At 53.0% G+C, this 70,678-nt stretch overlaps 1 protein-coding gene across 1 annotated transcript; it reads right to left on the reverse strand.

Annotated features, from left to right (window-relative positions):
• Positions 1-4,149: 4,149 nt before the first annotated feature.
• On the reverse strand, positions 4,150-37,089 carry NFAM1 (NFAT activating protein with ITAM motif 1). Its single transcript, XM_068561986.1, has 6 exons — positions 36,984-37,089; positions 20,803-21,132; positions 19,517-19,629; positions 14,809-14,907; positions 5,932-6,018; positions 4,150-4,209 (listed from the first exon to the last, which is right to left on the reverse strand). The coding sequence occupies exons 1-6, from the start codon at positions 37,087-37,089 to the stop codon at positions 4,150-4,152; spliced, it is 795 nt and encodes a 264-aa protein (XP_068418087.1).
• Positions 37,090-70,678: the final 33,589 nt, after the last annotated feature.

Genomic DNA, 70,678 nt, shown 5'->3' on the forward strand with positions numbered 1-70,678 from the left:
TCTACGTGTTTTACTGCAGTACATGCCTGTGTCCCCTGCGGAGAGACACACATACAAAACACACGCCAACACCAAGTGCAGAGAATAGTAACGGTTAGCCTGACCCACGCGCCATCAAGGCTCAGAGACCACAATTCTGACTGCAGGTCAAGGAAGGCACCTAGGAAGGAAGGTGTCTCAGTGCCTCCTGCCACTGTCCGCAGCTCTTAGAGTCTGGATTCAGGTCTGGGGAAGCCCCTCAGGTGGGCAAATGACATCCCCTGGCGTGCGGGAGGGATGCACTCTGTTAGCCTGGCTGAGCCGAGGCCACAGCCCGCCTCTCCTGGCTGAGCGTTCTGCCAAGAAAACTATTGAACTACATAAAAATCCATCCTGGAAATCCCAGAGGCATCCTTAGAACAGAGCATAGCCTTTCAATTAGAATGGGGAAAAAAAGGCAGATTTGCCTGTAACTTGATTTCAGGTGAGTGAGGCCCGGTGGCCAAAATGCAATGGCTGCGCCTGGCCGTGGCCCCCATGCCAAGGTCCTTCCATGTGCTGTGAAGGGGACCCCAGCCCCACCGAGGTTTCCAGTGTAACCAGCACGTGTTCCCATGGAAACTCTGCTTTGCAGAATCCTTTGGAAATTGTTTCCGAGGAGGGGGAACCGCTTCCCACACCCACTTTGCATTGCTGGGTTTGGTTTCCAGGGATGATTTTCTCCAAGTGCTGAGAGGAGCAGGAGCAGAGGGGAGGGCTGGAGGCTGAAACCTGCCCGAAGGGGCAGAATGGGCCATTTCTGAGCCACTACCCTGGAGAGCCGAGTGGAGGCTGAGGGTGTCAGCAGTGGTTGAGATGGTTCAGATGCCCAGAGGCCTTGAAGAGGGTGGCAGGGGTGTGACCTAGAGATGGTAGGAAATCCCAGGACAGAGCTAGGGCGGGTCAGGCAGAAAGAAGCATCGGCCGAGACCTTGACATACATGTCCGCCCCCCTGTGGTGAGGCTTGGGCGGGGTCCGGACAGGAGGAAGCAGGGCCCGAGGCCTGGCCGTCAGGGGCTGCCAGGGGCTTCTGCTACAAGCTCTAGGCCCAGGGGTCTACCCTCAGGATGGCTGCCATCCACCCTCCTGGTCTAAGGCTCCCCTTCACCTGGGTCTCACCTGTTGCTCCTCAGCCCCCTCCCCTCCCTTCCCTGCTGGCTAAGCCCCTCTCCCTCTCCGGCCCTCTCAAGGCCCCTCCTGGGCCCAGACCACTACACACACACACACACACACACACACACACACACACACACACGCCTCTCTGCTTGCCTCGCCCCCACCCCCAGGTGCTCCCTGCAGGGGGCCAAAGAGGGGGGTCCCCACCTCCAGGGAGGCCTGCCTCTCATTTAGCAGATTCCCTCTGCACTGCCCATTGGCAGCCTGTTTTTCCTGAAGGATGAGTGGAGAAGGAAACGCACACCCGCTGAGCCTCTGCAGAGCAGGGACTTCCCCATCTGTCCTCTCTGAGCAACACTCAGCGTCTTGATTGTCACTGAAGCCAAGGCTCAGGTGGACATGGCTGCTGGGAGGTGGAGCTGGGATTCGAGAGAGGCCAGCGGCCACCCAGCCCCGGATGACCCCCAAGGGCGGCTCCTCTCTCTTCTCTCCTCCGCCCACTCGGGGTCCACGCAGACCTGCCCTCCAGGAGCTCAGTTCGAGGCCCCCTCTGCCCCCTCCTCCCCCCTCGTGGCCACCTGCACCCCCCTGCAGTCATCGGCCACCCCTCACCCCTGCACCAGCCCCTCTCCGCAGGCTCCCGGTCCCGGGCGCTGGGGAATGAGGGGTGCTTAGTCTTCTTGGCTCCATGCTGGGTGTCCCAGAACATTCTCCCCTGAGGGTCCCCCCTTCCACCTTGACCCTCCTCCCTGCCTCTCTCCTTGCTCATTGAAGACCTCAGCGCCTGCCCAGCCTTGCCCTGAACTGAGCTTGGTCACCACACTTGACGACGTCTGTGTCCACGAGAGGGGCGATGAGTCGGACCCTGAAGGCCTCACAGGCCGCAGGGAAGAGTTGGGATTTTGTTCCAAGTGAGGTGGGAACGGTGGGAGGTTTTGCACACGGGGAGGGCCATGGTCCTATGTAGGTCTCATCAGGATCTTTTGGCTGCTTCGTGGAGAGGGGACTGCAGGGGGCTGGGCCAGGGCGGAGGGCGCAGTCTCTCCAGGCTCCCCGCACTATCCCAGGGGCCAACCGGAAAAGGCTGATTCCCAGCCTGAGGGTCTGGGGCCAGGGGCTGAGGACACTCCGGGGCCCAGCGAGGCGGCCTCCTCCTGGTCTTGCTGCCTTTGGTCTTCCCTGGAGAGGCTCCGCTGCACGCTGAGCGGCCTGCCTCCCTCACCCGGACCCCAGCCCCGGCCTCTGCCTCAGGCTGACCGAGTCAGGAGCCTGGAAGGCAGCTCTGCTGCAGGCAGCTTCGCCTCCCTAAACAGGCTGGGAGTTCCTTAAACTGCCTTCTGGCGAGCGGGGGCCCCTCCCCGCAGCCCCGTGATTCCACTCAGAGCCCTCCTTGCTGTGCGCTCCAAGGCCAGGCTCAGAACCAAGCTGAGAGGCTGTGAACCGTCCCGTGGGCCTGAGGGGGCCCCACACAGCCCTAGCGGAGGGGCTGGGGCTTCTTCCTGACGTCAGCCCAGGCCCACCCTGCCGCCCCCAGCCCTTACCCTGCGGGGGCGCGGGGTAGGGAGGGGGCCGACCTGCAGGGCTGAAGGTGCTACCCACAAGCCACCCGGGGGTCCGGTCGGGGCCTGCGCCTCGGGCCACCATCCTCCCGGGCACATTGGGGTTTGTGTGCGAGGGCACCTGAGGGACCTCTGGGGGCAGCACTGGGTGTGCAGAGGGAGGACTGGCCTGCCCATTGCACGAATGACCAAATAGTGGAAAGCAAGGGAGGGATGGGGGAGAGCCGGAGAGGGAGGGCTCAGAGCCTGAGAGCCTGGGTGAGCCCCACCCTCAGCCCTGGTCTGCCTGTGAGGTAGGTTACCGTGCGGGGCTGCCGTGAGGTGAAATGAGGGGTAGCATGAACACTCGAGCAGCAGAAATGGCTCAGGGTCAGACACTGAGGGGCCGTGGGGCCTGAGCTTCTGCAGCACAAAGGGCCCCTCCGCCCACCCCAGGGGAAGGCCCAAGAACAGAGCCATGAAGCTAGACCACAATGGAGAGGGCTGGCCTCCAGGCAGCTGGGACCGGCCCTGGACAAGGAGGGAAGGGGCTGGGCTGGCCTCGATCCCCAGGGGCTGGGGCTGGGGCACAAGGCAGATGAAGACAGAGGAGGTGGGAGGGGTCGAGATAGGCCAGGTTGCGGGGGGGGGGGGCTCTGGGGAACTGGGCTGTAGGGTAGAAGGAGGAGCAGCTGAGACCCTGAGGCTGGGGAAGGTTTGAGGTGGTGGTGAGCAGGGGGTGGTGAGGAAGCAGTTGGCACACGGAGTGTAGGGGGCCAGGCTGATGGGAAACAACCTTGGGGTCCTTGCTGGGGGAGGCAGAAAGCTTCCTGCGTGTGCCCGGACCCTCCCAGTCCCAGGCACCCAGAATGATGACCACCAATTAGCCACCTCCCCGGCCTCCAGCTCTGTCCCCGAGCCCGGCCCAGCCCAGCCTCTGCATGGTTCATTCTTGCCCACACCCCATACCCGCCACGCCAGCCCCCTGATCTACTTAGTGTGGTCGCCTTGTACCTTTGGCCTAGTTGGGCACGGGGCGGAGAGGCGGGGGCCATTTGCCTAGTTGCTCCTTTATTCATCTACGCTGGGACCCCTGTGCACACAGTACTGACAGGGGTCCCTGGCTGGAACCTCCTGGTGGTTCAGGCTGGTGCAAGAGAGCCCATGTGTCTAGAGAGGGTAAGAAGGGCTCTGGGTGGTGTTCAGGAGAGCCCTTGGGGAGGGAGGGAGGGCCCGCCTGGCAGAGGGAACAGCTTGGGCAAAGGTCCGGAGATGTGTCACACTCGGTGGGTGTGGCCGGGCTGCAGAACGGGGGGCGGGGCCAGCCAAGGCAAGAGGGCACCCTCTTAAATGTGGGTGTGAGGTGATGGGGCACCCCTGGGGCCTCGCTCCTGGTACAGATCAAGTCCTTTGGAGGGACAGGCTGCCCCAGGGCCTCTGATCCAGGGCAAGACCCATGGGCAGGCAGAGCTTGTCCTAGAGATTTTCATAGACCAGGTTAAATTCACTGTCACCCTCAAATCTATGTTGTTTCTCCTGGAAAAAAAAAAAAAAAGAAATAAAAAACAGTAGGGAGGGAAAAGAACAAACTTGCACAACTTTAGTTTTAGGCAGAGGCAGACAAACAGATGGCTTCCCAAGTAGCTTTGACAGGGAGACCTGTCCTTGTCCCCAAGCCCACCTCACCAGCCTCTTCTCCCATCATTCCAGCCCATGCCTGCTCTCTGCCCTCCAACCCCACAGACGTCTTCTTTCCTGCCTTGGGCCTCCCCAGGTGCTCTTCCCTCTGCCTGGGGTGCTCCCTCCATCTTACCTGTTCCCTGGCTACCTCCTCCTCACTCTGCACCCCCTAGAGCCCCCTTCCCAGCTCTGGGCTAGTCCCTCCCCAGAGCCCACCCTTCACAGGGGGCTACAAATGTCTCTGTGTGTTTGTAAGATCAGTGACCCTGTTCCTGCAGACCCGAGGATCCTGGAGGGCCGGAACATTTCTAATCATCCTGCCAGGACTTCAGGGCCTGGCACATGGTGGGCACTGCCTGGGACCGCCCAGACATCCTTGGGGAAGCCCTGCCTCCAATCAGAGCCTAGTTCAGGGTTGAGTATAGAAAGGGCTTTGAGAATAGGAGATTCAACAAACAGAGTCAGCCTGGGCCAGTGGGGCCAAGCACTTGCTCCCCTCACTTCCTGATGGCTTTTCCAAGGTGCCTACCCACAGCCCTTGAGCTCCTGAATCCAACCTTGCACTTGATGGTGTCCAAAGCTCTGGTGTAGATGCCACTTAACTTGGAACTCATTTGTATTCAGGGGCAGTTGATTTTTCAGTAAAGTGTCACTCATCCACTTTACAGATGAGCAGACTAAGGTTTAAGAGAGAATCATGATCGGACTTCCCTGGTGGCTCAGTGGTTAAGAACCCGCCGGCCAGTGCAAGGGACACAGGTGTGAGCCCTGCTCCGGGAAGATCCCACATGCCGCGGACTAACTAAGCCCGTGAGCCACAACTACTGAGCCCGTGAGCCACAACTACTGAGCCCGTGAGCCACACTACTGAAGCCCGCGCTCCTGGAGCCCGTGCTCCGCAACAGGAGAAGCCACCGCAGTGAGAAGCCTGCGCACTGCAATGAAGAGTAGCCCCCGCTCGCCCCAACTAGAGAAAGCCTGCGTGCAGCAATGAAGACCCATCACATGCATGCATAAATAAATAAATAAATGTATTTTAAAAAAAAGAGAGAGAATCATGATCAAGTGATATGCCTTAGTTCCCATCGTGATAATAACGAAGCCCTGTCCAGACCCTCCCAGGCTGGCATCAGTGTAGACTCCAGCTCCCAGCTTTAGCCACCTTCAGCCTGGGGACAGCTAGAAGCCAAACACCCTTGCTTTACTGGCCAGTGTAGACACTATACCGTGCTCAGTGGTAGTTACGATTGCTCATCCTGCACGGCGCTTACGGAGTCCCAGTACAGCATTTGATCCTCATGGCAAATCTAGGAGGTGAGTGCTGTTAGGCTCCTCAGTGTACAGATGAGGAGAAGCAGGCACAGAGGTTAGCCCCTTGGCCAGGGCTGCACAGCTGGTAAGGGGTGGAGCAGGGGTTCAAATCTACCAGACCTCCTAACCACTAGGCCAGCTGCCTCGGAGAGAGGGCTCTGATTCAGCAGCAGGTGGCTCACTCCTCTGGTCCTATTGGCCCCATTTCCCAGATGAGGAGCAGGACAAATGGAGTAAGAGGAGGCTTGCTGCCCAGCCCCTGCGTACCTGGGAGAGCAGGTCCTGGGGGGAAGGCGGGCTGCTGGCCTCACTCTGGATGCAGTCGTAGACCTCGGTCTCTCGGCGCTGCAGGTCCTGCAGGAGACGTGGGAGGGTCAGAGAAGGGTGAACAGAGGGGAAGGGCCCCGGCCGCAGCGGCCTGCTATACCTCCCCGCTGCCTGCGGGAGCCCAGGGGCCGGGCAGACCTGTGAGGGGACACCCACCGCCCCCCGCCTCGCCACTCGCAGTCACACGGCTGCACCTGTGCACCTGCCGTTCCCTCTCGGAGGCATCTTACCCCTTCCCCGCTGGTACAGTGCCACTCCTCTCTGTGCCCCTTGCCACCCCCTCACATCACCTCAAGGCTCTAGTAGAGCCTGTGCTCAGCCCGGTGGGCTCTCCAGGCCCCCACCTACCTGGCAAGAGGAAGGGCCCAGGCCCCCTCCCACCGTCCCTGCCTGTCCTTAGTTCCTTTGGTGCAGCCAGCAACCCCCGGATGTGACTCCCATGGCCAAGGCTCCAATAGGATGCTCTCCTGGCAGCACCCCCTCACTCCCCTGGGCCAAAGCCCTGTCCCTGTGAGGGTCCCACCCACGCATCCACCCCTCTAGGTCTCCCTTCACCCCTCACCCCAGCCTGTGCTCACAGATGACCTAGGTACCCGCTGGAGTCACACTCCTTTCCCACAGCTGTGCTTGGTTTGTTGCTGGGTCACTGTAGCTGTGGTTGGCACACTTGGAGAACAGCAGCAAATGAGCTATGATGAGGGGGCGTCTCGCTCAGCTAGATGTGTATCTTAGGGCCACACTCACTCTTGGCCCAGCTCTGAACAGCCTGACCAGAGGCCTCAGGATGGTAGAAAGAGACGGAGCTTTGAAATTAGACAAGCCTAGGTTCAACTCTCAGCTCTGACACCTGCCAGCTATGGGCAACCCCGGAACCTCCCTGTGCCTCAGTTTCCTCATCTGTAAAATGGGAATAATTGTATCTCTCTTTCAGGCTCAATGGATGATTAAATGAGATATTGTACATAAAGGGCCCAACAGAGGGTCTGGCAAATCACAGGTGCTTAATAACTGTTGAATGATCATCAAGGGAGGCTTGATGCCTCCCTCCCCTCTCTGCGGTCACAGCCTGGACCCTACCTCAGACCCTGATGGGCACCGGAGTCCCAGGCAAGGGGCAGATGCTGCTTCTTGGGGGATGTCAGAACAGAGCTACCAACAGCCTAAGCAAGAGGCAGGAACCTTTCCTTCCCACGTGTACATGTCATATGGATGCCGGCTGGTTGCCAAGGAGGTGGTTTCCCTGGCAACAGGCAAGCAGGGGTTGCCGAGGCAGGCTGGAGAGACAGGTGGTGCTCTGAGGCAAGAGAAGGGAGGGGAGGTGGGGTGAGGGGAAGGAGGCTCCGAGAAGCAGCGGGGCGTGAAAACCTGTGTAATAAGCCATTTGGCACTTGGGAGACCCTCACTTCAAGGGCATCACACACAGGGATGGCAAGTCTGCCCTAGGGACCTCTGCGTCAGAAAGAGGGAGGGTCGGGACTTCCGTGGTGGCTCAGTGGTTAAGAATCCGCCTGCCAGTGCAAGGGACACGGGTTCGAGCCCTGGTCCAGGAAGATCCCACATGCCGCGGAGCAACTAAGCCTGTGCGCCACAACTACTGAGCCCGCGTGCCACAACTACTGAAGCCCGCGTGCCTAGAGCCTGTGCTCCGCAACAAGAGAAGCCACCGCAATGAGAAGCCTGCGCACCACAACCAAGAGTAGCCCCCGCTCGACGCAACTAGAGAAAGCCCGCACACAGCAATGAAGACCCAACGCAGCCAAAAATAAAGAAAAATTTAAAAAAAAAGAAAAAGAAAGAGGGAGGGTCTTGGAAGGGGGGCTTCCAACCTGCCTCCGGGTAGGGACGGGGGCAAGGCTGTCCCAGGGAGGAGCCCAAATTCCGGTGAAAGGCATTTTCCAAGGCCTGCCCTGGCTTGTCGGGCTTTCATGCCTGCCCAGAGCACTAACCACTGCCGGCAGGCCTGGCACACGGGATGGGAATCTGCTCCTCAGCAGCCCTGGGCCTCCACCGCCTGTGTACCCAGACCTGGATCCACAGATCTGACAGCCCCCCAAGCTGGATGTTTCTGGTCACAGAGTGAAGGGAGAAAAAGGGCCTCCTGGCTGACATGTCAGCAGGAGAGCAGATCTCGGGTCCCACAGATGGTTCCCTTCTCCCTCGTGTCCAGTCCACGTGGGCTGCCCACCACGCATTAGCCCAGAGAGGCCCAGAGGTGTCTCAGGTCACACAGCCCCTCCTGCCTTCCACGCCATGTGCTCCCACTGGCCTGGGCACACAGCTAAGTGATTTCCCAGCCAGAGAAGAGCATCCTGACCTGGGACCCCACAGGCCTGTGCCCCACATTGCGGGTGGTCAAGCTGTGGGTGGGAGCAGCTGCAGGGCTGAGGGCAGGGGAGGCTGCAGAAGTTGCTGCCAATTAGCAGCTGCTGAGTGAAGCCTCTGACAAGTCCTGACCTGCTGGGCTGCATTTGCATGCAGGGAGTGACCTGCATCACTACGCTGTGAAATGCAGGGCAGCCTTGTCAACAGGATACCTTCTTGGCCTTCCTTGATGGTGATGGGGACGGCCTCCCTCAGGGTATGCCTGTGGGGAGAAGGCCAGGCCTCTGAACGGGCTGGGCTGGGCTGGGCTGTACTGGGATACCGGTCTGGGATCCAGGCCCTCTGAGCCCTTTGCCTCCTGCTGCCCAGTATGGGCAGTGATGCTGAGCCGAGTGGTCACCAGCCCTGGCAGAGGTGTGAAGTCCGTGCCAAGGCCTTTGTCCAGGTGGGCTGAGGCCAGAGCTGAAATCAGCTGCCCTGAGCCAGGACCTAATCTGAGGGTCCTGGACATTGGTCCCCCTGTAATACCCACCCCTGTCACCAAGGAAACACAAGAGCTGTGCTCTCATGGACACCTGCATGTTGAGATTTGCATGATGCCCTCTGCGGGGCAGACGGGTGAGATCTGGGGGCCTTGTTGAGCAAGGAGTGGTACTCAGGAGAGACAGAGCACATCTGCTCTAGGTCAAGGTCCTGGCGTGTCTGAAGTAAACAGCCCACGGCAGTGACAGGAGTCTGGTGAGGCAGGGCTGGGTTTGGCCTCCAATGAAGGCCTCTTGTGCCAGGCTGAGGAGCTAGCAATGGTGAGCCACTGGAGGTTTCTGAGTGGGAAGCGACAGCATCAGTGGTATGTCGGAAAGGCCCCTCCTGCTGCCGTGAGGAGCGGGAGGGCTGGGGGCTGAGAGCAAGAATGAGGCACTGGGCCAGGCAGAGGATAGAACACAGCTGAGAGGGGGTAGTGTCCAGATGCTTCCGGGGAGCGTGAGACCACAATGCTGATGCCCCACATTCGCCATGGAGCACCTACTCTGTGCCCAGCACCGAGCCCCAGGGAACCCCAGCCAGCTGGGAGCTAAGAACAGGCCTCCACTCAGCTGATCGCTGAGCACCTACTATGTGCCAGGTACTGGGCTGGTGCGGCAGAGGGCACCAGGCAGACCACAATCAGAAAGAAATCAGTGGCCGTAAGGGCCACGCAGAGACCTAGAGAAGGAAGATGGGGATGTTGGCTCATGGAGAGGGTGGGGAGGTCAGAAAGGCCTCCCTGCAAAGGTGCCCTCTGAGAAGAGAGCTGGGGAGTGAGGGAGCAGCCCCTGGACGGCTCCAGAAAGGACAGTCTGGAGGGGAGGGCACAGCCAACACCAAGGCCCCGCTGCGGGGTGGGCATGGGGGGCAAGCCTGGTGCATCTGGAGAACAGCAAGGAGGCCAGTGTGCCTGGAGCGAGTGAGTGAGGGGAGAGACACTGGGAGGGCCTGTGGGCAGCGCTCTCAGAGACCACTGTCAGGGCTCCGGTGTTGACTCTGAGTGAGACAGAATCTATCTCACTAGACGGCCGAGGCGGTCATGAGAACGTGATCCGCAGACCTCCAGCTCCAGGGATCAGCATCGACCCGGGGCCCCAGCTGCTGGGCTCTGAAACTCATCATTACATGTGCACAGAGGCCACCCCTCCGTGGGCTACCGCCAGCCAATGGCTGAGCTCGGCAGGGATGCCGTCACAGCCTCCCGCCCTGGGAGACCTGGGGCTCCTCTGACTGGGCTCCCCGTGGCCTGCTGAAGCTTCCCTAGATGGTGCGGTGGTCGGTGCATCCTCTCTGCCTTCCTTCGCCCTTTCCTTTACCCAGGATGAGATCTGTAAGAGTCTGACGGCTCTCCCAGTCTTCTGCATTTTCTCTCACAGGTGGTTTCCCTAATAAAACGATCACACATTTACCCCTGTCTTGGTGTACGCTTCTCGGGGGACCTAGACTCACCAGGGGCTCTGAGCAGAGCGGGATGTGATCTATGTTTGGATGGGATCGCTCCGCTGCTGCTGGGTGGAGCACAGACTGTAGGTCAAGGATAATAATGGGCCAGCTGATTAGAAACCAATTGCAGGACTCCAGGCATGAAATGGTGGTGGCTCCCACCAGCGTCAGCCCTGGAGGGGTGAAAAGGGTCAGATTCTGGATATGTTCGAAATAAGATGTGCTGATGGATCCGATATGAGCAGTGATGGAAGGAGAGGAGGAAAGGGCAATTTCAAAATGTTTAGCCTGAGCATCAGGAAGGATGGAGCAACCATTCACTGCATGAGGAGGACCGTGGGAAGAGGCACTTCGATGGGTAAAGAACTGGAGACTGGTCTGAGAGAGAAGCCGATGAGGGGTCCAAATGCAGTTGCTTCTGGCGTTCAGAGGAGGTGCCTGGGCTGGACGTATAAATTCGGGAGTTGTCAGAGTGTAGAGGGTCTCAAAACCTTGAGGCTGCTTCACTCCCAAGGAGGGGAGTGAAAATCAAAGAGAAAGGGCCCCAGGCCTGGACTCTAATGTTTAGAGGTCAGGATTTCTCTGGTTCCTAAGAAGGAACCAGGGATGGAGGCTGAGGAGGCATGGTAGTGAGTCAGAGGGGCATTAGGAGAGGGTGGAATGTTCCGGAAGCAAGTAAAGAAAATGTGTCCAGGAGGAGGGAGAGCTCGATGGTGTCAGATGCTGCTCATCAAGAAAGATGAGGACTGGGAACTGACCACTGGGTTTAACAATGTGGAGGTCAACGGTGACCTTGAGAAGGAAGGCTTTGGTGGACAGAAAGAAGAGGTGTGCAGAAAGCCTGAGTGAGTGGGTCGGAAGGGAGAGAGAGAAACTGAAGACAGGGAATTTTGACAGATCTGTTATAAGGAGTCGTCGAGAAAGGACAGGGTCACTGGAGGTGGCTGTGAGCTCAAGATAAGGAATTTAAAATGGAAGAAATCATAGCATGTTTGCAGACTGTAAATGGAATACTGTATCATTAGCCCTATATTAAAGGTTATGAAACCTAGACTCAGAAAGTTTAAGTAGCAGAACCCGTGAGCAAAAGAACTAGGCTTTCGGACTTCCCTGGTGATGCAGTGGTTAAGAATCTGCCTGCCAATGCAGGGGACACGGGTTCGAGCCCTGGTACGGGAAGATCCCACATGCTGCGGAGTGACTAAGCCCATGCGCCACAACTACTGAGCCTGCGCTCTAGAGCCCGCAAGCCACAACTACTGAGCCCACGAGCCACAACTACTGAAGCCCGCGTGCCTAAAGCCCGTGCTCCGCAACAAGAGAAGCCACTGCAATGAGAAGCCCGCGTACCGCAACGAAGAGTAGCCCCCGCTCGCCGCAACTAGAGAAAGCCCGTGCGCAGCAACAAAGACCCAACGGAGCCAAAAATTAAATAAATAAATAAATAAATAATTTATTAAAAAAAAAAAAAAAGAACTAGGCTTTGAACCCCAGTCTGTCTGGCTTACTCCAAATCCATGCTCCTTAATAGGTCAACTTCTCACACACAAAAAAACTGGAGTAGTACAGCTATTTTTTCCTGTCACAATATATCATGAGCATTTTTTCACATGAATAAAAAGCAAAAATTGACATAATCAGAAGGAGAAATATACAATCTACAAGCAAATGGGCAGATTTTAACTCAATTCACTCAACATCTGATAGACAAAAAAATCAATAAGGATATGGCATACTTTAGCAACACAATCAATAAACTTGACCTCACTGACACATATAGAACACTCACTCAGCCATGCACAATGCACATGAAATATAAGCCAACAATAAAGCAAGTCTCAAAAGACTTCGAAGGATTAAAATCCTACCGAATGTATTCTCTGATCACAGTGGAATTTGTGAAAAACAAAAAACAGAATGATAACTAAAAAATAAACGTTTGAAAATTAAGCAAAAGACTTTTAAATAACTCATGGGGCAAGTGAGAAATTTAAACTGAAAGACAACAAAACTATGACATATCAAAACTTGTGGGATACAACTAAAGCCATACGTAAAGAGAAGTTCATAGCCTTAAGTGCATAAATTAGGAAAAAAGAAAGATTGAAAATCAGTGATCTAAGTATCCATCCAAAGAAAGTAGAGGAGAAGTATACAAAAATCCTTCCCTGGATGTTGTCCACCGTCACCACTCTTGTTAACCATCGCTGTCTGAGGCAGTGCGATAAAACAAGAAAAAAAGAAATAAAAGGTATGAAGATTAAAAAAGAAGAAATGAAACTTCCATTATTCATAGATGACATGACTGGGTTCATAGAAAATCCAAAGGAATTTACAGAGAAACTATTAGAATTAATTAGTGAATTCAGCAAGATTACTCTCTATATAAAGTCAATATACAAAAATCAATCATATTTCTACATACCAGCAATAGACAATTAGAAAATAAAATTAGGGACTCCCCTGGTGGTCCAGTGGGTAAGACTCCGCACTCCTAATGTAGGGGGTTCAGATTCGATCCCTAGTCAGGGAACTAGATCTCACATGCATGCCGCAACTAATAAGCCCTCATGCCGCGACTAAGGAGTCCACATGCCGCAACTAAGAAGCCTGCATGCTGCAACTAAGACCCAGCACAGCCAAAAATAAATGAATAAATTTTTAAAAAAAGAAAACTAAATTAAAATGGGGACAACACCTGTACCCTGAAGCCCTATTATGAGTATTAATGAGATAACAAGTGTAAAGTCCTACCACGGTACCTGGCACGTAGTAGGTACTCAACAAATGACTTCGTGACATCATCATTGCTCTTGTTAACGTCATTCTTATCTGCCCAGGTCCAACCCCAGCAGCTAGGGACTGGTCTCAAGGGCTAGCAGAGTCTGCGGCCTCCCTTCACATCTCCTTTCCAGCCCTAAAACCTTTTGAAGCCACCCTGCAACCTGGCAGGGCCTTTGGACCTCTTCCTCACACTCCAGAGAAGTCAGCCTGAGCCTCCGAGAAGTCTAAACACAGGCAAGAAAGATGTTCCATGCAAAAGTGAGTCTCTTCCATTAAAAGTAATCTTGGAGAAGGATATTTATTCATGTGAAAAGATGTTCATGAGATATTGTAACATGAACAAAAATAGCTGTACTACTCCAATTTTTTAAAAAAAGTATGTGTGAGTGTGTGTATGGGTCTCTTTATATGTATTTACAGAAAAGACAGGAAGGTATAGAGGTCAATGTTACTAGTATTTATACTGGAAGAAGATAGGCTCAGGAAGATGGCTATTTTCTTCTTTTTGATATATATAGAAAGATCTCGGGTGTGTGTGTGTGTACGGAGAGAGAGAGGGAAATGTTTTTATTTAACAGCTGACACCAGAATTCCTCCTAGGGAAAATACCACGATGAGTTGCTGGGAGAGAAGAGAGAATATGGGGAAGTGTGGGGCCACGTGGGAAGCAGTGGCTGCTGGAAATTCCCTGGAGTGGAGGGGGCTGAAGGCCCCATGAGAGCTGGCCGTGTTATGTTCTATTTGGGGTTATCAGCGCTGCCCTGTAGGAACGCTGCCTTTGCCTCGTCCCCATCTGGCTCATCCTTAGTAAACCGGGCCATATTCTGAGCACCCTCTGTGCGGGGTTTTGTGGACATCGAGGAAGGACCTGAGTTTCATGTATGAGTCTGGGTGGTGGGGACAGGAACAGCTACAGCACATACAGGCAGAGTCCCAGAGCATGCCCTTGGAGGACCTGCAGGACCCAGACATGGCTGTGCACCTCCCAGCTGCGGAGTCAAGACCGCTACCTGGCGGCTGGAGGCCCCGTGGAGTTGAGACCCCAGCTGACACTGGGTGGCATTTATTCTTCACTTTCTCCACAATGAGCACATGTTACTTGTTCAACTAAAATAGACGTAACTGAAAAAAGAATGTCTGTCACCATCCCAGCCACCGGGCAGAGTGACCACGTGCTGACCAGATGGGCAAGCCGGGCTGGGGGAATGAACAGCATCCCAGCCGTGTCTCTGCTTGACTGTAAGGACATAAAACAGTGTGTGCGTGTGTGTGTGTGTGTGTGTGGTGGGGAAGGCGAGTGTGAAGAATTGAAAATCATTGTTGTGTTAAGGGCATGGGACACTGCCTGACTTTTTCCTCTTTTTGTGATTCTTGTTGTTGCTCCGATGTTGTTTGTGCAATAAAAACAGGAAGGAATTGGTGAGCAGGTCAACGTCATTTGGTCAGATGAAGGACCTTTCTTCATTCCTCACCAACTGTGCCCTCACTGCCCCTCATTCCAGAAGTGGAGGGGCACGCCAAGGAGGGGACCCCAGTGGCACCTCACACCTACACTCTTTCCAGGGGCCAGGGCCACACACTGGTAACCTCGGTTCACCTTCAGAGAAATCCCTCCAGGCAGGAATTCTTGTCCCCAGTTTACAGGTGAGGAAGTGGAGGCTCACAGAGAGGTCACACAGCTGGTGCACCGACCGAGCCAGGGAACCAGACCCCGAGCCAGGCCTGAGAGGGCGGAGGACTCACTGTGTAGATGGATTCGGATGGAGGCTGCTCCCGGCTGCTGGCAGCGCTGGGGCCCGGGCACTTCTGGGCAGTGTCCTTCCGTGGAGCCTGCATCTGTTTCTGTGGGGAAAGGAGTCAGGGCTGGGGACCAGAGGCTCTCCTTCTCCCCACCCCCAACCAGACCCCACCAGAGGAAAGGATGGCAGATTGTCATGAGGCCACTCAGAATTGCATCACTCAGCACCTTCCATCCAACTTCTCCAGGGAAACGGGGCAAATACCTGCAAGACCTACATCAAACCACTCATCTGCCCAGGGACACTGGAAATGATAAAGATCCCGGTGAGGCAATTGCCCACCACCCAGTGCCTGGCTCTGGGGAGGGAGGCGCTGCAGGGCACAGTGCCAGCAGTGTGACAGGGTCCCCGGCTGCAGACGATTACTGTGGGTGTTGCTGAGTGAGCCAGCGCAGGCCAGACCGGGTGTCCGGCTGCCCCTCACTGGCTCTGCGGCCTCACTCAAGCACTTACTCTCTCTGGACCTCAGTTTCTTCAGCCATCACCCTCCTTTGTGAGATTGCTGCACAGATTCAGGGAGGTGATGAGGAAGTCAAGCACTCTTGACACTCGTGTGCCACTTATGTGGCCCTTGGCCAACCACACACACTCTGGTTAGCCAGGCAGTGTGAAGAAGGGGACACCATCCCTGCCCTCCCAGAGCTTAAGACCCGGTGGGGAGACAGACAATGAACCAGCAGTTTTACCACGTGTGGTTCATGCGCTGACCAACAGGGACAGAGCCTCTGGCGCACGGGAGGGAACAAACGCCTCGCCTGGCAGGAAGGGATGTTCAAGGCTGAGAAGTTCGTTTGGAAGAGAGGGAGGAGAGGCAGAGGCAGCAGGTCTGGAAGAATTTAAAGACAGTCAGCGTGGCCGGAGAGGCGAACCTGTCCTGGTTGGGTCAGGATGGCCATGCTGGGCTTCGAGAAGAGGGTGGACGGTGGAAAACATCTGAGGGCTTTAACCAGGAGACGCCAGGATCAGAAAGTGGTTTCAGAAAGCTCACGCTGGGTGCTGCGAGAAGCGCTAATGGTCGTGGAGGCCGGGGCAGTCGGCCTTCGGGAGGGTGAGCGCTCAGCTCCTTCCAAGGCAGAGGGAGGCTGTCCGGACGCACCCCTCATCTCAGGCACACCACGCTGCCCTCAGTGAAGCAACACAGCCTCATCTCGGGGCAGGACCTAATTAAAAACCCTAGCCGCCTGCCAATCCCCGGACCATTTACTTGGGATTAGCTCTCGAGAGCTACTTAACACTCAGGCAGAAGCCAGTGCCACCCCAGTCACAGCATAATAATGGCTCAGGCCTACCTGGAGCCTCACTGGGGGCCAGGTGGGGCTCTAAAGGCATTACTTGCCTTATCTCCTGCGCCGCTCAACAAACCTGCAAGACCAGTCTTCATATCATCCCTGTTCCACCCATGAGGCTGTGAAGGCTCAGAGAGGGCTGACAACTTGCCCGAGGTCACAGAGCCAGAAGTGGCAGGGGCAGGATTGGAACCCAGGTCTGTGTGATTCACCAAGACGCTGATCTGACAGTACCTGGAGTTTTCACTCCCCTGTTTTGTTTGAAAGTGTAGGTCGCACAGACAGATCGGTGCAGGCATCCGGGCAGCACTATACAGTTTACAAAGAACTCTGGGACTTACTGTCATTTAGTTCTTGTAGTAGCCTAAGGAGGTGGGCATGGACTTGCCACTTGCCAGAGGGGGAAACAGGTTTGTCCAGCTAGTCATTGACTGCCCTTGGATCAAACCCAGATGCCCTGTTCTCAAATCTAGTGCCCCTCCCCTGAACCACCTACTTCACTGCCAAGGCTGGTGGTGTGGGCTCATGGGCAGGGGCTCTCCTGGACCCCATGGTGAGCAAGACCCAGGCCTGGCCTCGTGGCATTCCTATTGAGGCTGGTGGGGCCGCCAGGGAGGTAAGTGCCACTGTGGGTTCGTGAGAAGGAGTCCATGTCTGCCAGGGGCTGGGGCAGACTTCTCAGGGCTTGCTTGTGCCCTGAACATAGGACAGGAGTGTGAGGAAGTGTCCCAGGCCATGGAAACAGTGCAATGTTATTACTGGGGTAGTGACACTCCTTGGAGCCAGCCTTGCCCCATCTGGGTGCCCTGTCCCAGACCATCAACATTTACCCTTCCAATTGTGATTTTCAAATGAATAAACCAATCGGCAGCTCAGGAAACCTGTAGAGCCTCTGTTTTCCCCTCTGTGAAATGGGAGCGATACCATCACCTTGCCCACCTCACAGCCTGGCCACCTCTGACTCATCTTTCAGGTCTCAGCTCTCATTTACTCCATCATTCCCTCCATAAGCACTATGTGTCAGGGTCCCACAGACACTGGGGACACCAAGTCCCTTCTTTCTGGGGCTTATGCTCTGGTGGGGGAGACGGTAATGACACAGAAACAAGGGTGTGGGGAGCAAAGCAAAAAGAACCAAGCGAGAAGCAGGGAGACCCACATTCCGGGCGAGGGGTGATGGAAGCCGGGGCTGGGGGTTGGGGCAGGAGAGAAGGGGCTGGATCCTGGACAGACTGTGGGCAGGACTTGCCGAGGGATCAGCTGTAAGGGGAGGGAGGGGGCAAACACAGCACCAAGCCTTCTGGCCTGAGCATCTGGGGGCCTGGTGCCATGTGCTGAGCTGGGGCCGACTTGGGGAGACTAAGGAGTGCTGTTCCTGACCAGGTGGGTGCAGACGCCCGTGGGTGCCCGCACGGAGTGGACGTGATCTGGAGCTCGGGGGTGGGGGTGGGGGTGGGGGGCTCTGGGCAGCCACATTGGGTGGGACTGTAATCCCGGGAGCGGGGCAGTCACGGAGGAGCATAGACAGACGAGGAGAGCTCTGAGGAAGGGGCCTGGGAGGTGCCAATGTTCAGAGGCCACGAAAATGTGGGTGACCCAGCACAGGGCCACCGGGGGATCCTAGGACCAAGGAAGGAGTGTGCCATGGAGGAGGGAGACCTGCTGTGTCTGATGCCCTGTGAGGATGAGGACAGATCAGCATCGGAGGCTGCCTGCTCCGGGGAGCCAACCTTGACCCCAGGCTGAGCGTGAGCCCTCGAACCTGCTCTCAGGACAGGAATCAACTGCCTCTTCTGAGTCAGTAGCTCCCGGCTTTGATTCGTTTATCAGATGTGCTCCTGGCGTCCTCCATGCCTCTTCCTCCTCGGCCCTGTCCTCTCGGCCCCTGTGGCTGGCTGCCGGGCCTGTCTCTGGCCGGGGCTCCCACTGCATGCTTTGTTCCTGCGCTCAGCTCATGGTTCAAACGCTGGCCATCCAGTTCTGGGGCAGCAGCTACAGGGGCCACGTCCGAATTTGGATCCAGCTCCGGGGAGCTCTGGGAACTTCTTTGGCAACACAAACCCAGCAGCAGCTTCTGGCCTCCTGAGTTCTCTCTCCTTTAAGACCAGGTTCTCACAGCAAGTGCAGGGAGGGACAGCAGGAAGTGTCCATGCACTGTGCTCCCCCAGGGGTCAGGCCCCAGCTGGTGACTCGCAAATGTGGTCTCTTCCACCCTTTTCGGGTAAGGGTGGGGATCCATCCTTACCCCCATTTCTGGAGGAGAAAACAGACTCGGAGAGGGTCGAAACTTGACAAGAGGACAGGGGCTGCATCTGTCTTGCTTTCCACTGCGTCTGGCACTTAGCCCAGTGCCTGGCACACACTAGACACTCAACAGCTATTCCTGGAAGGAGAGGAGGGAAGGCGAGAGGGAGAGGGACGAAGGAGGCAGGGTCTCCGAGGCCGTGTGGCAGGAGGAGGGGCTGGGATCTGAAGTCAAGCTGAGGCTTCGAGGTTCAGCCTCTCCTGTCCTCCCTTCGAGACTTTACTGAGCACCTACTCTGCACCACTGTCTCCCTGGCCTCTCAGGACACTGAGATCACTCATTAAAATCCTCTTTTTGCAGAGCAGGGGCTGAAGTGAGGGCTCAGGGTCAAGGTCTTGCTCTGACCCTGTTCTGCCCTCACCGGCTGTGCTTCACACTTCACGGGAGGCATTTGTGTGGTCACACAGTAAGCCAGGTGGCGGGGTTCCACAGAAGGAGTGTGAGTCCCTCAGCACCCCTGCCTGAAGCCCAGGTACTGTGTCCACACCCAGGTTGCAGCCTGGGAGCTGCTCAGTGAGGGCAAACAACAGCTGTCCTGCCTGTACCCATCCTTGGAAGAACAGCAGGGTGGGGAGGAAATATATTAAGGGCCAGTCACCGCCTCTCTGAGCCTCACTTTTCAGAGCTGTAAAGTGGGAAGAAAACGCTCTCACCGAGTGACGCTGGGACGCGAACCAGAGCACGCCTGGGAGGGTGCCTGGCACCCAGCGGCCCTGAGGAAATGCTTCTTCCTTCCTTCTGGCTGCTGGGGATCCAGAAAATCTGAGATAAGGTTTCCTAATCTGGAGAGCTAGAAATGGTAAGCACGCGGGCTCACGGCTTCCATCAGACACTCAGAGGGACCCATGACCCAGAAAAGGCTCAAGAGCCCTGATTTCCTGCAACAAGATCAGAAAGGACCTGGTGCTGATGAGTTGGCAGCACAGGGCAGGGCGAGGGAGGGGGCCCTGGTGCAAGTGGCCACGAGGAACACCTATTCCAGGCACCCCCTCATGGGGTGGCGTCCCTAAGCCACAGTGAGTGGGGTGGGGGCAGCGTTGCCGTGGGCCTGCAGCCCCTACCTTCTTCCAGAGCAGCAGGGCCGTGGCCAGGATGCTCAGGACAGTCAGGATGCCGATGAAGCAAACAAGCAGGAGCTTCTGGGGGCCCTGCGGGGGCTCTCGGTACCCTGTGCCTGGGTGGAGGGCAGGGAAGCAGAGACATTAGTTGTCTGGGAGAGACGCACCCCACCCCCCAACCCTACTTACAACTCTCCCCCACCAGGACCCCCCAGACCCCGCCTCTGCTGAGGTCCTCCTTCCCACACTCGCCTCGGCTATGTTTCTATGTTTACTGCCTTGATTCTTGTTAAGGGTAAGGACTACATCCTTTGCTTCTTAGATGCCCCTGCCTCGGTGCCTTGGCTCCACCGAGGGGTGCTTATGGGACCTGGGTGAGTCATTTCGCCTCCTGGGGCCTCCTCCTTTCCACACGTGAAGTAGCGATCATACGGGCAGGAGTGGTGAGGGTGAAGGGGGTGGGTTTGTACAAGGCCTAGCAGGTGCTGGCTGGCACCAGGGGTAGGTGAGAGCACAGCCCAGCCCTTTCCCTTGAGCCATCCAGCCTTTCATCCACCCCTTTCTCCTTCCATGCCTCTGTCCACCCCTCTGTCCGCCTGGTTGGCCAAAAATTGCGGAGTGCCAACCACATGCCAGGCACATGAGCGTCTGTTATTTAACTAGCACATCCTACTACCGGGCGCCAGCCCTTGCATTCAGGATCTCACTCATCCCAAGAAAAGCCTCTGCCAGGCAGGGTATTGCCATGAAGAGTAGGTGCAAGGTGACATCCTGGCAAGCAGCAGGACTGGGGGCCAAACTCAGGTCCGTGGGACTCTGTAACCCTGCCCCCTACCAGTGGGAGTCACCGAGGTGGCTCAGAGAATCATGACTTCAGTGATAGACTGTTCTTAACCTTTTGGAGTCATTACTCTTCTGAGAATGTGATGAAAACTAGGAATCTGTCCCCAGAAAGGTGTACACGAGCCGTGTCTTTGTTCACAGGTCTCTACAAACACACGTGCACATGCCCCATTCTGTGCTCACACAACTAATAGTGCCAAAGGGACCCTGAGAAAAGGGCCTGCCAGAGGTAGCCAGATCCACACCCCAGGCCTCTGCCCTTGCCACACAAAGATGGGCGTCTCGGCACACCTGTGCGGCCAGGGGCTCCCCGAGGCTGCTCTGTTCTGTTTTGCCAAAGCTGAACAATGAGGCAAGCGTTCCCCACTTCAGCTCCTGTGCCCCAAAGTCTGACGGATGAAACCTCTGGGCCCTTCGCCCTGGGAAGGGCAGCGGAGGAAGCTCACCTCTGACCAGGATGAAGGTGCCGTTGCCTGTCACCGTGGAGTCCGGCCAGCGGACGGAGCAGTAGTAGGTGCCAGTGGCAGATGCGCCAGGCAGCTTGGGGGTGATCTGACACTCTTTGGTGTTGGTCTGGTTCTCTCTGCCTGGACCAGGTTTGCAGCTGGTCTTCTGCTCAGAGCTCCTCTGGCCCTGGAGGTCCACATGAAAGTAGCTGACTGTGAAGTCCTTGAACTTGGGGGTGTATGGGTAGGTAATCCTGCAGCTGAAGGAAACGGCCTTGTTGGCCAGAGAGACCACAATGGGGAGGCCGGTGTGGGTCACTGACTGCCCTCCTGCAGGGGAAGGAAAAGGAGAGAGTGGTAGCTTCAATCCCCTGCTTCCCCTTGAGGACCGTGGCTCACACACGTCCCACGCCCTCAGTGTGTGCAGGTGGTGTCCAGGTGCTTTACACGTTATGACTCTATACTTTCCAACACACCCAAGGCACAAGTGTGTAAGGGCTCCATTTTACAGAGAAGAAGATTCTGGGGTCAGGGAGGTCAAGCCGCTAGCTTTCAGTTTCTCTGCAGGTATGGAACGGAGTTGCCACCTCCCCCCCCCCGCCCCAACCTGGGCTGGAAGACCCCAGACCCCACGCTTCCAACCACTCTCTCTCCCAAAGGTCAAGAAGCCACGTTGGATAAAAGCACAGGTCTGAGACAACCCAAAGCTGGTGAAGGATGAGAAGTAAAGAGGAAAGAGGCAGGAAACAAAACAACGAAACGCTTCCTGGCAGGAAGAAGCACTTCCTGGCATAGACAAACACACAGAAGGAGGCAGGTCTGCCCAGGGCTCTCCCCAGCCTGAGGGGGAGGCATGCCAGGCATCAATCAGGAGAGACAAACCTCTCCCTGAATCTGAGCTTGGAGAAGAATTTGTCAAGTTTTTATAGACTATAACAAGCAACGCCCCAGAAGCAGTTTTCCAACAACGCAGAGGTGTTCCATATGCAGCCATTTGGCCGTGAGCATGACGAAGGCAGTTCTCTGGGAGCTGTCTTCTCCCCCACCCCCATGTACCACCCGCCTCTCATCAGAGGCACCTAGGAAAACAGTTTGAAAGCCCCCAAAGCAGCAGCCTGCCTGGCTGGGTGTACCGCCCTCCCGCAGGCTCTGAGGCGCTGATCAGATCCTGTGCTGGGCCAGCAGCTGCCACCTCCCCCACCACGGACTTCAGCTGCACAAGCCACCCCCCAGCTTCAACATGCCCTGTCCCCCAGCACCTTCCTTCTCCTGCAGCTGAACAACAGACAGCTCTAAACTGAGGTCGGCATCGAGCAGCCAAGAACATGCTGGCCAGGTTGTTAATCGGGAGAAGATCATGCGTCGGAGCCACTCGGAGGGAGAAGCGGGATTTATCTGGCTCGGGAAGTGAGGCGCGGCCTCCCACCTGCGGTCGGTGTGCGTCTGGCGAGAGGCCAGGCCGGTTTCTTTGGTTTCTTCTTGGGTCTTTTCAGCTCAGCCCTGGGCCGGATCCTCAAGGGAGGTGAGGCCAGGCCCTCTGGGAGACTCGGCGACAGGGGCGAAGACGGCCCTCCACACCCGTTAATCCCTCCAAGCTCGGGCCAAACTGATATTTTGAGCTCCCTGGGGAGCAACTAAAGAGACACCCCCTCCCCCAAAGAACTCAAGCCAGTTCCAGGGAATCGACTGGCGTGTCTGGATGTCACAGTGGGTTGACTTTGTCATATGTGATGCTCAGGCATGGAGACGCCACTGAGCCAGCCCCGGGGGGCTCCCCTCCGCTGAGCGGCGGGGAGAGGACTTCACACCGCACTTTAGATCTCTGGGCTGGTAGTGGTTGTTGTTTAGCTATAACGATATATTCGTTCTGTCGTAAAACAAGGAGCCTTGATTCAGGGCTGAGGTTTGAGGTGTGGCAGGGGCAGGGTAGGGGTGCAGAGCCAGCGGGAGAGGGGGTGTGCACAATCCTCCAGGTCCCAGGTGGGCCGAGAAGGACAGAAGGCGAGATGAGCAGTGCTCGCCAGCCCATGCTGTGTCCTTCCTGCACACACAGGCCACCGCCCTGCTCTGCAGCCACCTCTGCTGTCCCCTCTGCCTGGGACCGCCACCTCCTCACCTGGCCAACTCCTAGTTAGTCCCCCAAACTCAGCTCAGGAACCGCTTGCCAACTCTTACGTACCTCCTCTCATTTGGTTCTCATGGTGACCCTGCGAGGCAGCCAGTCAAGCGCCAGCAACAGGCTGGTGTTTCCTCGTGAGGGTTGGGAGGTTGGAACCCAACCAAAACCACCGGGAAAGTGGCTACGCCGAGGCCTCTCCCCCTCCCCCAGGGCCTCCTGTCCTCCTCTCCCGTATCTAAGAGGCCACTCCAGGCCCGGGGAGGCTGGACATGCTGTCAGCACGGCGAGGCCACCTTCCTGTTTGTCCTGGCAGGAAGACATTCATCCATCTGTCTTAAAAAATTATCCGCATTTGAGGTATCTTTCTAGAAAATGAAGGAATCTGCTAGGGCAATTAAGCCAATCTTTTACATTTCTGGGGAAATCTATAAAAATAGATGACCATGGTTCTGTATTCTTCTGGGATTTGTTATTTTAAGGTCAGAGGGACAGGATTGTGGAAGTGTATGGTCTTGGCTCAGGTCTGCCACAGAGAGAACCTCAGACCTCAGGTGAAACTGCTGTCTCCAAAAAGTGAAGGGATGAGGCCATCTCTGTGGACCAGTAAGGACAGCCAATCAGGAGACAGCAGGCCAAAAACAAGGAGGAGGACGGGAGGCCTGCTCTTGCAGCAAAGGCGATTGGGTTCTGTCCTGAGGATGCAGCTAACTGCTTCCAGTGGCCCTTCTTTGTACTGGGTGTCAGCACCCCAGAGCCTGGACCATGGCAGCCCAGCTCCCACCTCCTCTCCTGGACCTGTGCCTCCAAGAAGCCCCTCTGGGGTCCAGGCTGCTCCAATTGGCTGCCACCTAGAAGCATCCCCCAGTTAAGGCTCCGTGCTACAGACAGGTTCAGGGTAATTCCTGAGTCCACAGATGCTTTTCAGCTACCAGTTGTTTGCAGCTCCAGCAAACATTTAAGAGTATCAGTTAGATCACAGGCCCTCTTTGAGGTCCAGAGGGGCTCCCTGCCCTGGCAACGTCCCCAGTCTAACAGGGACGGGAGGGAGCCTGGAGTGGGAAGGCTGGTGGGGAGGGAACAACTAACTGTGACTAGGGAGGAGACGAAGGGGTGGTGATGCCCTGGGGGTCTGGAAGCAGGAACACACATGTACAGTGAGGCCAGAACTGGCCCAAGGACAGAGGGGAAAGAAAACATATTCTGGCTCGGTGTGACACAGACCCTATGTCAACTAAACACCGTGACAGGACTTCCCTGGTGGCGCAGGGGTTAAGAATCCGCCTGCCAATGCAGGGGACACGGGTTCGAGCCCTGGTCCGGGAAGATCCCACATGCCGCCCGTGAGCCACAACTACTGAGCCCGCGTGCCGCAACTACTGAGACCTGCGCACTTAGAGCCTGTGCTCCGCAACAAGAGAAGCCACCACAATGAGAAGCCTGGACACCGCAACGAAGAGGAGCCCCCCGCTCGCCGCAACTAGAGAAAGTGCATCAACGAAGGCCCAACGCAGCCATAAATAAATAAATTAATTAATTAAATTAAAATAAACACCGTGACAATTCTATGAGGCAACGACTGCAACCCCATTTTGCAGAAGAAAAGAAAACAGACGGTCTTAGAGGTCCAAAGCCACAGAGTTCCTAAATGGTAGAGTTGGGATTTGAACCCAAGTTTGTCTGACTGTGCTTAAGGAAGAAAAGCCAGCACTCAGGCCAGGCAGCGGAGTCAGACCCAGCCAAGTGCGACCGGTGCCGGACTGTGAGCGTTCGTGGTGGCACCAAGCACAGGAGACATCAGATGCTAAAGAGACGGGTTTGTCACACCCCTGGTAGGAGGCATACTTTTTCACAGCTGGAGGCTGGCAGGTGGCTGCACGGCTGCAAGATCCCATGGAAACCACGGACCAGACAGTGTGGGTAAAGAGGGGGCTTGGACAGAGCTGCTGGGGCACCCAACCTGCCCTGCGGGGGCCTGCTCCTCACCCTAGATGCAGAGGGGCTTCCTTGGGACGCTCACAGAGCTTAAGGTGTGCCCCCTGAGTGCCACAGGGATGGCACACTGGCTGGCGTCTGTCTCAGGCCCTGTATCAGCTGCATCACGCTTTGTCCCTAGCTCAGCAAAGGGAGTGTGTCTCCCAGGGTACAAGGTGGGCCAGGGCCGAGTGAGCCAGCCTGAGGATTCTCTTAGATTCATGGGCTGCCAAGAGGGGCAAACGGCCCAGGGAGGAGGACCGGGGTGGACCTTGGATTCCTGAGGCTGTAGCAGGAGGGAGAACCACAGGAGCCGGGTTGGGGGCCCCTGAGTGGCCACGAAAGTGCCCAAGAGAGTCCACTCCGCACCCTGCAAGCACCCAGAGACAGGCCCCGTGTCCACCACACCTGATGGGCAGGGCTTCTTGCCCCTTCCCGCTCCACCCGGTTGACACGTGGGGATGCTCGAAGAGGGGATCTGAGCAGAGAAAGAGGGAAGAGGGCCCTCACCCCTTACTCTCACCCCATGGCCCCAGGAATGAGTTCAGTGTCAATCAGTTCTGAATCTTGGCTGTGACTCGGGTTTGGAGACTTGAAGAACTCATGTGCGACAGTAAGTGACCGCAGGGCTTTGCCGTGCTCCGAATGGCTGGAGCAGCTCCAGGCGCGGAGGAATCTCCGCACACCAAGAGATCTGGGCTGCAGGAGCATCACAAAGTTGCTTCTGGATAATTCTGTGCATCCCGGTGCAGCCTAGGCCCAGACAGGCACCGAGAGGAAAGCACTTCAAGGAGCCTGGCGTGTTTTCTGCAGGAGGGACGGATTGGTGGCAGGAGGGACGGACTGGTGGCAGGAGGGAGAAGGGGCTGGAGGTGGCTGCTCTTCCCGATGCAGGTCTGAAAGGAAAAGAGGGGGCGGGAGGCGCAGGGAGAATTTGAAGGTCGAGTCCAGGGGGAGCTTTTCTGGATGGGAGAACTGTGAGCCTGGGTCAATGTGGATGGTACGGGACCCGGGAGGGGGTGCAGCCCTGTTGGGTGAGGTCCATGGCGAGTGGGAGGAGGCTGGGAGCAGGGCAGCCAGAAAAGGATTGGGAAAGAGTTGCAGCAGGGCGTCTGGGAGGGCTCCACTCCCCAGGGCCACCACCCCAGCCCCACACAACTGCAAGCACCCAGAAGCTTGCACTGGGCAGCACAGCTACCCCCCAAGCCCTGCCCACTCCTACTTTGCAGGAGATGGTGTTTTCAGGGATGGTACATCCTCCATCCCTCACTTATTGGCAGCTCCAGGGACTGCTAGGAAGCCTGCGGCCTGAACAGAAATGGGGGGGGGAGGGGTGGGGGGCGGGGGCGGGGTGCCTGGGAGAAGACCAGTTTCCGGAGGTAGCAGGCCTGGGTTTGAATCCTGGCTCTGCCATTAAAAACTGTGGAACCTGGGCTTCCCTGGTGGCGCAGTGGTTAAGAATCCACCTGCCAATGCAGGGGACACGGGTTCTAGCCCTGGTCTGGGAAGATCCCACATGCCGCAGAGCAACTAAGGCCGTGCACCGCAACTACTGAGCCTGCGCTCTAGAGACCGTGAGCCACAACTACTGAAGCGCACGCACCTAGAGGCCCTGCTCTGCAACAAGAGAAGCCACCGCAATGAGAAACCCGCGCACCACAACAAAGAATAGCCCCCGCTCGCAGCAACTAGAGAAAGCCCGTGCGCAGCAACAAAGACCCAACGCAGCAAAAAAGTAAATAAAATAAAATTAATTAATTAAAAAAAAAAACTGTGCAAGCTTAGGCAAGTGACTTTATTTCTCTGAACCTCGGTATCTTCCCTGCAACAAGGGGAGAAAAACAATGCCAAACTTGCAGAGTTGTCATGAGATAAAATGGGTCCAAGAACACAGCATGCCTGCCACAGGGTCAGGCTGCCTTTCCCCAGTGACAAGGAGGCAGGGAAGCCAGACCAGTCCTAAGTCCTCACTGTGAACGTGGAAAGGCAAATGCCAGCCTGACTCTTCTGCCCATGTAAGTGAGAAGCCCACGGCACAGGGCACTGCAGCACAGGGTGGCGTCCGGGCATGACAGGACCCCCAAGGACTCCCTGCCTCCTGCCACAAGCCTGTCTAACACCTCAGGCCCTGTGCCGGGCCGGATACCAGGGGGTAGGCGACACCGTGGGGCGTGGACCCTGGGCCTGGCCCTCGAGGCTCGCCTGCCTGGCTGAGCAGTGTGTGTGCAGGGGGCTCTGAGCCGGGAGAGCCCTCCCCCCCAGCACCCTCCTGCTGCTCCTCCCCCATCCTGCCTGCTTGTCTGCCGCCCCTGTTGGGAAAGACTTTATCTACCACCCGCTGGCGCCTGATTCCTCCCTTTTCTGGTTCTTTTCTTTTGAATCTGTGGGCGCTTGAACTGTGGGGTTTGGGAGCTGGTTGGCAGTCGGTGCCTCACTCCCCACTCTAGCCCAGGGACTCCATGCTGAGTCTCTGGGGGAGGGATCTGTAATCAAGGAGCTTGACTGGGCGTGGGAGGGGTGCCCACGCCATCAGACCTTTCCATGCCCAGCACAGCAGCCTCCTCTTCCACCTTGACAGCTCCAGCACCCATCCTTCTCTTCTCCCCAGCCAGGCTTGCCGGGCATTGCCCTCGAGGGGGATCCACCAGCCATCCTGCTCCTGCCCTGCCTGGCCCTGCCTGGACGCCCCACCAGAGGAGGCCCAGGAAGGAGTCTGAAATCAATTTACAGGGTCAAGACATGCAATTAAAAAAAATAGAACATGAAGCATCTCGTTGGCAGTAAGGACGCAGTTTGTGACCTTCTGGTTTGTTATATTCCTACAACTGGATTCAGACAGGGTCACGCTGTAACGTGCATCCCTTAACTTTGGGCCACCGTTAAACAAGATTTTTTTAAGTCCTTGTCCTGGCGGATCCAGTTCATTCCCTCAGGCCCTGTGCAGCCCCACTTAGCTGCCCTCGGTCCTCGCTCACTCGCTCCCCGACAGACGCCAAGTCTACCAGGCTCTTGAGCCTTTGCCCACACTGTTCCAGCTGCTCAGAATGCCCTTCTGTTCCCCTCCTCTCCCCAGGCTGTGGAGTCACCCTCTCAGTCTGCAGGACTCGCTCACCTCCTCCCTGAGCCACTCCTGGGTGCACGGCCCTGCCCGTAGAGCACAGACCCTCAGCCTTTGCTGTCAAGCCTCCGATGATAAGGACTAACCTCCACTGGGCGTGTTCCCTTTTGCAGATGAGAAAACTGAGGCTCAGAGAAGGGAGGAGTTTTGCCCAGTTGGCACAGTAGTTAGTAGTGGAGGAAATGGGATTTTAAGCTGTGTCTCTTTGAGCAGATAACCCCGCACTCTTATCCACTACCCTGGGCTACAATGTTAAAGTCTCAAAGCAAGCAAAAGAAAAAACTTTTCAAATGAAAGAACTGCCCTCTTTCAAAGGGAGACAAAAATTCAGAGGCCTTTCCCCTAAATTTGGGTCATCTAATAGGGAAACACATCTAACAGCCCGAAGGGGGTCTGAGGATGGTGACCAACCCTGCAGCATTAGGGGGACCGATACTGTTGCCCAGCTCAAGACAGCCTGTGGCTCCCAGAGCAGAAGCCAGTGGCCCCATGAGGCCTGTACAGACTGGTGCTGTGGCAGGGCCAGCCAGAGTCCCTCCCTCACCGCAGCCCTCACATCCTCTCGCCCCTAGAATCTGGCACTCTCCCCCTCACGCCCCTCCCTCCCCAGTCTCTCCAGCTGTCCTGGGCCACTCACTGCTCCTCTCACCAACCAACCCCAGAGCCAGGCCCTGGCCCCAGCTTCCCCCTCTGCCTGGAGCTCAATCCCTTCTAGGGCACCGAGCCAAGGGTATGAGAGCCCAGAGGTGGTGATCAAAGGTATCCATTCCAACTTAGGTCAATTTTTAAATGAAAACGCTTTGTCCAGCTACAGAAGAAAGCAGTTCCCACGGTCTTTATTTTAGGCATGGAGTTTTGCCCTCCAATTTAATTCTGGCATCTCTCAGAGCCATGCCTTTTTGTCAAGGCCCTTCTGATGGGCTGCTAGGGAGACACAGATGTGGGGCTGCTGGTTTTATCACAGAGCTCTGGCCATTTGCCTGAGCATGAATCCCAGGATGCCACAGAAAAACAGGTGTGTCCTTCGGGACACACGCATCAAACATGACGGTGCGTGGCCAAGCAGCTGATTAGGGAGAAGCACAGAGCAGTCGTTGGAAGGCAATCTTTGAACAGAGCGTGTGTATCCTGGAGCTTTTAGCGCTGATGCCCTCGGAACGCTGCCATCAGACTGGCTGTCACATCTTTCAACACCTCCGAATGACAAAGATGCTCACGGATGTGGCTTGCCTGGGGGTTGGGGGGAGGGCATTTCCACGCCTGCCTGTGTGCGGTTCTCACGCCTCCAGACTCTGGACCCTGGGTGCACAGCGACCACACAGAGACACAAACCAAGGGCAGAATGTCAAATGTTTAGTCCCAGAAATATACAAGCTTCACCGGTGTTAACTGGTATTTTTATAGCAGTCACCTCCCTTTTGGCCTGTTTTGCAAGGCAAGTCGCTCAAACTTGGGAGCTCGTTTGAGGGTGTGGCCTGGGGACTCTGTTTCTCCCTTTACAACCGGCTTTACCCTTAAAGTAGGGGGTCAGGATGGGGTGGAGGTATGATAGAGCCAACGGGTGGAGAGAGGTCCTGCTCCTTGTCTCTGAAAGGGGAGAAATGGAGCAAGGGGGATAGACCCCACCAGGACGCCTCCTTCAGCAAGGAATGTGTGTCCCCCCCAAAGTCCCACTGCCACTAGGAAGGAACCTGCCTGACGAAGCTGAAAGTGGTGAGATAAAGGGGAGTCTCAGGGATGGCAGAAGCCCAGTGGAGGAGACCCAGCCCAGACAGAAGGGGCAGGGGCTTCCTGGAGAGGCGACCCTTGGAGCTGGCACTTTGTTTTTTAAATTATAACTCTTTAGGGCACACACACCCCTCCCCCCCGCATTATAGAAGCGCAGCGTGCTCACTGTATAAATTCTAGAAACCACAGCGAAGGATCAAGAAGGATGTCAAGCTTGTGTGCAGTTCTCCACCCCCCCGTGACATCACAGCTGTGAGCATTTTGATCTTTCTTTCCCATCTCTTTACCGAGCTGAGCTTTGAAGGAAGAGTCATTGGAGGCGGCCAGGTTTAGACGGGAGGGTCGACGCGAGGGGGTTTAAGCACAGGAAAGCTCCTGGGTGAAGCTTCTACACGGCTTCAAACAGGCCAAGGAGTTGGGGGACTCCAGAGCCGTGGTGGAGTTGAAAGAAAGGGTTTGAGCGGGGGCCAGGGGGAGGTGGGGGGTTGAATGTTGTCCTGGAAACCTGGGGAGCCTCTGTGGGCCTCAAAATTGGGAAGCGACATGATCACACTTGATGTTAGGGAAATGACAAGAGAAATACTAGAGAGCTCCAAACAGCCTTCCTCAGCCGCCTAAAACCCTCTCGTTAGTGACTCGTTCTGTGGGATTTGGCGTCCCCCACCTCCAGCCTCCTTTTAAAATATAAATGCTTCTGGCTGACAACACACTAACTCCTTCCTGCGGATGCCTCCGCCAGATCACACTTTTATCCTGACTTCTCTTAAATCTCCCTCTTCCCTGAAGATCCTATACCCTCCGGGCACAAAATCACTCAACTGCCCTCCATCTTCCTCTCCCACCCCTTCCACATCCTCCAGTCTGCCAGCCTGGTCCCTCCCTCTTGTCCCACCCCCTCCCCTTCCAACATCTGATGCTTTCCACCCAGGAGGTCAGCAAAGACCCTGGCGGCAAAGCTGTGGCTCCTGTTCTTTCTGGCCTTGACCCTGGCCCCACAGACCCCTTCCTCTCCAGCCTTCCCCTTCTCTCTTTCTTACACAGCCACCTCCTAAGGTTGGGTACTTGTTCCTTGGCTGTCTGTACCCTCACCTGCCCCAGGTAAGCTCAGTCATGCACCACACCTCTGAGCTCCTGCACATTCAGAACCACAGGTGAACACCCCGGGGAGCAATGCTGGTTTGTCAGGGACTGGGAGAGTCGACCAGAAAGGGCACCACAGAGAAAGTAAGAAAGTACCAGAGTTTGACCTTGACCAACAGGTTGGAGTCACCAGGTGGGCAAGTGAGAGGACACCTTCCAGACCAAGGGAAGAGCAGGAGCAAAAGCTCAGGGGCAGACAGTCATCAGCATGGCTCAAAGTGGGGTGTGGCGAAGGGGGGCAGGAACCTGGGAGGAAAGGGTAGCCCAGGGCCGGGGTGGGGGGGGAGGGGGGAGGGGGAGGGTTCTATCGAAATTCTCTGCAGCAAGAACCAGCTGACGGCAATGAGGTTGTCTGCAGCTGTGCTCCATGGACCCAGGGGTGATCATCCTTATATATACACACTCTCTCCTGGGCCCCTAGCTCCTTAGGACAGGTCTGAGAAGGGGAGGTTCTGATTTAAAGGGTATGCATGTTTTAAATTTTGGTATGTCTTGCCAAGTATGAACTTGCCTTCGGAAACGTACCCTTGGACCCTATGACCAACGCTGTAGCAAGTGCCTCGCCTGACTGTCTGAGGATGGGCTGCCTGATGGGAGGAGGCCAAACCTGCACTTGAGCTTGGGTCGCACCCACTTGGTGCCTCCTTCCCGCCCCCACCCCTACCCCACAACCTGCCCATGAGCAGCAAGCAGGGACCAGGCCTAGAGCCTCAAGAGGGCCCCAGCTCTGGCCCTACCCTGTCTCCACCACAGCCCATGCAGTCTTGGGGTGGCTGTGTGTGTTGACGGGGGAGCAGATACTCACCAGGCCCACCCCCTCCTCCAGGCAGCCTGTCCCCACGATGGAGACCCACGAACCTTCCCTGAGGGGTCCCAGGTGCCAGCCCTGGGGCCATCGGTGGTCCTGGATGTGCCCTCCTCTTGCCACTGGCAAGAGGCCTGCATAGGAGGGTACTGAGTGCCATGACAGGGAAATAGGAGCTCAGAGTGGTCAGGTGACTTGGCCAAAGTCTTCCAGGACTCAAACCCAGGTAGGTCACACTGTCCTTGCCAGGAATCCAGGTGCTGCACCTGCCAATATCACATCTACTCCCTCTCCCTCCACCTCTCCAGGCTCATTTCAATCGCCCCCTTCCCTTCCTCTGGCTATGGCCCCCACACCAGTGCCTGACACCCGTACTCCCACTACCGTGAGGCCCCACCTAGATCCTTAACAAGCAAGCAATCAGGTGTAGGGTCAAATACTGTTTCCTGGCTTATGTTTACCCAGCACCCCGACATCCACTCCCTCATTCACGAATCAGGAGGGTTTTGTCACTCCTCTCCTGGTGGCATCACACCTCCACCCTGCTCAGAACTCCAGGGGTTGTCTGGCTGCGAGTTGAATTCATCCTGTTACTGTTAGCATTTCCTGGGCATCCTCTGGGTGCCAGGCGCCATGCTGCGAGTCAAGGATTCGAAGCCAAGTAAGTCCACACGTGTTCTGCCCTCTCGAAGCTCAGTCCATACAGGGAGGCGGACAGCGCAGAGAGAAGCAGCCTTAATGGGAATATACCCCCTGGAGGCACCGAATACACGTGTGCCTGGAGACCACACATGAGCATTCACAGCCACAGACAGGAACACCTGGGACGTCAATCATAACTAAATAGATCGCAGTATATTCATTCAATGGGACGCTCCACAGCAGGGGTTGACAAACATGTTCTGTAAAGGGCCAAGTACTAAATACTTTACACTTTGCGAGCCATATGGTCTCTATCACAGCTACTCAACTCTGCTGCTGTGGGGCAAAAGCAGCCATAGATGAGCCGTGAATGGCTACGCATGGCTCTGTTCCAATAAAACTTTACTTATGGACACGGAAAAGGGGATACCGTCATCACTCGGTATCCACGGGGGATTGGTTCCAGGACCCATCATGGATACTAAAATCCACAGATGCTCAAGAGAGGGGGTATCTTGTGCAGGTTGAGGGGTACAGGGGCTTTGGGACACTAGAATGTTCTCTTTCTTGAGCTGGGTGGTAGACACACAGGACTATTTATTTAATATGTATTGTACTTTTCTGTGTCTGTATTATTTTTCATAAAATAATGGCATAGGATTCATAAAATGGCATAGACCGTCAACTGGATATATCTTAAAAAACATAATGTTGAGGGACTTCACTGGTGGTCCAGTGGCTAAGGCTCCACACTCCCAGTGCAGCAGGCCCAGGTTCGATCCCTGGTCAGGGAACTAGATCCTGCATGCATGCCGCAACTAGGAAGTCCACATGCCACAACTAAATATCCCACACGCCGCAATGAAGATCCACGTGTCGCAACTAAGACCTGGAGCAGCCAAATTAATTAATTATTTAACATAAATAAATAAAATTATTTAAAAAAACAAAGCAAAAAAACATAATGTTGAGTGAAAGATGCAGGTCACAAAGAACACCCACAGTATCATTCTGATTATACAAAGTTCAAAAACAAGCCAGACTAATCTATATTACTTAGGGACGCAAACTAAAGGATCAAAGTATAAAGAAATGCCAGGAAGCGATTGCCCCAAATTCAGGATCGTGGTGCCTCTGAGGGGAGAGGGGTTGTCTTGGGGGTGTCCAGAGGCTTTAGGGCACTAGAATGTTCTCTTTCTTGACCTGGGTGGTAGACACACAGGATTTTGTTTTATAATATTTATTGTACTTATTTATTGTGTTTATTTATTTATTGTATTTATTGTGTATGTATGCTATTTCACAATTTTAAAAAAGAAAGCAATGACAATAGGACCAACTGGAATGGCATCTGAACCCCTCCCTGACGAGCATTTATAATCCACCTGGAATCATATCCCAGTGGGATTTGTATCCCACAGCTCTGCTAAGAGACCCTCCACAGTCAAACTGAACCTCTCACCATTCCCTCCCCCTGGCTCTGCCTTCTGGCCTCCCAGCCTTTATTCATGCTGTGCCTGCCACCCACCCACCTGCTCTGTCTCCTCCCTGTCTCCCCTTCCAACACTCCCCCTGCCCCACCTCCAGCAGAGAGGTGCTTCTCGTCTGCCTGCCTTGAAAGCTCTTTATTGGGATTAGACAAAGATGAAAAGCAGAGGCCAGTCCTGACAGAGGCCCAGAGCTGCGGGAAGGGAGGCAGCAGGCTCCTGAGCATCTTGTGGACAACAAAGGGAGCGGCGACCCTGAGCCCAGAGCAAACAGGGGAGGGGAGGCAAGCCTGCATCGGTACTCTGGCCTCGGGTCTTGCTCTGCGGGTGAGTCTCACGGACTCCACCAGGCTTGGGGTGGGGGCTGTGGCTTGTTCACCACCAGGTCCCCCCAGTGCCTAGAACTGGTCCTCTTCAATGAACATTTGAGAAATAAATACAGCCCAGAGCTCTGGAAAGGCCAGGGAGAGAAAGAGGACTGACTTTTTTGAGGACACGGAGGCTCAGAAAGGTTAAGTAACTTGCCTGAGGTCACACAGCAGTCAGTATAAGAAGGCAGGACTTGAACATGGTCTGTCTGGCCTCAGAGCCCTTGGAGGTGACTTGAGGCTTGGTGGAAGCAGGGCTAGAGCAGGTGTGCAGCTGCTCCCAGGAAAGCTGAGCCTCAGACTCAGATGATTCACCTCTGAGGAGAGCAGGTGCCCACGAGACCAGAGGTGGCTGCTACACCCTTTGAGAAAAGTAGAATTTGCCGAGGGCTCAAGAGACCAGAGGAGAGCAGGAGGAGGAGGGTTGGGAGCAACAGAGGTCCTGAGATGCCATCCGAGGGTGTGCTGGAGACCCCTGGAAAAGTCGAAGTGACCCCAAGGAACCCGTGGGCTCCCCAAAATGTAGAGCCAGCCAACTGAATCTTGCATTTCAATTGGCTCCTCTAGGCTGGCAGGTGGTTGACATTCTCTGAGCCCTATCCACATGCCCTAGCCTCAGTCTGGGGATGTGCCACCAGCAAGCACTACTGTCACACCCACTTGACAGATGAGGCCATCGAGGCACAGCAACATTAAGAACCTGCCCAGGGGCCCAGGATGAGTTGCAGAGCTCAGACCCAAACTCAGGCTGAACGCCCCTGGCCTGCACTCAACGCTGCATCAGGCGGTTCAGGGAAACGGTGCATTGAGTCCAAGCTTCATGGACAATTCTCCGCAAGGCCCCCGGTGGACACAGTTGAGGCCACAGGCTGGGTCTTGGTGCTGGCAGTTGGTGGAGCTGTTTGCACCAGGCTGATGGGTGAGGTCAGGGGAGGTTTGGGGGACGTGGGAGAGGTAGGATTCCCTCCACCAAACCCTCAAAGCTCAGAGAGAAGAGGGTGGGGAAGGGGTGTGGCACAGCAGAGAGACAGAGCCAGGCGCCCAGAGGGGAAGGACCAGGAATAATGGGGTGCTGTCTGCTGCTCCAAGAGGTTCTAGAAGGGACTTCCCTGGTGGCCCAGTGGTTAAGACTCCACGCTCCCAATGCAGGGGGCACGGGTTTGGTCCCTGGTCGAGGAACTAAGGTCCCAGATCCCGCATGCTGCAAGGCGCTGCCCCAAACTAAGAGAGTTTCTAGGAGACCACAAGGTGTTTCCACCTCTTGCGAAAGAGCAGACTTTCTCTTTTGTATAACGTTTGCTGCAATGCTGGGGGAAAAACAATCTGTTGTTTCTTTGCAGTCAAGAGAGTTACAGAAATGCTTTTCACAGCAGCACCCCGAAAAGTCTCTTCCACTCAGGTACTAGGATGTGCCAGGTCCCTTTTGGGGAGGAGGGACCACACAAAGAGAAATGATGGGAATTGGGGGGAAATTAAGTTAAAAATGAAAAAGTAGGAGTTCCAACACATTGTCACCAACAAGCCACATTTCCTCAGGCCATCTTTGCATCTGTCCATGGGTGGGTGAGTGGGGGGGTGTGAGATGCCCAGATGAAAGGAGATGACCTCGCAGCGGGCCGGGCCTCGAGGCCTGCAGTAGGTACCACACAGTCAAGTCTTGCCTCCCCAGGGGGGTAGATTTTTCTGTGAAGAATGTTCTTTACAAAGAAAGGTAAGAGGATCCCCAGAGCCCACTGCCAAGGGTCCTGGCTCGGGGCTGAACCTGGCCTCTACTTACCCTCCAGGCCGTGGGCAAGCTACCTGGCCTCCCTGGGCCTCAATTTCCCAGTTCCTAAGTGGTGCCAGTGGGGACAGCACCCCAAGGGAGCCTCCAGGGGGCCTGAGTACGCGTGTGAAGCCCAGCTTATGTGCTCAAAGAGGCTAATTCATGATAATAAGAATAGCTGTTATTGTTTATGGTATAACCAAAAGGCAGAGGATGAAGTAGAAAGGTGGGGAGCAGCTCCTGGAAGGCTCATAAAAGTCAAGGTGAATGGGAAGGAAAGCACCTAGCCTGCACAGCGGGGTGGGAGGAATCCTGGGGCTACCAGAAGGTCGACACTGCCCAGGTGAGACTGAGCCTCAGGGACCCCAGGGTGGGCAGCCCTGGCCAGGGACGCTCCTAGGAGTTCCCTGGCCTGGATGAACTCGCCCCAAAGCCACTCATCCCAGGGCCTGGCTTGGATCCAGGCCACCCAGCTTCTGAGGGAACCTGGGACCAGGAAAGGGGCACAGTGTCAGCCCCCGGAAAGTAATGATGTGGCCTCTGGTTGTATTTCAGGAAGTGGGAGGTGCCCCCCTTTCTGGCAACGGCGGCAATTCTGTGCCCCAGGCACTGCGCTCCCATGGCCAGCAGCTGCCTCCCTCCTCCCCCGGCTAAGAGGGGCCACACCTGCGCAGGTTCCATGCGGTGGCTCCACTGTAAGCTGCCTTGGGAGTGGGCTGTCCCTCCCCAGGGATCCCGCACCCAACTGGATGCCCCCAGGCCGCAGCAACGCCCACCCACCTCTTTGAAGGGCCAGGAGGTCAGGCCGTGCTGGGAGGCAGGCTGCTCCAGCAGCGAGGGTGGGGAACGCTGCCCCCGCCTCTTCAAAAGCCACCTTGGCAAGGCCTTAGCTAAACATCTCCTGGTCCCTGAAGGCTTCCCCTGTGAAGTCTGCAATGTTCAAACGCAACCAGCAAATCCCCCGAGACAGGTCCCGGGAATTAGCTGCGGGGCAACACGAGCCAGAGAGGAGCGCGTGAGAGGAGGAGGATGGCGCACCTGTGCCTGCGAGCTGCAGGGTCCAGGAGAGCAGGAACAAGCCCGGGAGCCGGGGGGCTGGGATGTGGCCCGGCGGGGCCCGCCACCAAGGAGGCCCGCTCTCCATCGGGGCCTCCGGGTCAGTGTCCCTCCTTCCTCTTTAGCTCACAAGAGGGGACAGCCTGCTGGCAACCACAGTTCCCCTTCGCGTAGCCAAGAAGCTCCTCCCTGGCCGCCCGCCCTTCCGCTTCCTCAAGGCCTCAGTTGGCCCCCTTGTCCTCTCAATAACCCCAGAATTTCCACTCAAGTAGTGGGAACAGCCCCAGGCCAGGTGGCCGGCCTCCAGGTGAGGATCTGGGGCTCACACTTGTCCAGGAGAAGAGCTGGGAGGGGCTAGGCCTCCCAATCGCCCCGGGGGGGTGGGCTTCTCCCCTCCTCGGCCCCTTTCCAGCTGGTGGCCTGTCCAGAAGACACTGGTGACAGAGGCGGGCACAGGATTTCCACGGGATTTCCAGGGCTGGTTTAGCTGCTCACGTCTGAAACTCTTTAAAACAAAAACAAAAACAAAAAACCAACCCCATTCACAGAAACTTCCCCCCAGAAATAGTCCAGGAGCCCGTTGGATTGAGGTGCTCCTCAAAGAGTAGGGCTTTGTGTGTGGGAGCAGGGGGTGGAAGCGGTCGGGAGGATGGGACAGGGCAGGCCGTCAGGGGGAGGGCAGGCGCCCCAAGTTCCCAGCCTTCCACGGGGCCAAAAAGCCCGTCATTAGCCCAGCGAAGGCCACCCTGGGTCCCCCGCAGAGGCCCAGCCAACGCCTCCCCTCTGACCGACCTCAAATGAGATGTCTTCCCTCCCTACAGCTTCCCTGAACTTGAGCCACCCCTTCCCCACCAGGAGACACGTGACTCTCTTCCCCATCCAGCCAGAACAACAGTCCCTGTCCTCCCCTCCACAGGCACCAGCACAGGTAATTCTCTGCCGCCTGGGCCTCTTTCCCCCACAGACTGGGAGCCGCTCGGCCTGGCCTTCTGGAGCCCAGCACCGGGCAGAGCCGAATTTGGGGGGGACAGAGGTCTGCCACGTGTCTGGAGTGGCAGAGGGAAGGGGTCTGGGGTGGCGGTGAGGAGCCAGCTGGCACGGGAGGAAGGCGGGCTGAATTGAAGGTGATGAGTTTCAGCACAAGCTGAGCACTTCCCCTCCTTTCCCCTTTAGTGCCCATCAACCCTCAAGATAAAGGTTTTTATCCCAATTTGACAAACTATGCCCCCGAGAGGCAAAGCAACTTGCCGAGATCAGGGTGGGTACCTGGGGCCGGCATTCAGTGCCCAGCTGTGTGAAGCCGGAACGTCTCTCCCCACCCCTGACGCTGACCCCAGGGATGGCAGGATGGGGTCCAGTTTCCGCCCTTCGTCTGAGTGCTTTCCCCTCAGCCACTTAGCACACAAACAATGAAAACCAGAAGCCGTTTCCCACCAACTCCAGGAGTGCCAGGAGGATGGCGAGCAGCAGGGCCCGCCCACCAGGTGAGGAAGACGTATGAACACCAGACATTTCCTACCGGCTGGGGGGCGGCGGGGACCCCAGTGGTATTGACTGTTGATCCATCACAGTGATACATGATAGCATATGTCACAGTGAGACACAGATAATCTGCTTCACGCTGTTTCCGAGCTCCTGGGGGGAGCAGGTTGTCTAAGCACCTCGATGCCATGGTGATAGACGTCATGTTAATGCCTCCACGCACGGAGGGAGCACTATAAAGGCATCAGTCTGTGCCTCTGGGGTCTCTTTATGACTCAGGATTGGGAGGCGGCCGAGTGCCAGGCAGCCTCGGAACACGGACCCGGGCTCTGCCTCCACACTTGCCTGTCCACTCCGGGGCTGCTCTACCTTCCCCCAGCCACCAACATAAAGCCCTGGGCCCCCTAACGGTGCAGCCCACCTCTGGATCTGCATGCTTGGAGCCCCAGGAGATTTGCCACCTCTGAGGCCAAGTCCAGCCCACGGCCTCTTGCCTGCCTGGGGCCTCCTGTTTGTCTTCTTTACCTCTGACCCCACCCTGAGCCTAGCACAGTGCCGGCACCTAGTATGTGCTCGATAAATACTGGTGCATGAATGATGGATGAATGAGCGTAAGACGGGGGTAAAGTGCCTCCCTCCCAGGCTTGCTCTGAAGGTAGGTGCCTAACATCGAGCCTGGCACATAGTAGGCTCCCTTCAGGCCCCTGTGGGATGGCTGGACTCCAGGGTGGGGCGGGAGGAGGGCCATGCCCTCCCTGGGCAGATGTAACTTGAAAAGAAGTGGCTGGGGGTCTTGGGTCATTGTTGAGTTTCCTAGATGCTCGGAAGCCACCCAGTCTCCTGGGGAGAGGCAGGCATGGACCTTGGGTGGGGAGCCAGCGGGCCCAGGCTGTACTGTCTGGGCCTCAGGAACAAGGGTGATGGAAGAGAAACCACAGCACATTCAGAAACCTCATTTTCTTCAAGACTCTCCACCTCCTCTCACTGAAGTGGCCACCGAGCAATGAACTTGCTGGACTTCGGTCCCTAGGCTTCTCCTCTCCCCTGCCCTTGGTGGGAGCTTCGAATAAGTGGGTGAAAGGAAGAGCAGAGGACATGAGGCTCTGTTGGCATCTCCGGTGGGCAGCCAGGAGCTTCGCGGCCTTTGGGCCAGGCCTCCGCAGCTGAGTCTGCAGGCGAGGGCCCCAGGGCCGGTGCGCTCAGCTCCTGCTCCTGTCCAGGCATCTGTTTGCCTGTCCAACCATCCATCCATCCATCTCTTCACATTTTGCTGAGCACCTGTTCTTCACCAGGCACTGGCCTCAACAGAAGGATGCAGAAGTGAAAAACCCCAGCTTCGAGGAGCCCATGTCTCGGGGCAGGGGGAGAACTATAATCAGCACAATTATACAATCACATGGCAGTTCAGAGCAGTTACTCAATGCCATACACCATCCAAAATGATTTTAATCTACACAGCAATTTAATCCTCACTGCAATTCTACGAGGCAGGTACTATAATCACTACCATTTTACAGATAAGGACACTGAGGCTCAAGGAGGTTAAAATAAAATTTGCTCAAGGTCACACAGCTAAGAAATGTGTCCAGGGGAAATGACTATGAGGATGACCCCAGCCTCTGCTCCTAACCACTGCTCCAGCCCGCCTCAAAGGCAGAAGTGTGTACAGAGCAAAGAGGGAGGCAGGGGAAGAAGTGAACTACTCGGGGTGGAGGGAGGAGGAGCTACCCAGAAGGACTTCATGGAGGAGGTGGCAGCTGTGAAGCAAGAGGAAATGGGGGAGCACACACATCCCCTGCAGTCCTAAGGCGCCTTGTCCACACAAAGACTAAAGTTTTCCAAACTGGACCGCAATTGCTGGCCTCCATACACATATTAAGTGCCTACTGTATGCCAGGCAGTGGTAGTACAAAACATAAATCATAGTTTTGCCCTTACGGTGCTCCCTGTCTAGGGAGGAAAACAGAACCCCCAGACAGGATTTCCAACTGCCCCAAGTGAGTGAGGGTGAGTGAGCAAGTGAGGTGAGGCCCCTGGAGCCACGTTTGGTTCCGATGTTCAGGATCTGCCGTGTCTTCTCTGCGTTTCCTCCCCAGGCTGCACTGTGGGCAGCGGGTGCACGGGAAGCTGGAGGGGACCACTCTCCTCCCTTTCCCACCTGCAGGAAGTCACTTCCTTCCTCCGTATAGATGCCAGCACCAGGAGGAGCCCACCAGTTGGAGGGGCCCCCTGAGAACGCCCTCTCAACTGGCCTGGTGGTCGAGATGGAGAATGTCCCCTCTGTCGGGCCTCCACGTCCCCACTGCCCGGGGTACCAGGGGCAGCTGGGTCGGCTCCTTGTTTCCTTCCATCCTCTCCCTCAAGCACCCCCGCACTGGAGAGAGCGGTGTGGAGGGCAGCCTCCCTCCTCTCCTAGCAATACTCATGTTCGCCTTGGAGGCCCCCTTTCTGCACCATGTAGCAGCCTGCAGATGGGTGGTGCTGACGGACCCCCCCCCCCAACCGCTGACCTCACTCTGAGAGTGGACCTGACCACCAAGCCCAGGGGGCCTGAGGACTGGCTATAACTCAGTTGAACGAGACCCATCTAATTGTGAACTTTCTCAGGAGGGAATGAGCTCTCTGTTACTGTGGCTGTGCAAACCACCCACCCTGCACGCTGCTGGAAGATGCCTGCCTGGCCTGGAATACTGACCTGGCCCATCTCCAAAGTCCCTTCGCAGTTCAAGCTGCTCCGATTTTGGCCTGTTTATGAAATATTTGTTTCATGCCAGACACCATTCTAAAGGCTTTACATGTATTGAATACTTCAGTCCTCATAGAAACCTCATGTGAGTAGGTGTTATTATTGCCCCTATTTTACAGATGAGGAAACTGAAGTTCAGAGACTGTAAGCCACGTAACCTAAGGCCACACAACTAGTAAGCAGTGGAACAAGGACTTGAGCTCCTCGGCTGCGCTTTTAATCACTATGCTCTCCTGCAATTCATTTGATTCTCCCAGGGGGGGCTAGTATTACAACCCTCATTTAGTGATGGAGAAAAACAGAGTAAGTGGCCTGCTTGGGGGTCACAGAGGGGACCAGAGTGCAGGGTTTTCCTACTGGACATATACCCAGAGTTAGATAAGACTTTCCTTGCTAACTCTGTTGTGGGGGAGGCAGCATGGAGCTAGTGCCCCCTCCCCAGCCCCTGCCACACTGAAAATAATCCTGAAGATCTGAAAAACAAAGGTGGCATCATTTTTCAACCTTTATTCCATGTTCACCACGTGCCAAGGCCTTGTTAGGTTTAGGCTCTTGGTACAACTGTGTCCCCAGGAGAGACAAGCACCGACCAGGAGGCTAATCACTGGCGGTCCTTGGGCGGCGGGGACCAGAGCTTGAAGGTCCCGTACTCAAGCTGCCACCCCCTCCAGCCACGAGGCCAGCCCCTGGGTTGTCCTGTGCTGATGGCGCCACCTGGTGGCACATGTGGCTCTCACCTGTGACGTCTTCCTCTCCTGGTCGCTTCTTGCCTCTCTGGGGTCTTGGGCTGCCCAGAGGCCACTACTCAGCAAGGTCAGAGCAGGACTTGAGAGGCCACATGATAAAGTCGCAGGGGGCAGGGGGTGGACAGGGCAGGCAGGACCAGGCATGTGCTGGGGGCCTGTGGGAACAGAAGCCAGGGCATGCAGCTGTAGGGCCCCAGCCCGCCTGCCTCCCTGATGCCTTTCCTGGGCACCCACAGGAGCCTCCTTCAGAGCCCGCCCCACTCTGTCCTAACAGCTGCTTTGGCTGGGAACACCTTAGAAATTCCTCTTGGGAAAGCTTCATAGGAGCCAGTTATTGGGCGCCAGGAAAACCAGTCCATGGCTTTGCAGGGACAACCGGGGACTTTCCTGGCAGGGCTCCCCATAGAGAGTTCAGCCAATTAAGGAAGCAATTAGCCTCCCCTGAGGCTAATTCATGCATTGTCACCTCACACAGTTTTATGGTTCTTTGGGACAGAGGGCCTCAGTTCCCTGTGGGCAGAGGGGGGTGTGTGGCAGCCACTCGTTACAAAGATTCCTGGTCCCACCCCAGCAATCCAGCTCCACAAGGCTTTGGGAGGCCAGAGGACCTGTGTTTTAACAGATGCTGGTTCTCACACTTGAGAAACTGCCCGAAGTGCTTCCCAAGGCAGATTTCCAAGGGGCTGTGGGCAGGGTGATGGGCAGCTCTCCAGGGGGCCTGCTCTGAAGGGGCCACTGGCCAGGAGGAGCCCTTCAAAGAGGCTGGGTCGTCCCTCCTCCCTTCCTTCTCCCCCCCCTTCTCCTCCACTTGTCCTCCCTCACTTCTCCCTCCCCCCTTGGAAGGCCAGTGTGGTGGAACTGGAACAAGCCCCCTCCATTTGCATCCCAACCTTACCTCCTAAGCCAGTGGGGGCAGTTTCCTCACCTACATTATGGGGGTAAAATACCCACGTTGCACGGATTGGATGAAGAACAGTTGTGGTAACAGAGGTGAGAGTGCTTGGCAAAGAATGAGATGTTGGTTGATAGTAGCTGTTTTGCCTTAAGCCTTTGAGCCTCTCTCGAGTAGGTCTCTTTACAAGAGGTGGGCCGGCGGCTCGGACGGGAGCAGGTTCTGCAGAGAACAACAAGGGTCCAGCATCAGGAGATGAGGCAGGTGTAGCCCCCAAAGGTGTGCGGTTATGGATGAGGAACTCTGCCTGGGGGACGGGTCTGGGGGCAGCAGGGAGACACGCGGGAAGGGTGGGGAGTGGGAACAGGAGGGGAGGCCTTCCAGGCAGCCTGGAGTCCTCGAGCTGGCCCCTGGTAGGTTCCAAAGCAGGGTGCAGGGGGCTGGACAGCAGCAGGGGACTTTCCCACCAGCTGACCCCTCAGGAAAGCTCTGCTCTCCCCTCTCCACCCTGCCCAGAGGTACCTTTCCTCTCACTTCTCTTCCCATCGAACTGTGTCTAGGCCTGCTCCCTCATACCCTCTGCCTGGGGAGACCTGGCTCAAGATCAGAAGGCCTTAGGTCCACAGACAGCAAAGAACCTGGGCCACCACCTCTAGTTCCTACAGGAGTCCAGAAGTCCCTCCAATGACCCACAAGGAACTTTGGTTCGCTCATTCATTCATTCAGCAAACATCTCCAGGGCGCTGCTCTGGGCCAGGCCCTGTCCTGGGCACCTTCCATCTAGGACAGAGCTTGACACCCACACATCTAAGTCACAACCCAGTGGGAACCCAGTGTGAAGGGGACACAAGCCCAGATCAGGCTGAGCCTGCCATGGAAACCAAGGCCACAGCATTCACAGAGTCTTGGTAAGATGTTCCAGGAGTAGAAGAGAGAGAGCTGGCAGGAGGGTCTGGGACGTCAGGTCCAGGCTAAGAAGCTGAGACAGGAGAGGGGTCCAGGGGAGCCAGAATGGGACGGACTCCCTTCTCCCCCATCCTCTGATGAAGCTACCTTCTCTGTCCAGTGTCAACAGTCAGATGAATAAAACCATTTATTTTTCTATTAAAAAATTACTGGTATTGCAACTAGTACAGATTCCTACTGTTTTCATTTCACATGTACAGATTTTCAGCCACACTCTGAGTTAAGCAGATTCCTGGCTGTTCCTGGAAGCCCGGCATCATTTATGACACGGTTTCTGAGTGGAAAGACTTTCTCCAGAAGACAGCTCATTTGGAAGTAAAGAGATTTCCTGCGTTCACTGGAGTGAAAATCCCGTTCTTTACAAAACCGCCTGCAACACTGAGGAGAGGCTGTGGGCTTTTTAGGACCAGAAATCTTCATGGGGCGTGCTGATCGAGAAGACCACAGTCTGCCCTTCGTCCAGGTAGAAAAAGGAAGGGAAAAAGTCAGCTGAGTCTAGACCTTTGGATGCTGTGCCGTGAAATTTCCACCAGGTCATAGCAGATGGGCAGCAGCCTGAGAGCCCAAAGATTTCACTCACCCAGAAACCTCCTCCCCAGGAAATTCCCCCACCCCCACGGAGCCCAAAGGAAAGTATTTTCAGGCTTCTTTCATTGGACTTGGGTGAAAGTATTCCTAAGCAGCGGCCCAGCCTGGCTGGGAGCCCGGGCCTGAGTCACCGCATCCCTGCGCCCTGCTGGCCACTTCTTTTCCTTTCTTCCCTCCCTGAATCTATCTGCTGATCTTTGTGTCACCACCTTCTGGAAGATGAGCCAGGCGCAGGCCGTGGCCATCCCTGAGCTGCCCATGGGACCGGGGCTGGGCTCCTTGCCAGATGCAGCTGACCTCAGAGTAGGCAGGAGACCCTTTGTCACCTGGCCCAGGGCCTGGACCCAGGCAAGGGTCCCCTCTGACACCATCCTGCCCCCTCCCCCCCAGAGGGGGAGGGGAGGAGACTAACAAATGGACCTGGGGTCCGGGCAGCTGAGGGGACAGCTGAGCTTGGGGTCAGGTGGGAAGGATGGGAGCAGGAGGCCTTGGCTGTTTGGGGAACATATTGGGGGAGGAGGAGATGAGGGGGGATGGGCTCAGTGGGCTTCCTGGGGTCTGCAGGCGGCCTGGGGCTCCTGCCACCTCTCCCTGGAGCCCTTGTGGCTTTGCTCCCTCCCCTCCCCACCCCTCCCCACCCCTCCCTCTGCTTGTGTTCCGCCCGTGACGGGAGGCTCTCAGGCTCACGGAGCCGCCCCTGCCCTGGATGAAAAGTCATTCCCTCGGAGGTTTTTTTTTTTTAAGAAGGATACAAGTCCTCCTTTTTTTTTTTTTTTTTTAATCTATTTTTGGCTGCGTCGGGTCTCCGTTGCTGCGCGCGGGCTTTCTCTAGTTGCGGCAAGCAGGGGCTACTCTTCGTTGCGGTGCGCGGGCTTCTCGTTGCAGTGCCTTCTCTTGCTGCGGAGCACGGGCTCTAGGCGCGCCAGCTTCAGTAGTTGCAGCATGCAGGCTCACCAGCTGTGGCTCATGGGCTCTAGAGCACAGGCTCAGTAGTTGTGGCACACGGGTTTAGTTGCTCCGCGGCATGTGGGATCTTCGCAGACCAGGGCCCGAACCCATGTCCCCTGCACTGGCAGGTGGGTTCTTAACCACTGTGCCACCAGGGAAGCCCTTTCCCTCGGAGTTTTCACCTCCAGGTCCTTCTTCCATTTCCCGAGCAGGTCTCTTTCCTTCTCACAGGTGGGGACAGGGGGATATGGTCCCCTGCCTCCCCCTCTTCAGGACAGGACATCCCTGGTCCTGTTCATTCCCCCCACCCGGCTTCCAGACCCTTCCCCATAGAGGGCTCCTCCAGCCTGCATCTCCCTGGTGCCCAGCTGGGGTCTGACCAGGGCTGAGGTCAATGGGACCATGGCCCCGCCCACATTCTGGACAGATGCCTCCTGAGAATCCCCTACCTCCTTCTGGGTCCCTGTTTCCCCTGAGCTGCTGGTCGACCCTCTGCTGTGCCCCCTCTATGCCCCAGAAGCCACCCCCCCACGTGGGTCCTCTTTTGAAGTAACTCATGATGTTGACTAACGTCTGCCTCTCACGTGGCAAAGCCTGCCCTTCCCTGAAGAGGCCCATCAGGGCGGCCCGAAGAGAGAGGCACTGTCTCAGAAGACCCCCTCCTTGTCTCGAAACTCTGATCCCAACCCCTCGCATCATTGGCTGAGATGGTTCACAGGTCATTTTGATTTAGAAAAAGGCTTTCTCAGGCTCTTGGGATCCACTCTCCATGCGGAAGTTCAGAGCAAAGGCAAAGATAATACTCACCCACCTAGCGGGGCCCATGGGAGGAACCGAAACCATCTTTGTGAGACACGCACCAGGAAAAGACGGAGGGAAGGGGCTAAGAACTGGCATCTGTTACGGACGCAGGAGGCCTGCGGGCACTTTACACACGTCATGTCACAGCCCCCCAGGAGGGACACGATCTCCCTGTTGACAGAGAAAGAACCGAGCTGGGGAGCCCAGCCAGCCAGGGTCCAGAGCGAGGCAGTGGTAGGACCAAGCCCCTCTCTTCTCTGTAAACCGCCTGCTCTCAGCACAGAGGAAACTGGGGTCTGAGGCTTACAGTTTCAAGGGGATTTTTCACTGGAAAAAAATCCCTACAACTGCAAAGCCTATTTTAGGTATGACTGTGAATGTTAACTTCCCCTTCTTGTGAGAACAGAACCCACAAGTTACAAGTTCTAAAAGGCTGACAAAACCATAAACATCAAGCAACTCAGTAACATAAAATATTCTGTATTAACTGCCCGACCACCTCTATAAGGCATTCCCTGTGATTTTGTACACTGATCACCTCTTTGTTGGACAAGGATTCTGGAACGTCATATTCTATCGAGAGAATATAAACTTCGACCAAGTTTCCTTCATAGATGAGCAGGAAGAATTCAGGGCATGTCCAGTTTCCTCACACGGGGACCATCCTGCTCCTTGGATGGACGACCCTCGATACCCAGTGTCGTTGTGATGTCCTCTCTGCAGGGACCTATTTTGAGTTACGTGTTATGTTCACTGATGTCAATATTTCATGTCAAATCACCAGGAAATTTAAACCTTATTCCATCGTGTTCATCGGATGCCCTCTTCTTCATTCATCGGTGGGAGAATTCCTGGAAGCCATCTGGACCCTCAACAGCCCAAGAACTGGCCTCCACGTGGAGGAAACTGGGAGCCACATAACCCAGGGCCAGTCCAGCACCAGCCACCTGGAAGAGAGAAGGGAAGGGAATCGAGGGGAAAGAGGTTTAACTAACTGAGGTTAAAATGTCTCACATCTGCAAACCTTACAGAAACCTATGGTCATGTGAACGCAATGCAATTGCATATTGCAATTCAGTGGCCGAAATAAAGCCTGTGTTTTTACTGAATGGCACTGACTGAGCTGGTACATCCAGGCGGAGCCAAGCCACCCCTTGGCTGTTCCAGAGAAAGTGCCCCAAAGAGGATGCGGCAGCCAAACTCCCGCTAGTTTTCCGTCTCTCTCAAAAGGCGCAGCCTTGGAAATAACCCTTGCAGGTAGGGGTGGCCTCTCTGCCTTATAGGAAACTGAGTCTGGACTTGGAGGCAGGAGATCTGGGTGCAAGGCCCGGCCCGGCCTCCTCCTACCTGTGGGAACTTGGGCAAGTCATGAGGGTCCGACCTGAGCCTCCCCTTCCTCCTCCTTGAGGCCGATGAGGAGAAGAACAGCCGCAAGGAGAGGGAGTGCCTGTGAGTGTGAGAGCCCGTGGATGTGCGTGGGGCTGTTCACTTCTGTTCGGGGATCCTTCCGTCTGGGGCTCTGCAGGGGGGCCCAGGAGCCCGGTTCTGGGAGCTCCTCTGTCTCCCCAGGCATAGAGAAGGGGTGATATCTCTGATCAGGATTCTGAACCAGTTCCCGCTAGGCTGTGGTTTACCAGCAGGCGGGGCGCCAGCCTCCTGCCCTGGCCTGGGCCTGCCCTCCACACTGGGGCGCTCTGACCAGCCCACCCGGCCACCTCAGCAGCCAGGCTCCGGCCTTGTTTCCCTTTCCTTTCAGACCTGATGGATGACTGACGGCTCCTCCTCCAGCTGTAGAGAACTCCAGCCCGCACTTTGCCTCCAACTCGATCGTGCAGCACCCAGCTCCCCTTCATCCTGGCATCAAACGTCTGTTTGATCAGCTTTTCATCCGTTTTCCGAAAATGTGGTGATTTGAGGCTATTCTGAATCTTGCAGAACTGTACGTGTTGCACCCTGGCAAGATATTGATGAAGGCCCAAAGCTGATACTGGATGGATGCCCTGCTCTCTGACAGCCCCTTCATCCCCTCACGGCCCCTGCCATGGCCCCCACAGCCCCTGGCTCTCTCCCCTTTGCCAGGACCACCGTGAGGGACAGAGGGTCAGCTGAATGCTCTTAGCAGAGGGTCAGAGAGGCTGTGAACCTCACTGGGTGGGGATCCTCTGTCCCGCCCTCCCCCCCCCCCCCGTCAGATGGGAGGGGTGGGGTGGGAGGGGCGTTGGGGTAGCATAGAACAAGTTGGCATCTCTGTCCTGACATCCTGGATTCCATGGCCCCTCTGCTCAGCCTTCCTGACAGTAAAAAAAAAAAAAAAAAAAAAAAAGATTGTTTCAGTGCTGGTTAAGTGTTCTGCATCTCACATCTTTAGTAATAAGCTTTCTCATTTGACAGCAAATCCCAGTTTTACAAACCATTTTTTCAACCATTCTTTTCCCTTGTGCACAGACCCCTGTAAGGTAGCAGCTCCCCAAGTTTTCAGAGAAGGGAGCCAGGCATCGGAGAAGCTGTGGCAAGTTCACGAGTTACTGTCAAGGATGCTCATAGGTCGATCCAGCAACAGAGAGGCCAGGGGTACCCTGATTGGGAGCTGCGGGCGTCAGGGCAGGGAGCCAGGGGCCTGGCAGGCAGGGTTGTGGGTGGTGGCAGTGGACCTTGGACCAGGGCTCAGGATGGAGGCTCTGAAATCCCAAGGGTGAGGAAGGAGGGAGAACAGAGCAGGGCAGAAACAAGGACCCAGTGAGGATGCTGGGGGACAGAGTGAAATCAGAGCTCAGAAAGTGTAATAATCAAAGATCTATAAAGACAAAGCTCATCACCCCCGCCCTCCCACCCCTCAGTCCCTCTCCCCCAAAGGGGTCTACACCTTCAGGCTCACCTGCAACCTTCCTCACTCTTCTGACCTGCAAACAAATAAAGCACAGAGCCACACACAGCCAGGGAACTGGGTTTGTTGGTTTTTACTGCAGTAGGGCCATCCTCACCCTTTTCACCTGAATGCGTCTTGCTTCGGGCTGGTGGGCAGGCCGGTGTGGGCAGCTCCAGCCTGCGCCTGGCCGGTCAGCTAAATCAGGAGGGAGGGCCAGGCAAGGCTGCAGAAAAGCAAAGATCTGCTGATCTTCTCTGCCCGGGGTGGGGTTGTGGGGACTGGCCCTGGGGGAAGAGGCAGAGGGCAGGAAACTGAAAGAAGCCAGCTGCGGGTGGGGACAGCCCTGCCCGATTAAATGACCTGGAGAGGGCAGGAGTCCCCACAGGACAATCAAGACTGTTCCTAGGGTGGGGTGGGGCGGCAGGGGGAGCAGGGGAGGATGTTGGCCCAGCAAAAACTGGCAGAACCGCCCCCATCATAAAAGGATATGTTTTCGTCAGGCTTTTTTCTAATCCATACTCCCCTCCCCCCCATTTCTCCCCGTCGCCTTGTTTCACCACAGACACCACTGGGGAAATTGCTGGGAGAAGGAAGGAGGGAGAAGCAATGGGGTTTATTAGGAATGGTGACTTTGTGATTTTCTGCCGCTAAGTGGCAACACTAGCTGCCCTCCCCCCGCCTGCCGGACAGAGGAGATGGGGAGAGTGAGGCGCAGCCCCAGCCCGAGGTCTGGGAGTGACAGCAGAGGACAGCGAAGGCTACAGGGCCACCAGCGAGCACCAAGGCTCCAGCTTCCCTCTGCCCTCTCTGAGACAGTCTTACTGAATGTAGTCGGTCGAACTGTGTTCCCCAAAAGATATGTTCAAAGACTAACCCCCTGTGATTGTGACTTTATTTGGAAATAGGGTCTTTGCAGATATAATTAGTTCGTTTCATCTCGAGATGAAATCATCTTGTATTTAGGGTCGGCCCTAAATCCAACGGCTGGTGTCCTTGTAAGAAGAGGAGGGGACACACAGAGACACAGGAAGGAAGTCCACACGAAGATGGAGGCAGAGACTGGGGTGATGTAGTTACAAGCCAAGGGATGCTGGGGGCCACCAGAAGCTGGGAGAGGAAAGGAAGGATTCTCCCCCGGAACCCTCAGCAGGAGCGTGACCCCGCCGACATCTCGACTTTGGAGCACTGACCTCCAGAACTGTGAGAAAACAAGTGTCTGTTGTCTGAAGCCACTCAGTTCGTGGTACTTTGTCACAGCAGCCTCAGGAAACGAATACACCGAATAAAGAAACCAAGCAGGGATCATTAGGAAGGATGATGACTCTCCTGAAGAAGAGGCAGGCAAGGGATTTTAAACACCTCTGAATCCACTCGGGAGCAACCCTTTTACAACAAGGAGTAGTAAAAGAGAAGTAGGTAACCTTTTATTGTAAAGCCACATAACCTTATGAAAAGTCTGGAAAATAGAAAAGCACATTTACCTGTTATCCCATGATACCCTTTGGAGTCTACAGACCTGGGTTCAAATCCCTGCTCCATCTTCCTTTTGACTTGAACGTAATTCACTTCTCTGAGCCTCAGTTTATTCATCTGTAAAGTGGGGATAATAATCCTGCCCTCCCAATTTTGTTAGAATTAAACAAGAAAATACACACGAGGTCCTAGCACGTGCCTGGCTACTCACCAAATCTTAGTAAGGTGCTTGTTGAATACTGGTTCCTCCCCCTCTCTGATAAAAAGCTCCAAAATGATGAGATTGGGTTTGTTTTAAAATCCCTAAATGTGGATGTATCACAACTTTCTTCTTCCTTTATTTGGAAACAATGAAGGTTTGCGGGTTTTTTTTAACTTTTAGAAAGATTTATTTTTAAATTTACATACAGTAAAATTCACTCTCTTGGGTATATAATTCTCTGGGTTTTGACAAGTGCGTAGAGTCGTGTAACCACTACCATAGTCAATATAAAGAACATTCCAGGGACTTCCCTGGTGGCCCAGTGGGTGAGACTCCGCGTTCCCAATGCAGGGGGCCGGAGTTCGATCCCTGGTTAGGGAGCTAGATCCCGTACGCATGCCACAACTAAGGCGCCCACCTGCCGCGACTAAAAAAAAGGATCCCGCACACCGCAACAAAGATACCGCGTGCCGTGGCTAAGACCCCGCGCAGCCAAAATAAATAGATAATTTAAAAAAAAAACAGTCCATCACCTCCCAAATTCCCTCTTGCAGCCCCTTTGTGGTCAGACCCCAGCCACACTGGTCAGACTCCAGCAACCACTGGCCTGTTCTCCTTTCGTCTTTTCCAAAAAGAGGTTCATAGAAGTGGAATCGCAAGCGCGTGGCCTATCGTGTCTGGATTCTTTCACTGGACATACGCTTCTGAGGTCCGTCCAAGCTGTCGCGTGGCTTCCCCCGTATCGCGGGGGGTTCCCGCCGAGTGTGCTCGGGTGTGGATGACCACAGTGGCTGGTCCCTCCAGGTGAAGGATGCGGGCTCTTCCCCGATTTCAGTGATTATGAATAAAATTGCTATAAGCACTCATGTCTGGGTTTTCGTGTGACCATGAGTTTCCATTTCCCTTGGGTAACACCTGAGAGTAGGGTTCCAGGTTCCCATCAGGTTTCTAATGGCCTCTGAGTCAGACCTGCTCAGAGGTGGGGTGGAGAGAGGAGCACGGTCTGGGAAGATCTGGGTCCCTGTCACAGCTCAGGGATGACAAAGGTCAACCAACTGAGGAACACACTGAGGCTGCGGTCACCTCAGCCTCCTCCTGATCTGCTTCCCTTCTCTTGGAACGACGAGGCCAGGGCGGGGAGGAAGCCAGCGACGGCCCCTGGGACTAACCCGAGTTTTGTGGTATAATCCACATGTTCCACTGCAGCCCTCCGGGGTGGGGAGGTGGGAGCAGCTCTGTTTAGTTCTGGTGCTACTGGGCCTGCAAGCGGGTCTGTGCCATCCTTGCTCCTCGCGGCTGTTTCTGGACTATTCTCCTCCCTCCTCCTTACAAAGCCTCCCTCTGCGCCTCTCGTCCTCAGTTCTTCTTATGTGTCACCTGTTACCTCTCCTTGCAGCAGGCACCCAGACCTCCAGGTCACGCTGCCCCTGGCCCTTGAAGATCCTAGCGCATGGCCTACTGTCCCATCCACCAACCGCTCCTGTCTTCTCAGTGATTCCAGAATCCGTGTCGATAGTCCTTAGGCCTCTCAGTCCTTCACTTTCTCTCCTCCAATGGCTTTGTCCTCCTTGAAGCCCAAGGACCCAAGGCACGCTCTAGACCTTGCACCTGTGCCCAGATCCTTCAGCCCCTCAATTTCCAGCACGTCTTTGTCACCACCTCCTACCATCCATTTCCTGCTTCTGGATTCCTGCTTCCAACAACCCTTGCCTGCCTCAGGACCTACGAGCCATGATCTTACCCTCACCCCATCCTCACTCAGCATCACAGTCACTCTGACACCTGGACCCCCCTCTCCATCCTCATCCTACTTGCCTGGGGAGAGCCCGGCTCTGCTCAGATCCCACCCTCCACCCACCTGTGCACACGCCCACTCTCCCCAAGGTGGCTGGAGGCCAACACACATGCCCGCGGACCGCTCTCACTCACGATCCAAACCGCCCACCCCGAAGGGCCCCACTGCCACCTGGTCCAGTCCCTGCCCCCGCTCCTTGGGGAATATCCCCACCTCCCCTCTCTGCTTCGCCCACCTGCTGTATTTTCCTGAGGAAAAGGAGAACCGGCCAGCAAAGAACTCAGGATCCCTCAAGATCCCTTGCCTCCATCCTTCTGCTTGTTCAGACTAAAACCTCAGGGTCGTCCCCACGTCCCCGCCTCCTCTCACACCCCACCCCTCCACCTGAAAGTATCCCCACAGTACAGCCCCTCACGTCCTCTCCACGCCACCGGGCCCCTCCGAGCCCCTGTCTCCCACCTGGTTCACCGTGGAGCCTCCCCACCAAGCGCCCGTCTCTGCCTACGTGTCCTTCCCCAGCTTGTGCTCAGCAGCAGAGGGATAAGCCGGGTCGCATCCAACCTGCACACCCTTCATGTCACTCGGAGTCAAAGCCAGCGTCCTTGAGCCCTCACAGGCTCTCTAGGACCTGCTGCCGCCCCACCTGTTACTTTCCGTCCAGCCTCCTCCCCTTCTCTCTCAGGCTCACCCACTCGCCACACTGGCCTCCTTGCTGGTTCTCCAGCCAAACTCGCTCCCCTCTGAGCCTTGGTACTTGCTGATCCATCTGCCTTGAGCCTTGTTCCCCCAGCAATATCCATGACAGTCCCTCCTGTCACCGTTTTCCCAGCTTCACTAAAATGTTCCCCTCCTAGGGAGGTCTTTCCAGGCCACCCCATCTAAAATGGCACCTTCTCCAAGCTGCGTCTCCCTCCCTGCCTGTGTTCTTCTTTGGCACTACTGCAGTGTCTTTTTTATCTTTATTTACCTTGTTTGCTGTCCATCTCCCTTTACTGTACCGTGAGCTCCATGAGAGCAGTGAGTTGTCATTTACCCACTGCTGAGTTCCCAGCACTATCACAATGCCTGGTACATAGCAGGAACTCAATAAGTTTCTGCTCTCCTACGCTGCCCGCGCCCCCCCACCCCGGGACCTCTCCTGGGGCCGTATCCTGTCCTTCTTGCCAACTCAAGCTGCTGCTTTGGAAATTCTCCCTGGCTCCTGCATCATTCCCCACTTGCTGTTGGGTCATTTCCATCAGTGTACAAACGTGCAAATACACTGTAATTTCTCCTTCTTAAGAAGAAAACAACCAAGGACTTCCCTGGTGGCGCACCGGTTAAGAATCCGCCTGCCAATGCAGGGGACACGGGTTTGAGCCCTGGTACGGGAAGATCCCACATGCCACGGAGCAACTAACCCCATGTACCACAACTACTGAGCCTGCACTCTACAGCCCGTGAGCCACAACTACTGAGCCCACGTGCCACAACTACTGAAGCCCGCTCGCCTAGAGCCCGTGCTCCGCAACAAGAGAAGCCATGGCGATGAGACGCCCGCACACTGCAACAGAGTAGTCCCTGTTGGCTGCAACTAGAGAAAGCCCATGCGCAGCAATGAAGACCCAACACAGCCATAAATAGATAAATAAATAAATAAATAAAATTCTAGTTCTTTAGGAAAAAAAAAAGAAAGAAAGAAAACCTAAAAAATAGGATCACACAAAGTGGGAGAGAGGGAACAGTGTAGAGAGGATAGGGGTAGAACTGGACCTCTCTAAACATACCTTGTTTTGTAGTTTTGACTCTGGAACCATGTAACTGCCTTATTTAATTATAAACTGAAATTAAATTGAAATGAAAGAATCCCCTAAAAAAACAGAAGCAAAAGGATGGGCTTCCCTGGTGGCGCAGTGGTTAAGAATCCGCCTGCCAATACAGGCGACAAGGGTTCAAGCCCTGGTCCGGGAAGTTCCCACATGCCACGGAGCAACGAAGCCCGTGTGCCACAACTACTGAGCCTGCACTCTGGAGCCCGCAAGCCACAACTACTGAAGCCCGCGTGCCTAGAGCCCATGCTCCGCAACAAGAGAAGCCACCGCAATGAGAAGCCCACGCAGCGCAACGAAGAGTAGCCCCCGCTCGCCGCAACTAGAGAAAGCACGCACGCAGCAAGGGAGACCCAACGCAGCCAAAACTAAATACATAAAATAAATAAATAAATAAATAAAGCAAAAGGAAACGAATAGATGTAACTGTGTATAAAGTTGATGGCTCAACCACTCAGGAACTATTTCAAGAAAAAATAATTTGACCGTACATTCCAGAAAAAATACTGCAAAGGTTAAAAAAAAGAGCAAATAAATCTTAAATTGTTTCCAGTAATCATATTGTTAGCAATAATATCGGTATTTTTCTGAAATATATAATATAAATAAAATATACTATATTCTACATTATAATACATATTATAAAATATATGTTACATATAATTATATATATGGATAAAACTAATAAGTAATTATGGTAATGTTTTTAGGAGCCAAGATTTTCAGGATGAAAGAAAAAAGAAACAAATATAAAATCAAAAGAAGATAAGTAAAAACCCAATCACCCTAAATTTAAGCTAGAAATATAAGCATTTATATTTATATAAATAAATATAAACTCATTATGCATTTTCTTTTTAAAACAAAAGGTATTTCCCAGGTCTGTCCACTAAAAAAACCTAGAAACTAATAAGCAACAAGTAGCAAAGTATTCAGCTCCCAGCTTGCAGTCTCTAAACACCATTTGTCACTAAAAGGAGGTAGGGCTCTTTGCTTGATTCCAAATCTGGGTAAAAAGAAAGGACAAGATGAGCCTGTAATACCTGCTCACACTAGAAAGGTCTCACGGACTACTCCGGCTCTTCCTCTTCCTTTCCCATCTTTATACAATACTTACTTTATTTTTCCTTCCTTTTTTCATCCAAATCCACTGGGCAGATGTGAACAAGGTAGGTTGCTGGGAGCCTGCAGACCCTAATTAGGTTGGGGGTGGGGCGGGAGGTGTCAGGCCCCACACTCAAGGTAAATGGCAGCCCACAGAGAGAGGAGACTGGTGTCCAACAGAGGGCATGAAACAACAGGAGCCCAGTTTCTCTCGGCCAGAGAGTGGAGATACAAATATGGAAAGTGGGAAAGCTAGAATGAGCCCTGTAGTACTAGACTGGAGTTGCAGGCAATGCTGGGAACTCACGGTGTCTTAATAGATGGGAGGGGAGAAATGGAAACACACTATGGTAAGGTTCTTACACTTTCCATGAAGTGGTATATTATCACTTAAAGGTAAACTGTAATCAATTGAAGTTGTACTACAAACCCTAAAGCAAACATTAAAATAATATAAGTCTTACAACTAATAAACCAATAAATGAGATATAATAGAATGCTAAAAATATTCAATTATGCCAAAAGAAGGCAGAAAAAGAGGAAAAGGGAAATAAAAAACAGGACAAATAGAAAATGAATAGCAAGATGGTAGATTTAAACCTAACCATATTAATGGTCACCTTAAATATAAATGGTTTATATATCCAAATTTAATGGCAGAGATTGTCAGATTGGATAAAAAAGCAAGATCCAGCTGTATGCTTTCTATAAGAAACACACTTCAAATATAAAGACACAAGTAGATTAAAAGGATGGGAAAAGATACACCTTGCTATCACTAATCAAAATTTTAAAAGCTGGAATGACTATATTAAGATCAGACAAAGTAGATTTTGGAGCAAAAGATGTTACCAGGGATAAAGAAGGTATATAATAATGACAAAGGAGTCAATTCATCAAGAAGACATAACAATCCTAAATATTTCTGCACCTAATAACAGAGCTTCAAGATGCTTGAAGCAAAAACTGATAGATCTACAAAGAGAAATAGACAAGTTGACAACTATAGTTGAAGATTTCAATACCCTTCCTTCAATAATTGATAGAACAACTAGACAAAAAATCAGTAAGTACTTAGAAGACTAACAACATTAGTTGAACAAAAATTAGTTGAACAACATTATCAGCTAACTTGACCTGACATTTATAAAGCACTTTTCCCAATGATAGCAGAATACACATCCTTCTCAAGTTCACACAGAACATTTACCAAGATAGACAATATTCTGGGCCATTAAAAAAGTCTCGTTGCATTTAAAAGGATTGAAGTCACACAAGGTATGCTCTCTTATCAGAGTAGAATTAAATTAGAAATTGATAACAGGAAGATCTCTGAAAATGTCCAAGTATTTGGAAAATAACACACCTCTAAATAACCCATGGGTCAAAAAAGAAGTCAAAACAGAAATTTGAAAGTATTTTGAATGGACTAAAAAAGAAAACACAACATATCAAAATTTGTGGGACTATTAGCTATAGATATTTTGCAGATGCTCTTTATCAGGTTGAAGAAATTCCCGTCTATTCCCAGTTTGCTGAGAGTTTTCGGTTATTTTATTTTATTTTTTAAAATTATTTATTTATTACTTTGTTTGTTTGTTTGTTTTTGGCTGTGTCAGGTCTTAGTTGAAGCGTGCAGGCTCAGTAGTGGTGGCACTTGGGCTTAGTTGCCCTGTGGTGTGTGGGATCTTAGTTCCCCGATCAGGGATCGAACCCAGGTACCCTGTGTTGGAAGGCGGATTCTTAACCACTGGACCACCAGGAAAGTCCTGGGCTATTTTAAAATCATGAATGGATGTTGGATTTTGTCAAATGCTTTTTCTGCATTAATTGATATGATCATATAATTTTTCTTCTCTAGCCTATTGATATGGTGGGTTACATTAATTGATTTTTGAATATTGAGACAGCCTTGCATACGTAGAATATGTTCTGCTTGATTGTGGTATATAATTCTTTTTTATATTTGTTATAAATTTGATTTGTTAACATTTTGATGAGGATTTCTCTATGTTTGTGAAATATATTGGTCTGTAGTTTTCTTTTTTTCATGCTGCCTTTGGTTTTTATATCAGGGCAATACTGGCCTCATAAAATGATTTGAGAAGTATTCTCTTCTCAACTATTTCAGGAAGAGATGGCATCATAATATTGGTGTTAATTTTTCATTAAATGCTTGGTAGAATTCTCTATTGAACCCACCTGGACCTAGAGGGTTTTTTATGGGAGATTTAAAATTATGAATTCAATTTCTTTAATGGTTATAGGTCTTTTCAGATTATGTATCTCATCTTGCTTGAGTTTTGGTAGTCAGTGATTTTCAAGGAATTGGTCTGTTTCATCTAAATTATCAATTTATAAGTGTAAAGTTGTTTATAGTATTCCTTTATTATCCTTTTAATGGCTGTAGGATCTGTGGTGATATCCTTGTGTCATTCCTGATATTGGTGATTTGTGTATTCTCTCTTTTTACCTTGTCAGTCTTTCTAGAGGTTTTTTTTTTTTTTTTTTTCAAAGAACCTGTTTTTGTTTCATTGACTTCCTGTATTGTTTTCAATTTCATTGATTTCTACTCTTTATCATTTCTTTCCTTCTGCTTGCTTTGGGTTTATCTTGTCTTTTTTCTAGTTTCTTGAGGTAGGAATTTAGGTTATTGATTTGAGACATTCCTCTTTTCAAATGTAAGCACTTCATGCTATATATTTCCCTTTCAGCTTCACTTTACCTGCATCCCACACATATTTTCATTTTCAGTTCTATGTAGGGGATTATTTTTTAAAGTGGCACCAAGATGTCTGGAGGAGACAAAGACAGCTATCTACCAAAAGGAATGCTCTTCCTCTCAATGGCATAGATGTGTCGCCAGGAAGTGGCTACCCAACCAGGGACGAAGTTTCCAAGTTGTCCTTGTCTCTGGTGAGGCAATATGAACAGTTCTTGCCAATGGAGTGTGAGAAGTACTGTATGCCAGTTTCAAGCCAATGCAGTTAAGAAATAAATATTCTTTCTTCATCCTCTCCCTTTCCGTGATGGAGGCAGGTGATGATGATGAAGCCTTAGGGGGTAGTGGAGCCAAAAGATGGAAAGGCTATGGTCCCTGAATCACTGCATGGAGGAACACCTCCCACCAACTGTGAACACGCATACTGGTCTGTTATAGGGGTGAGACACATGTCTTTTGGTGTTAAACTATTAATAGTTGGGATTTATTTAACAACAGCTAGCATTTCCTTGCTGTTAACCTCAACAATCTGCAGTGTAACTTGAAAGACATCTTTTAATAACCTGTTAAGGGCATGGCATCCATAAATATACCTGAGCTAATTGATTTCATCCAGAATCAATTCTTGGGTATGAAAGGCCTCACTTTTTTTTTTTAAGAATTCTGCTACCATTTACTTTTTATTTATTTATTTATTTATTTTTGGCTGTGTTGGGTCTTCGCTTCTGTGCGAGGGCTTTCTCTAGTTGCGGCGAGTGGGGGCCACTCTTCATCGCGGTGCGCGGGCCTCTCACTATCCGGCCTCTCTTGTTGCGGAGCACAGGCTCCAGACGCGCAGGCTCAGTAGTTCTGGCTCACGGGCTCAGCTGCTCCGCGGCATGTGGGATCTTCCCAGACCAGGGCTCGAACCCGTGTCCCCTGCATTGGCAGGCAGACTCTCAACCACTGCGCCACCAGGGAAGCCCAGGCCTTACGTTTATTGCCTCGTTCTACCTACCATACTGAGAACATAAAACAGTAGAACATTTTGGACAAGAGACCCGATCAGAAATCCCAGTTCAAAAGCATTTGGCAGCAATTCAGAAAACCAAAGCCCCAGAGCTATCGTCTCTGACAACGCCGCTCCAGACTTCCGCTTTTCCCCCATGAACGTCTGCTGAAGACAACCGTCTGGAGAAATGAGAATCCCTGCACTGTCTCAGCGGACAGTTTCTGCTCCCTATGTCCCCATGGTATGGGCACATGGATGCCTTGGGAAGAACTGATGCTCTTAGGCTCTGAACCTGCTCTCCTGAATTTATGTTTCAGTTTTGTAAATCAGAGAGGACGTGGTCCGGGACCGTCTACAAAACACAACCCCAAACTGCTTCTCGATGTATTTCCAGTTAAAACGAACAACTGCTCTAGTCTCAGATCTCCTTTGCATCATTTGCTGTAACTGTCTCATTGGCCTCCTCTTTTTCAGAAAAATGTACTTACATTTAAAATAGAAAGTGGTTATATTTTTAAAAGCTAAATGTCTTCCTCGCCAGGCCAAATGAGGGTGCTTCCCCCCTCTTTTTTCTCTGCACTTCCTCTCACATTAAAGCTATTGAATTTGAGCCCTTTTGACTCCTATCTGGTTTATAAGCTCTGATTTATAGAACAAATGACCTATGTAGCGCTCAGGAAGGCACCTGTCTGTCAGATAACCCTGGAGTTTGATTTCTCTGCCCTGCCCCCGCGCTCGTTTATTCATTCATGGCAGGGAGAGATCCGGAGGGCCAGAACAATTTCATCAGCCCTTGGAATTCACGTACTGTGAGCCTCCTTCTCCCCAGACCACACCGCTACCATAAATAGACGTCACGTGGCTTCCTTTTATGATAAGGTCGGAGGAAACGAGTGCACAGGGAGAAGCCGCTGGGAGAGTCAGAGCTCTGGGTTTCGGCTCTAAAACCTGATCAGTGCTAGTCCTCTTGCCTGGGGGCCAGCTCAGAAAGGAGGGACGAGGTGGACGACCTCGTGGGCGGGTCGCCTCCCGAGGGCTCCTCTGGATGCCTGAGCGACTCCCTGACTCGCAGCAGTCTCTGCCCTCAGCCATCCCTACCCCTCGCGAGGAGGCCCGCAGACTCCTTCCCGCCCCACCTGCCCGGCCAGGCTCTGCGGCTCCCCCGGCTCATTTTCTGATAGAGCTGTCAGTTTTTATTGCTGATGGGAGAAATCATTTTCTCTCTTAGCTGAATGTTAATTGGCCTTTCCCCGCTCTTTCATTCAGTTAGTACATGCAGTCCCCTAGTTTGTTTCCACTCCCCAAGGGAAAAGCACCTTAGTAGAGAAGCATTCCAGCAAGACAAGGAAGGTGTTTCTTGCAAAACTGCTAATTGGTAATTGCTAAATCAGAGGTTAAGAAAAAGCTAAAGAGGAGGGCAAGGAGGCGGGTAACCAGGCATTTTGGTTGTTGCACAGGAGTTTTACCTCCTGCAGGCTCACAGCTACAGTACCTACCACTGTAGAGGGCTCAGTACTCAATAGGGAGACCCGGGAAGCCAGCTGGGTCTGGTTGAAGAATCAAATGAGCATCTTCAAGGTGCCAGGCACCTAGACAGACCCGAGAGGTGCAGAGCTGACTAAGATGTAGTCACAGGAGGCAAACCAATAAACTGGGGACATTGGTTTCCATGTGACCACAGCAGTGGCAGAGGTAAGCCAGGATACTGCGGGATGCACAGAGCATCAGAGAAACTTCCTGGAGAAAGCCACGCTGCAGCTCAGAGGTATAGGATCACTAGGAGGTCAGCAGCAAGGGCATCCCAGGTGGAGGAGACGGTCTGTGCAGAGTCACGGTGCCTGGAACGGGGTGGTGCATGGGAGGAGTTAAGGTCATGTGGAGGTTATGGTCACAGCAGGGCTTCGGTGCCCAAGCAGGTTTTTTTCCCCATATAATTTTATGCCCTTAAAAAAAAATAGTCTTGGACTTCCCTGGTGGCACAGTGGTTAAGAATCCGCCTGCCAATGCAGGGGACACGGGTTCTATCCCTGGTCTGGGAAGATCCCACATGCCGCGGAGCAACTAAGCCCGTGAGCCACAACTGCAGAGCCTGTGCTCTAGAGCCCGCGAGCCACAACTACTGAGCCCATGTGCCACAACTACTGAAGCCCGCGTGCCTAGAGCCCGTGCTCTGCAACAAGAGAAGCCACCGCAATGAGAAGCCCACTCACCACAACGAAGAGTAGCCCCCGCTCACCACAACTAGAGAAAGCCCGCGCGCAGCAACAAAGACCCAATGCAGTCCAAAAAATAAATAAATTAATTTTAAAAAAAATAGTCCTATTGAGATTTAATTTATACTCCATAAATTTACTGCTTAAAGTGCACAATTCAATGGTTTTAGGTTTTTTCATATATTTAAAGAGTAATATTCCTGTATATTTACAGAGTTGTACACCCATCACCATAATCTAATTGTGGAACATTTTCATCATCACCAGGAGAAACCTTCTGAGTGGGGTTTTTGATACGGGCCTGGCCAAATTATGCCTCACATCAGTTGGCAGCAGGGCAGAGAGGGGTTTGGAGGGGCCAGCCTGGCCTCTCCCTCATCGAGCCCAGAACATGAGCAAGGAGCACAGCAGGGACCGAGCACAGGGGCTAAAGATCTGTGGCAGCGGCAGGTAAAATTTACTCCATCTCTTAGGTTCTTCTTTCTTGACAGGAAAAGAACTAGGTTATGAACACTCAGGCTATTTTTTGCTGGCTGGCTATTTAGTGGGTAGTGATACAAATCAGTATTTTAGATGGATGGTCGCCTACTTACAAAGAAAAAAGACAGAGGCCATATCACAGCAAAATCCAGAATTCTGAAGTTTCTGCAAAATGGGAGCAGCACAGAGCACTATTCATATGTTTCATACAGCAAAAACCATAGCTGGTCTGTCCCCAGAAAAGGGCAGGAACTCTGTCCTCAAAGTCTCTGTAGGGTGACTGAAGTGTGGTCACATGAACCAGGGTCTTGAGCAGGCCTGCCTCTGTGTAGTGCAGATCGACCATTCATACCCAAAGTTCTTAGCAAAGCAAGGACCAGAGAGAATGGGTGTACCTCTGCCGTGGCTTTGGGGGCAGGTGGGTCTGATCTGAGCATGATGCTACGATAATTGTGTTATTTTTTAATATTTGTTCATTTATTTATTTATTTGGTTGCACCAGGTCTTAGTTGCGGCAGGCGGGCTCCTTAGTTGCCGCATGCATGTGGGATCCAGTTCCCTGACCAGGGGTCAAACCCGGGCCCCCTGCATCGGGAGCACGGAGTCTTAACCACTGTGCCACCAGGGAAGTTCCTAGGTTTATTTTTTAAATTGCAAGTAAGAAACAAAAGCAAAAACAAATTAAACCAGCTTTCACAATAAAGGGGACGCAGTTCTGACAAAATCTTGACCAGTGTAATGTGAAAAAACTCTCCATACAAAAACATAGAAATGCGGGATAAAATATAACTACATAAAGAAACTGTAAGTGCAGGCTGAGTTAGCAAGCAAGAAAGGGATCTCCCCAGGGGCCAGAACAAAGAGGGAGAAACCAGAGCAGTAATCACGTGATTTGACCCCACAGCTGCCTCAGGGAGGGATGCAATCAGAGCCAGTAACCCAGGGGCCTTGGCTTTGGCCTCCAGATTGGGATGAGATGTGGAGATGGAAGGTTAGATCTTCAGAGGACAGGAGGTGGAGAGGTGAAACTGACTCCCTGAAAAGCCAGGCTCCTCTGAAGGCTGATCTCTCAGTGAAGGGGTGAAGAGCTAGGAAAACCCTATCCCCTGGCATGAAGAGATAACAAGAAGCTTGTCTATCACAGCACAGGCAAGAACAGGCAACTTACAAAAGGATCCTCAGAAAAATCCAAACCTCACCTACGTGCTTTGAATGGGTTTGAGGTCCAAATTGGTATTGTATGCATGGTCTGAGATCCTCATGCCAAAAGAAAAAATTGGTCCCAGGCTGGTGATAACCCTGGGCCACCTGGCAAAGCAGCTGCAAAATGGCTTTAGAGGGACACTCTTACAACTCAGGTAGCAAGAAGTTCTCCTGGGAAATACAATATCTCCTCCAAAGATGAGCTCACAATATCAAATTCCAGTACCGGCACGCCTTGTTTTATTGCGCCTTGCTTTATTGTGCTTCACAGATACCGCATTTTCTACAAATTGAGGGTTTGTGGCAACCCTCTGCCAAGCGAGTCTTTCGGCACCATTTTCCAACTGTACTTGCTCACTTCATGTCTCTGTGTCACATTTTGGTAATTCTCACAATATTTCAAACTTTTTCATTATTTTTTTTTTAATCAGTCATCAATTTTATACACATCAGTGTATACATGTCAATTCCAATCGCCCTTTTTCATTATTTTTATATTTGTTACAGTGATCTGTGATGTTACTATTATGACTTGCTGAAGGTTCAGATGATGGTTAGCATTTTTTAGCAATAAAGTATTTTTTAATTAAGGTATGTGCCTTGTTTTTTTTAGACATACTGCTATTGCACACTTCCCAGACTATAGTATAGTGGAAACATAACTTTTATATGCACTGGGAAACCAAAGAATTCGTGTGACTCATTTTATTTTGGTACTCGCTTTATTGTGGTGGTCTGGAAGCAAATCCACAATATCTCCAAGGTATGCCTGTATTCATGAAGAAAGAGGTCATCTTGAACACAGCAGATGCCACAAACAGAAGGATTAGAGGCCTAAGACTCTGAGATAGTACAACAGCAGGGCCAAAAGAGATTGTGCGATAAGAATGCTTATAATGATTCAAGGCCAAAATGAAAGGTTCAAACGCTCAAGAAAATAGCAATACATCATGAAAACAAGAATAGGCAGATTTGAACAATATTTACAGATGAAATGATATGATATTTGAGATTGCCTCAAAATAATCTCAGAGTGGACAGCTGTGTGGGTTGGTACTTGTGGAAGGTGAATAAGCATAGTACATAGGGGTTTCATATTCTATTAACTCTAATTTTATATATTTGAGATATCCATAATAAAAATTAAAAACAAACAAAATTAAAAGCTCCAAATAGAACTTCTAGAAATAAATAATATAAAAAATGAAATTTAAAGCTCAAGACAGGGTTAATGGCAGATCAGACAGAGATGAAGAGAGAATTGATGAACTGGAAGATATTAAAAAAAAATATCCAGGATGCAAAGTAGAGGAGAAAATGTAGGAAAAACTTCAAGAGAAATTAAGAGACACAGAGACACAGAGGATAGACAACCACTTTAGAGTGCAATTTTTAAAATATTTATTTATTTATTTGTCTGCACCGGGTCTTAGTTGTGGCATGCAGGATCTTCATTGCGGCATGCAGGCTCTAATTCCCTGACCAGGGATCAAACCCCTGCCCCCTGCATTGGGAGCGCAGAGTCTTAACCACTGGACCACCAGGGAAGTACCTAGCGTGCAATTTGACATTATCTGGTGATGCTATGACCTGACAGTTTTACTTCTAGTTTTGCTTCTCATACGTAAAAGTATGAGCACTAGAGCTATGTGTAAGAATGTTCATAGCAGCATTACGTATAATAGAGAAAAGATGGAAATAAGCTGAATATCCTTTAGTGGCAGAGAAGATAAATAGCTTACATCTTGGTCATATAAAGCAGTAAAAATAAATAAGCAGCAACTACATGTCTCTCCATTAATAAATTACAGCAGGATATATATATATATATATATATATATATATATATATATATATAGCACATTTTCTTTGTCCATTCATCTGTCGATGGACATTTAGGTTGCTCCTATGTCTTGGCTACTGTAAATAGTGCTGCTATGAACATTGGGGTGCATGTATCTTTTTGAATTATAGTTTTCTCCGGATATATGCCCAGGAGTGGGATTGCTGGATCACATGGCAACTCTATTTTTAGGTAAAATTGTTTTTTTAACCCATATGTTTTAAAATTTAAATTCATGAATCACCCAATATAAGGGTCAAAGAAGATATCATAAGGGAAATCAGAAAATATTGAGAACCGAAAGAAAATTAGATCACTATGTGCTAAACTAGAAGAATCCCACTGCAGGATTATGCAGGGGAAGAGTTATAATCGTAAACACACACATTAGAAAAGAAGAGGACTTCCCTGGCAGGCCGGTGGTTAAGATTCCATGCTTACAATGCAAGGGGCGTGGGCTCGATCCCTGGTCAGGGAACTAAGACCCCACATGCTGCGTGGGTGCAGCCAAAAAAAAAAAAAAGAAGAAGAAGGAACACTCCAAATAAGTGTCCAATTCTAGAAGGAAGAAAGAGAATAGAATAAAGCAGCAAAATAAAAGTAGAAGGAAGGAAATTAGGAAATAACAAAGATAAGAACAGAAATTAAAGAAAAAAATAAGAGGATCAACAAAACCACAGCTGGATCTTTGAGAAGACTGATAAAATAGGCAGATCTCTGGCAGGAGTGGCTGAGAATAGGAAGGAGAAGGGACGAGGCATGTTAGGAATGAACAAAAAGGACACAGCACAGCTAGAATAGAGATTCAGAAACTAATGATAGCTCACATTTACAAGTCAGTCTTTCATACCTCATTCTATAACGCAATACTTATTCACAGTTTAGGTTGAAATACAAATCTTTTCTACAGAATCTTCTGCCTGGGTATAGTAACAGTGATGGGCTAACATTTATACAGAACTTACTAGGAGCCCCTGCACCTGCCATGGGCTCTCTTGCCTCCACCCCTTTGGTTAGGCTGTTTCCTCAGCTCAAAATACCCTTTCCCTCTCACACATCTTGCAAGGTTCGGCTAAAATGCAACTCCTCTGGCTGTTCCTGGAAACCCATTATCCACTCTGCCCTTCTTCTTTACCAATAGAACGATAATTTTTGTTCAGGATAATAAGATGCCCCATTAAAATAACCACAACTACAATACTATAGCCCCAGCTTCCTCTACATCTCAGGGTGGCATGGGACACCATTTGGTCAATGAGATATAAGTAGGAGTTTGCTAGGTACATTTTTTGAAGTTTTTTTTTATAAGTTTATTTATTTATTTATTTATTTTTGGCTGCATTGCGTCTTCCTTGCTGTGCGCGGGCTTCTCATTGCGGTGGCTTCTCTTGTTGCGGAGCACAAGCTCTAGGCACATGGGCTTCACTAGCTGTGGCTTGAAGGCTCTAGAGTGCCCGCTCAGTAGTTGCGGCGCACGGGCTTAGTTGCTCCACGGCATGTGGGATGTTCCCAGACCAGGGCTCGAACCCGTGTCTCCTTCATTGGCAGGCAGATTCTTAACCACTGCGCCACCAGGGAAGTCCTGAAGATTTTTTTTATCTATCCACCCATCCATTCATCCACCTCCCATCGTTTCACTCATTCATTCACCCTTCCACTGTCCACCTGTCCATTCACCTACCCACCCACACACCTATCCATCCATCCATCCATCCATCCATCCATCCATCCATCCATCCATCCATTTCTGAGGGCCTTTAAAGTGCCAGGCACAATATTTAAGTACTTGACATAGAAAATGAGTGATATTTGTCCCCTGCCTTTAAGCAACTACACTCTATCTGGAAAGACAGATAAGGAAACAATTTCAGTACATTTGTGGTAAGTGCTATGCTAGAGGTAAAAGAGAAATAAAAATCTTAATATATTAATATTTTTTCCTTCTCTCATTCATCCAGAGGCACCTGTTTGTCTCAGGGAGGACTGTGATTTTTGTAGTAGAAATGTAACAAGAGAGAAAAAAAAAAAAACCCTTTTACCATTGAGTGTTAAGAACAACTCTGAGTGCAGATGAGATAATAGTCTTGAAACTGAACTTGATTCAGAGAAGAAAGGGATTTTCTAAATTTGAAGGGCTCCCCTTTAAGAAACGACGACCAAATCTGGTGGACTTGGACCCAGAAGCAGCATACAAGGTCAAAGGATATGACTTGGGAAAGTTCCCATCAGGTAGGAAGAGGCAGGAGATCAGATACAAAGGCCTTGGCTCGCTCCCCCAGGTCATAACAGGCGTGGAAAGGCCCAAGGTGAACGTGGCTGGAGAACATGGGAGGCCAGGCGGTGGTTTCGGAGGGTTCTGTGGCCAGAGCCCTCGGCTGGAGCCCGAGGACCAGGCCGACTGCTGCCCAGTGGGCACAGGACAGGCAGCCCAGGAACCACCTCAGCCACACGCCTTAGAGGCAGAAGCCGGAGCCCGGACGCTGTCTGGGAAGGCGTGGTGAGAAGGAGCCCTGACAGGAAACCCGAACCTGAATGTACTTGAACGCTTATCTTGATGTGACTGAGTTAACTCGGAAGGAGTTCTTGAAGCCTGAAGAGACTGAGTTAGCTTTGATGAGCAAGTTCACGGTGTTTAAATTTTCTTTTTCTTTTTTTTGCCCTTAGCAGGAGTGGGGACTTGTGAGCAAGACAGAATCAATTACAGACCATTTTCGGTTGCATTTCTGTGCCCCTTTGCTTACAGCATGCAGATTTTATCCCATGAGGGAGGCTTGCACCGGGTGCTGAGAAGCCAGAGGGCTGAGAGGGGGTGTCAAGGGGGCCGTGGGCTTGCATCAGGGCAGTCACACAGGGCGCCAGGCTCAGGAGGGCCCCGTACTTAAGGATTTCATGCTCCATGGTTGTGGTCTTGAAATGCTTAATAATTTTACCTTTGAGTTTGTGTTTTGTAAGTGAAGTCTGATGGGGCAATAGAAGGCTGGGGGCTTGGGGTCCTGCGTCCCACTGCCTCCTGGGACCAGGAACTAGACGGTTCTCAGCGACCAGCTCCCCGGCCTCGCCCTCCCCACCCCAGCCTGCTGCTGCCCTCAGCCCAGGCCAGTGACGGGGTCATGTGGGTCATGGGGGGGGAGTGACAGAGAGGCCAGTGTGTTTCTGGCGCCCTCAGCTCCCAGCAGGAGCCTCAGAGCAGGCAGCCGTCCTCGCCCCCGGGCTGGCTGTGCCGTGCTGTGTTTAGCAGGTCCCTTGTAGGAGGCCCACCCTTTATCCAGGCACCAGGTGTGTCTGTGCATTCCCTCGGAATTCCCCTTCCACCATGAGCTTGGGTGGCAGGCCCGTGGGAAGGGGAGGTCGACTACCCACCCCTGCCCGGGCCCTGTAGTCCAGTAGCTGGCGGGAACGGGACCCTGGCAGCCTCTGAGGGTCTGCACCTTCACTTTGAGTGTCCTCACGCCTGATGGAGCGTGGCATTACGTAGCAAATAAGAAGCATCACGACAGGCTTACAAGAAAGGAAAAAGCTGTGTATTGTTAGTATCTTTAATAGCACCGTTTCCTACTTTTCAGACAAGAGGCCTGCATTCTCATTGCACACCGGGTCCCACAAATCATGCAGCCGGTCCTGGCCTCAGGGAAGCTTTACCAGAAGGAAGTCTGCTGGGTCTTAGGCCTTCAGCCAAGCTGGCCCACCAGGTAGCAGTTTTGACCACCTCGATGGTCAAAAGTCAAAAGGCATCACCCTGCTTGGTAGGCTAGCCCAACCACACAATCAAAGCAGGGCTACTGTTTCAGAGACACTGAGGCCAGATTCTGGCCTCACCAGCAGTATCTCCAAGGCCCTTTCCACCAAATATCTCAGCGTCTCCAGGGACATCTCATTTCTTTTCAAGTACTATTTTCTCAGCTAGCACATGATTTCTGCCACATTCCTTCTCTCCTTCCTGGGATGGCTGCCTTTGGAGCTGCCTGCAGCCCTCAAAGCCCGAGAGTACATTCCGCCACTGCCCGCCACTGAGTGCCTAGATTCCGGTCCCCACTGACAGATTAGTGATGAGTAGCTAGGATGTCCGCTGTGCCTGCCATGCGCCAGGGACCCCCCTGAGCACTTGACTCATTGAATCCTCTCATCAACCCAACCAGGTATGCACTTAGCACTGCTTTCTTCCACATGAGAGAACAGAGGCACAGAGGGCACGGGTTGAGCAGGGGCTGGAGTTAGGATTTGAACTCAAGCAGAAAAAGTGATAATTTCATGATAAAACAAAAGATGTCACACCTGAGATGGTGTGCTGGAAACTCGAATGCAGTAGCTGAACATGTGTTTAAGCTGCCAGAAAGGATTTTACCAGCGAAAAGGAAACACTGACTCATTAACATGATGGTGACAATGCACCCAGGTTGGAGAGCTTCAGTGCGGTTGGGCGTCCCCTTTGTGATGCAGAAGGGCAGGGTGGACAGTTATGGGATGAGGAATGTGGGGTCAGACGGCTGGTGGTACAGATACATCTGACAGCCTGCAGCAAATCCCTCACCTCTGCCCCAGGCCCCAACTCGACCGGACCCAGGGGAGCAGCCTGTGTCTCCACCACCTGACACCCCCCAGACCCCAACTCTAGTCTCACAAGGCCAGTCACAGAAAGTCAAGATGCTCAGTCTGGTTGGTTTAGAAGCCAGGGTTAGATTTAAATTTTTAATAAAAATGTTACATACTTGGCCATAGCTGATTTATTTGAAGGTTACCTTAATTTCTTTCAGTCCACAGGGGCCCAATTCAATTTGCAAGGTTGATTAATTCCTCCCTCCCTTCCTCACTGCGACAGTGATCCCACAGAGCCCTCTCCTTCCTCATCTGACCCCAGGGCCCCTCTCTGCGTTTCTCCTCCAGTGATACCTGGAGCCTTTGGTGTTTCTGTCCACCTGTGGTTTTTGATCGTCACAGCCCTTTCTAGGAACAGATAAAGATCTGCCCTGCCCAGAATCTTCAGCCTCCCCCAGCCTGAAGTTTGCTGGGGGTCTGTCCTAGTTTCACCATCTTAGGGCCAAAGAGGGTCTGGAGGAGGCAGATACTGCCTCTCCCGAGGGCCGGCCACCCATTCTCCAACGCAGCACAGGTTTCACTTTTAAGGTAACTCTCTGCAAATTTAGAACCATGACATTTTGGATACAGTAGTTTCTGGGAAAGTGCCTGCATTTTGTTTAGACACATTCTTACCTAGATATTTGCCAAAGAATCCTGGAATTAAAATTCAGTCATTTGCCAATTAAAACTAATTTTTGAAAGGATATTTAACTCTGTGCTGCCAGTCTGTGTGTACATACACACATACATATTTTATGCATACATGCATGTGTATTTAAGTCTCTTTGGTTAACTGTGGAAATAAACAAAGACCAACCAAATGAGGAAAACAAGGCTATTTGTTCTGAACTTGCTATAGCAAAGGAGTGGGCCAGTGCCGCCTGCGTTTTGGCAAAGACTCAAAGGCAGGCAGAGTTGAAAGCTTTAAAGTGGGAAAAAAGGGAAGGCCTCAGGTATGCCCTGATTGGAGGCTGTTGGCCTGGGGAAGCTGTAGGCAGGCTGACTACAAGCAGATGTCCTATGTGATTGGTTAAGGATACAGATTTGGCTTTCTCTGATTGGTCCTAAACTGGAAGAGAGGACATAGATTAAGAAAGCTGTTGGTTATTAATCTAGAGCTGGTCATTTGGGGTCAATTGTTATAGAATTTGTTGTTTAGTTTCTTGGATTGTCACAGAGATAGGAATCTGGCTTCCTATCTCTGCAAATCTGATTTACAGCGGGCTGGCCTCC

Source organism: Eschrichtius robustus, chromosome 13, assembly GCF_028021215.1.
Source record: "Eschrichtius robustus isolate mEscRob2 chromosome 13, mEscRob2.pri, whole genome shotgun sequence".
NCBI lineage: Eukaryota > Metazoa > Chordata > Mammalia > Artiodactyla > Eschrichtiidae > Eschrichtius > Eschrichtius robustus.

Bases quoted from the DNA above. Each gene is read 5' to 3' on its own strand.
- NFAM1 (XM_068561986.1), bottom strand. From the start codon at position 37,089: ATGGAGAGCGGGCCTCCTTGGTGGCGGGCCCCGCCGGGCCACATCCCA. The intron at 14,908-19,516 runs GTAGGGGCTGCA...CTTTCCCCACAG, and splicing joins CCCTGCTGCTCTGGAAGAAG to AAACAGATGCAGGCTCCACG. The intron at 6,019-14,808 runs GTGAGTCCTCCG...CGTCTCCTGCAG, and splicing joins CATCCGAATCCATCTACACA to GACCTGCAGCGCCGAGAGAC.